Source organism: Sander vitreus, chromosome 18 (assembly GCF_031162955.1).
Source record: "Sander vitreus isolate 19-12246 chromosome 18, sanVit1, whole genome shotgun sequence".
Classification (NCBI taxonomy): Eukaryota; Metazoa; Chordata; class Actinopteri; order Perciformes; family Percidae; genus Sander; species Sander vitreus.
This window is the reverse complement of record NC_135872.1, coordinates 25,651,154-25,723,242: the sequence shown is the minus strand read 5'-3', so window position 1 is coordinate 25,723,242 and position 72,089 is coordinate 25,651,154. Positions and strand designations below refer to the sequence as shown.

General features: G+C 40.6%; 1 protein-coding gene across 2 annotated transcripts; it reads left to right on the top strand.

Annotated features, from left to right (window-relative positions):
* The first annotated feature begins 48,017 nt into the window (after nucleotides 1-48,017).
* Nucleotides 48,018-70,781, top strand: cep85l (centrosomal protein 85L). 2 transcript variants are annotated; one of them, XM_078274351.1, is made up of 13 exons: nucleotides 48,023-48,386; nucleotides 49,461-49,625; nucleotides 51,350-52,212; nucleotides 53,609-53,694; nucleotides 55,908-56,025; nucleotides 56,107-56,262; nucleotides 57,095-57,247; nucleotides 57,644-57,798; nucleotides 60,112-60,229; nucleotides 60,321-60,371; nucleotides 63,194-63,232; nucleotides 67,858-68,038; nucleotides 69,845-70,781. In XM_078274351.1, exons 1-13 carry the CDS (start codon nucleotides 48,338-48,340, stop codon nucleotides 69,982-69,984), a joined length of 2,274 nt encoding a protein of 757 aa, XP_078130477.1. In that variant the 5' UTR covers nucleotides 48,023-48,337; the 3' UTR covers nucleotides 69,985-70,781. The 2 variants fall into 2 exon arrangements, with proteins under 2 accessions (XP_078130478.1, XP_078130477.1); XM_078274352.1 differs by lacking the exons at nucleotides 63,194-63,232; nucleotides 69,845-70,781 and adding an exon at nucleotides 60,647-60,789 and having other exon boundaries at nucleotides 48,018-48,386; nucleotides 67,858-67,921.
* Nucleotides 70,782-72,089: the final 1,308 nt, after the last annotated feature.

Genomic DNA, 72,089 nt, shown 5'->3' with positions numbered 1-72,089 from the left:
GGTTCATTTAGATTTCAGATTTGTTGTGTTGTCTGGTTTGACATTTTGTCTAAATTAACATCACTAGCAAGCTTCTACAGTCAACCAACATGCAGCTTGATGTAGCTGTTAACCTTGTACAAAAGAACAAAGGCGAACTCATCAGTTACCGAAAAACAGGCTTCTGCTTCACAGACACTTGCAAAAGAAATTTGTGACCGGATGAACACAGAAGCAGTGTTGAAAGAGAAGCGATTGCGTTCTACAAAAAGGCACTTTGCCTATGAGACTGCAGATGAGCCGATAGTGGATGCTATGAAGAGGCTAGAAGTGTCCTTTTTTAATGCTGTAGTGGACTGTAGCATGCAGTCGTTGGAGGATAGATTTAAGTCTCTAAGTGAGGTTAAAAAAAACTTTGGCGTACTGCTCAATTTTAGGGAGCTATATCGAAAGGTCCGGAGGGAACAATGTGAGCTTCTTGGGGAAAAACTCTCGTGGAGAGGAGGCTAATATTGATGGTAGCACACTTGTTTACAACAAATACAAATGCCGTGGTATTTTGTTATTTTTCAATTCAACTTCAGTAAACTAAACTTAGTGCTTCACTTGAAAGTTTGAAATAAATCTGTGATTTTAGTACCCTCTAAGGTTAAAAGGTGACGGTGAAGGTTTGGTGTAAATAACAACTATATTAATACAGGGGTTTACCAAGCCCAGGGGGGCAGAAGTCTAGAGGGGAGCCCTAAAACATTTTTTGCATGTGAACAAGGATGGATTACTGAATGAGCCTAAGAGGTCAAGGGGCCCTGAAGCCCAAGTAGTTGCGTGAAGTCACTACTTCAATAAGTCAAAAAGTAAAATGCTATGAATCTGAACAAATTTAGGTATTGCCCTTCTCCAGCTGACCATTCCAAAATTGCACCAGAATACAGGAAATCACATCTACCAAATTCAGAATTTTCTGGAGGAGTACCGCCAGACGCCCCATCCCCATTTGCCCCCAAATCAAATTCTGCTTAGGGCCCCCAAAAGGCTCAGGCCGGCACTGTGTGCCATGCATAGATTTCAAGGCAGTAACCAAGGAGCTAAGGGTTCCTCCTTAAAAGTTAGATTAATATAGTGTGTAACAGAGATGTTCACAAGTCATTTTTTGGAAGTCCAAGTCAAGTCTCAAGTCTTTCAGCTCGAGTCCAAGTCAAGTCTCAAGTCTTTGAGGGGCAAGTTCAAGTCAAGTCTCAAGTCTTTTGCCATGAGTCCAAGGCAAGTCTCACGTCTCTGGCCATCTGATTGGTCCCTAACACTGTATTGTTAAATCTTATGAATTCAAAGCATGTCCTGTAGCTACCATCCAGAGTAGAACAGTATTAAAATCTGTTGTGGGATAACTTTATGGGGTCTACTTAACACATCCCTCTAGCCCTCTGACCTGGTGAAATATTAACCTAAAGCTGTCACATCATATGGATACAACTATAAAGATACAATGTGCCTGTTCCCAGCATTAGCACAACACTTTGCGATGGTTAGCTTGTTACCTGTTGTGATATATGCTAAATGTAACGTCTCTTTCACTCAAACAAATCTAATGTCGTGGTAATCAAGAGAATAGTGGCAGCGCCACACCAGTTACAGAACAACATGCATCTCAGTGTCAGTCCAAGTTATGCACAATAAGCAGTTAGAACTCACTGATCTAATGCAATTTATTATTTTAAGTGTTAGTATGCTCAGTGAAACTGAGTCCAGCGCGAGGGAGACCCGACTCAGAGGAGGAGAGGTTAGTGAGGCCAGCGTACCCACGGCAGGTGACAGTGTGCACGGATCCGCTGCGCCACGCATAGATGAAATAATGAAATAGTAAATAGGACTACAGTAACAGAAATATGTGCAGAATTAAGACAGTCAAGACGGCCCAGTGTTTGGTGGACCGGGTACACCTTGTTCACTTAATAGCCTACAAATTATCCACGGGGTCAATTACGCATCACATGAGTTTGCCCACCCGGCACAGCGTTTGTTCCTGGGGAGATGGATCTGTGCGTCCCGCCTCCTGTGCGCCATGGATGTCTGAGCCTCAACAACTACTAACTATAAAGATACAATGTGCCTGTTCCCAGCATTAGCACAAAACTTTGCGATGGTTAGCTTGTTACCTGTGACGATATATGCTAAATGTAAGGTTTCACTTTCTTAGCGTGTGAGTGACTGACCTGTTGCGTTTTGAGATGCCTGATGAAGTTCGACGTTGTTGATCCGGTATCATTTATCCTGGTGCCACACACTTTGCATGTAGCGGTGGGCTTACTGCCTCTGTTTACCAAGTTATTGAAAGCAAAACTAATGACAAAAGGCACAACTCCAGGAGGACTTTGTGTCGCCATCGTCAATGTATTGTTATGTGTGAGTGTGTGCACATAAGGCATAATGCATGCGTTACGTTGCACATTATGGCAAAGGGCAGGGGACATGCAGCTCGTCATACGTTTCCCCAACGTATATGCGCCAATAAAAGAAAATAGAAATACGTGAATACATTGAACCCAGTCTCATATAAAAACGTACCCTTACTATGTTGGTCCAAAGTGCAATAACGTAGAGGGGTTACAATAATGGCCCTTGAATTGTATGACTGTTACATTTTTTCTGCCTATTCTTTTTCTATTGTTTTGCGTCCAAGTCACGTGACTTTCAAGATTCCGGCTGTGAGAACCAAAGACATGGCGGACATTTCTCTCATTTTTAGTGAAAAAAATCAATATTTTGAGTTAGTTTCTGATTAAAAAATGCGTTTTGATTACATAATATTCACTCAGTGAATGTACATAATCACTTGCTTGCTCGTTGTTGCGAAGATTTTTCAGATATCGCCAAAATAATGTGAAACTGACACATTTTGGTTGCTATGGACGCTGCTAGATGCGTTGCGTCTGAGGTTGATTTGATGATCAACACATTATTCCGTGGCAGCGGGAGAAACTAATGTTGACAAAGTGACGAGTTATGATCGGATGTTTGTCCGCTGTTTCATTTTGAAATCTACCGGATCCTCTGTGCATTTTTTGTTTGGTTTTGACGCATCATGGCCCCACGAAGAAGAAGAAGAAGAAGAAGAAGAAGAAGAAGAAGAAGAAGAAGAAGAAGAAGAAGAAAACGAGGGAAAAGAAGCAGGAAAAGGTAAACAAGGAGGAAAAGGAAACGTGGAAAAATAACTTGACCAAGCTGAACAAATGAATCACCTTGACCCCGAAGATGCCATATTCCTGGTTGATGGATGAGTGCAAGGTAAATAACATTATCTCAGTGGTGGAAAAAGCATACTAATTACATGCTAATTACAAGGTCTAATAAGACCATAATAGACTGAGGTATAGCAGGGAAGAAGTAGTAAGGTGCAAAACTGAAAACTTTATTGAAATGCAAGCTAGAAAGGGTTTTCTAGATCTGTCAGTACAATACAGGACCACTAGACAACCATTAGACTAAATTTTTACAATGTAATATATAACATTGGTTTTATAATGAGATATTTGTAGGTGGCGATAACCTTGGTGGATGGTGGTTTATTCTGTGGCACAATTGACACACAACACAACTGAAGACACTGTGACCATCGAAAATGTAGGTTATTTTTCCCTTAATACTTGTTTCCTCATTTGTTATGTGGTAATTGCCCAGATTTACCATTGCCTTCTTCCCTTTTCATTTTCAGACTCCCTCATTCAAGATGTCTGAGACCTCTTGGGAAGTGGTGCTGAACAACCTCTCCCCTCACACTGGAGGAACAGGCACACTTCCTCTCTGGAGAATTGGACAGTGATGAGGCCCTTCATGGTGGACAATATGTTGTCATCTGAGAAGCCCAAGGAGGGGGTTTGCCATCATTGTGGACACAAGGCTGCAGTAAGGATGTGTAGGGACTGTTTACCGCGATCACTCTACTGCACAGTCTGTGACCTTTCCACATATGAGTCCCTGGTGCTTCATAACACAGCATCCATGGTGGAGGGGTTCTTCAGATACCTGCCGCCATCCACTTTTGTTCAGCAGCATGAGGGAGGGAAATTCTCCTATCATGAAAAAGGTAGTTTTTAAGTCTCAGGTTATATAGGCTGGTTTACATTTTACACAAACCCTGGTTTACTCCAACAAACATGCTGGATGAAGTTTTGTTTGATAGAAACAACACCCTCACTGTTGAGTTTTTGGTTTCATTTACTCTAATATGTAAACTAATTCTGCTTTTTAGATTGCATGTTACCAATCGTTCCTCCCTGCTGCGACTGCTCCACCGGGCAAACAAGCTTTTCCAAGGGAAAGCCAGTTATTTTAATTGGAATGAATGGTAAAAAAAAAGTTTTATTTCTTCATATTGTGTTTTTTGTTTCTTGTGAACAAGAGATAATTGTTTTCTCTGAAATTTCAGGAATATACAACCTCTTCCTTCCATCAGTAAACTGCTCCTGTGGACAGTGGCGGTTTTTGGCACGGGGCAAGCGGGCAGCCTCTCGGGGCGCATTTTTTTATGACTCATGGGGGGGCGGCACGAGCACTTAAAATAAAATAAAATCCTCAAAGCGGTTTTCTACTGTATTTGTGTGTGTGTTCGTGTCTCGAAGGGGGTCTCGCCCTGGGTGTAATTCAATGTAGAGCCGCCACTGCCTGTGGAAAAACCTTGCCTTGACCATAAATGATCTGGTTGAAAGTGGTTACTGGCCAGCCACTGTCAATTTTGAGACCTTGTACATGGTGGACTGTTCACCACGTATAAGGATCTAAAAATCACTGCCCCAGGGATGTCAAGACAAGCTTTTGTCAGCATGCTCGAGGGTCGAACAAAACTCTTCGGGCGAGTGAGTGGATTCATCATTTAAGTTATCTTGTTTGGATCACCTTTTAAATAACTGATTCATTGTTAGGAATCCCCAAAGTTTCAGCACACGTTTCTTGACAGAGCCCTTTTTTCGTCATGACCATGGTCTGAAGCCAACTTTCGAAACAGTTACTGTTTTGTTTTGTTTTTTCACTTTTGCTCTCAGAGTGGTAAGATATGTGGGGACACAATGCAGAGGGCCTTCCTTGAATGGGCCTATGCAAAATTTGAGGTTGACAAGCTGTCTCAGGTCCAGCATTTTCAGTGCCCTGCATGCACACCCTCCATGTTGGCAGTTGCAGTGGATGGGAACCGCAAATTATATTGTTTCAAAAGCCAACCGGGGTGTGTAACATTCATGTACAATGAAATGCTAGTGAGTCAGAAATTACTTTTAGGGTGAGGCTATTTGCACCCCTGGTACAATTAGCAGTGTATGCTACTCGTACCCTGGTGCAATTAGAAATGAATGCTATTCGTACCACACTGGTGCACACAGCAATGTGTTCTATTAATACCCCGTCTGGTACAAATATCAATGTATGCTATTTGCACCCATGTGCATTTACAGTACCTTGGCATATATTTACACACAGTTATCCATACTACTCGTATGTTATGTATTACACCTTTTTGGAATATTATCGTTGCAGTGTCCAATATTTCGCACACTTCAGAGAGACGCTGATACATACACTTGCGTGGGCTGTGATATTTTTTTTTACAGGGTGGTAGGGGAAGATTAATGAATATTCATTAGGGAGCTCATCACTGATTGGCTCGCCCTGACATTCTTACCCTAACCATAACCAATCCCACTCGTCTTGCCTAAACCTAACCAACCCAACCAGAGCAGGCAATGAGTACTAGCCATTCAGGGATGAGTATGAATGATGAATATTCATGAGTCTTCCCCTACCACCCTATAAAAAAAATTTCACGAATTGCAGGCCCTAACTTGTGCAATGGCATGCAAATTATCCAATCCAAATTGAAAAAAAACAAGATTGCCTCACCAGGGAATCAAATTCCAGACTGTTGAGGTGTCTTCAAGCCCCGGTTGCTAGGTAACCATACTGTATACAAAAAAATAGGTACTAACAAACTAATGGTTGTATGCTTTCACTGAAGACAGAAAGCGCAACTGTAGTATCCATTTTCCGCTAGAAATTCAATTGTTATGAACTTTAGAGACAAAACTTTCTTAATATGCCAGTTTCTGCGTCAAGGAAGATGAATGTCCGCCATGATTTCGGTGCACCCGAACAACATGTTTTTGTTGTTACGTCACAGGGTGTGAATAGCTCAGCTGTGTGGCCGAGAGGCTATTCGTACCGGGGGTGCAAATAGACACTCTGTTACTCTTATACAGTAAATGTAACTCACATCTATATATTTCTTTCAAGACCTGATGGGTTTTTTGATGGAGTCTTTTTGGCCAGTGATGCTGAGGTGTCCTCCTTTGTTGATTACATCCATGGAACAACTGGACATGTAAGCTAAATTTATATTTCTTCATGTGTAACAACACAATTTCAAATTTTTATGAATGCTTGCCTGTTTTTTTCAAAATGTAAACATTATTTGGTTTATTAAAGTAATAGAGTGGCATTACTGCATCATATGCCATAATACCATGATTTACAGCTTATTTTGGAAAATGTAACTGTGTAAATGTCTGTATTTGCCCTTATCTGTGTAAGAATCCAGGGAAAGGGAGATCAACAATCGGGGAGGAGGTTGAACAGGTTAACAGCTTCCTCTCACGAGCAGCCATATGTTCCAAGTACATGTCAAAAGCCGGTAAGCATTTTTCATGTATAGTTGTGTCCAAATTGAGACCACAAGCCGACATATTTTTTGTTTGTTTTGAGTGTAGCGCTATTTTTTATTATAGTCTTTGGTCTTAAAGTGGTTCTGTCAGAGCTTTGAGGTGTGATTGGGGTCGTTATCATGCTGCAGTATGAATCCTTCTCCACATAGACCAAACCAGAAGGTGTAGCACCTCTCTACAATAGAGTGCTTCCTTGTGATCAGGTGGAGTCAAATCTCTGCAGGTGTCCAACTCCAGAGAAGACTAACAACACCAGACTTTATTAATATTAATATTTCCCATTTGAACGGGTTTGAACACTGATGCTCAGCCTTTGCATTTTAGAGTTCCATGCATAGGTGCTCCCTTTGAAAACAATTGTCTAGTCAGCACTTTTACACTGATCAGGATTCTCTTTATAATAATTTAACTTCTGACACGTTAATTAAGTGTATGATTATTTCCAGGTTTATGTGACAATATTAGAGAATGATCAATGTAGTATCTGACCTTTGGTCCTCACTGTGAACCTAAATTACTGCACATACATTGTGTGTCAAGTTCGCACAGACATGCTAACTATCCAGGCAAGTGGCTGGAACAAGCGAAAGGCAGAAAACCTTGACCGGACACTGGCCAAAAGATACATCAAGGTACTAACTAGGCAACTATGTATAATAACATTTTTGTTTTTAAATTGTGTCTCAGCATTTGTTAACACAGATATTTCTTTCGGACAGACTGTACAAAGGATTACAGAGGCAACAAAGGACCTGGAGAAACTCACCGCTGAGTTATCTCTACACCAAGACACAGTCCAGCAGTGGGTGTCTGATGTTCAGCAGTGGACATCAGTTACTTTGAAAAGATTATTTGATGACATATTTTAAAGAATCATTTGGCTCTGCTCTTGTACAGGGGATCTGAAAAGAGCCTGATTGTAAACTGAGATGGGCATTAATTAATTTGTTTGTTGTCGTCCAAAGGAGCAACAATCCAAAATGACCTGCAGAGGACCATCGAGGGGCTATATTTGGGCATCAAACAGCGAAAATTTCAGCTGTATCGTCAGTCTGGTGAGAGCAGAAAAGGCTGAATTAAAAAAAAATGAATTCACTACTGATTTATACATAGTAAAAATAGCAAAGCCATTTATTAAAAAAAAAATTAAAAAAACATCTTTTGAAGTTTACTACAAATCAGGGCAGCATACTGAAAAACTGTCAAAATCATAATAAGGTTGAGTGCAATATCCAAATATTTCCAATATTTCTGCAATAAGTGTAGAGATGTCCTGACCTACCAATTTTGTCCTCTATTTAAAAAAAACATGATTGTTTAAAGGAGGGTAGCTGGCGTCTCCCTTAGAGATAGGGTGAGAAGCTCAGTTATCCGTGAGGAGCTCGGAGTAGAGCCGCTGCTCCTTTGCGTCGAAAGGAGCCAGTTGAGGTGGTTCGGGCATCTGGTAAGGATGCCCCCTGGGCGCCTCCCTAGGGAGGTGTTCCAGGCACGTCCAGCTGGGAGGAGGCCTCGGGGGAGACCCAGGACTAGGTGGAGGGATTATATCTCTAACCTGGCCTGGGAACGCCTCGGGATCCCCCAGTTGGAGCTGGTTAATGTGGCCCGGGAAAGGGAAGTTTGGGGTCCCCTGCTGGAGCTGCTACCACCGCGACACGACCCCGGATAAGCGGATGAAGATGGATGGATGGATGGATGATTGTTTAAAATAGATTCCGAAATTTTTTTTTCAAATGATAATGAAACTTGTGATGCAAAAATGATCACACAGCATCTGTCACAATAATCATAACACATAACATAACAATACATGCATATTGTGAAGCCTTATTTTGTATGGTGCGTTTGTGTAGGCATCGTGTGAGTGCACACTCATTTTGTGTTTCTCATTGTAGGTGGGAATAAGCGAAGGCATCAACTGAGAAGAAAGATTGCTGTTGAGAAGAAAGCCTTGGAAGTTGCCATCAGTGAGCACAATGCTACTGTGGGGGTTATTGTGGCTCGCAAAGTCAAGCAGCACATGGAGTACATGAGGAGTGTTGCTGGACTGATTAGAGAGTTTACCTTTCAGCTCACTGAAGACACCAATGGGAAATGTAAGGACAATAGTTAGTGTTTTTCTTCAATTTGCTTCTCTGGTAACCACCTGGCTCATTTCTTTTTATTTTAATGTCACATTCTCAGGCAGTACAGACGGATTAATGGAGAAAGGACGTGAGGGACTACTCTGTGTGCTGAAGAGAAGATTGTGTGAAGTTGAAGCACAACTGGCCACAGCACGCACAACATACAAAAGTATTCTTGGACTGCAAACATTGTCCTTAGATGACTTCTCTGAAGGAGAATACTTCCTCAACTGATGAGGAACTGGGAGAGTAGTTATTAGGGAGATGATGTATATGACTCTAAGAAGATGTCTTGACAGTGTGTTGAACCCAAACATCAGTGCTGTAATAACTTGTATGTGAAACCTGAGGCTATTTTACTGCTGTTGTAAGATCTTTTTGTGTGTAGAGCATGTACTGCAAATTCCTCTGAAAATGTAAAAACCCATTATGTTAGCCCATTATTCCCCACCCTCTGCCCCAATCACTGGTGATTCACAACTGTCAAACATGACAAATTACCTTGGTCTTTTTTTTTTTAGCATTACATTTTTGGTCGAAATGTATTGCACATATCTACATAGCTTCACTGTAGTTGTGTATAGTTTGTATATACTGTACCTACTGTAGTTTACATAGCCTATTTTATTGTTACTCTCTCCAACAGTGTGCTATTCCAGCTTATGTTTCCACATGTTGGTATATTAATACTCTCTCTCTCTCTCTCTCTCTCTCTCTCTCTCTCTCTCACACACTCACTCACTCACTCACTCACTCACTCACTCACATGCATACATACTCCTTTATCTGAAGATATATAGTCTTTATTTTGAACAGGGCATAGTCTCTTTGCTCTAGAAAGCCTACTTTATTAATTTCACCCAGTAAAGTGAACTGTTGTTTCAACTATAGTCATCGTCTCTTTTGTTTGATTCATGAATAGTTTTCATTTAAGTCAGTTTCCTGTTTTATCCCATTGTGTGAGTTGTTCCTTTCAGGTAAGTCTGTAGTAAGCGTTAGGCCTATATTCTAAGGCAGGGGTGCGAGGCAGACACTATCAGGGCCAGACACTCTTGTAAAATTAAAATTAATATTGCATCCTAAGTAATATATTATTATTTCATATATCAATTTGCCTTTGAAATTAATGTTATTTTTTTAGCCTTTGTCAGTGTTAACAAACTCATATTACCTATGAGTACAATAGCAAGCCACTAGGGCGAAAACGATATTTTAGGCTTCATATTCATGAAGCTGTCAACTGCTAATGTGGGGAAGGTGATTGCCGCTGGATGAGGCGGCCAATCACAGCGAACTGATTGACATCCAGGCCACTGGTGACATGAAGGCTGCTCTCCGTGGTGCTGAAAGCTTGAGCGCATTTTGGGTGGCTTGTCCCCAAAAGTATGACACACTGAAGAAAGTTGGTAATGCATGTGCTCACCATGTTCGGATCAACACACATCTGTGAAGTTGTGACAAAAGGAACTAGGACTGCAGGGAAAACAAAAACGGCAGACAATAAGTGGAAAATGAAATATCTCTTGTCTTAAAGATATTTGTGTTTTATAACGCAGCACTACAGTAGATTGACGTCACATATGTCGTTTTTAATAATCACGCCTTCAGTTAAAAAAAATAAATGTGTGTTTTTTTACATTTTTGATAGGTGAGGACAGTCCGCTTTGCATCACGTGAGCAGAGCAGTTGGTGCGCTGGTCTCCTGTTTTAGTTAAAATATCGTCATTAAACAAACATTGTTTTGTTGTTTTTGTCTTTTCTTAGCATAGATCATATACATGCAGTATAATTATTTATTAGACAGTGTGTGATATTTGATATATTGGGTAGATATATGTTTTCAAAACCCTAGCTCAACCCTAAAACGGAGGAACTACAACTGGGGTGCTGATGTCAACACAAGTGCTGAAGAGGGGTCTAGGGAGTTGTAGTGTTTTTTAGGGGTTATTTTTTTAAAACAGGGTTTTCCCTAAAATTGGAAGTTGTAAATACTTAATTGGTGGCATTCCAGGGGTTTGAGTGGATGTCAAATACATTTTTGGCATCAAACTTTAAATATTGTCTTGTTCAATGGGGGATTTTTTATTTTTACACCATATCTCTAGTCACCAACACAGTGCCTGCGGGCACCAGGTAGCCCCCAAGGACCACATGAGTAAACCTTAGGCCTGTTCTAAAACTGAAAATTGAATATTGATATTATCTGTTTCCCACCTTGTTAAGTCATTGTTGATAATTATTGATAATGAGAAATCATTAACGTGATCAGTGTCTTCACATAGATGACTATCATTAATCATTAATAACCATATAACTAAAGGCAAACTGAGCAAATTTGTTATTTCAGAAGAGTGTATCAAACTGGTAGCCCTTTGTATGACTCAGTACCCATGAAGTAGCTCTCAGTTTCAAAAAAGGTTGGTGACCCCTGCGGTAGACAGTCGACCTTTGAAATGGAATGAAGCCTGTGGCAGACAGTTTACAGTGTGAGCGCGCCACTATTTAAATGTAACAGGTTCACAAAAGTGACATCACGTTTTTACGTGTGGGCAACGTAGCTGCAAGAGGTCGCTGATTGACACATGGGTTGCCCTATCACAGAGGCACAGAGGTCAGCAGATTGACAAGTAAAGTGAGTGAGGGGGGTGTCCGCTCTCTCCGCCGCACCACCACCATTCATACTGTGCATCCTCAAAGGTAGGTAATGAACACACGTACTGATATCAACATATGCTAACGGAACCTGAATAATGAAGTTAGTTAGCGCTGTCTAAGCCATCATTTCGTTATTTATCACCATGAATTTATAGGGATGTGTCCAATGACATAGGGCTTTATCCAGCATTATATTAGCCACCGCATTTAACGTTAGCTGCAGTTGGCGGCAATGTGCTAACCGAGGTCAGAATGATAAGTTGAAAACTTTACTGACTCCAAATTCACGTCACTGCAGCAGAATCAAAATGAGATAGGAGCTACAGTAAGACAAGTGGTAACATCATACACACACAAAAAATACAGTACAATACCTAGATGAAAACAGAAATCATTACATGTTGATTGTTTTATATTCTAGATTTTAAGATGCCACGAGGGTCAACAACAACCTGCGTGAGCTGCAAAGCAGCTATTGGTGTGGTCGACCAAGACCTGCAAATATTGCCAGTCAGTACAGCCAAGAAAGCAAAGAAAACTTCAGAAATTTGAGGCCAGAAAGGAGACGTGGTTGAAAAACCAAAAAAACAAACAAACCACCTCTCATGTTATTGATGAGGCATCTGTCTTGGTATGTGTTTAACTTCTGTAGTTATTATTTACATAATTACAGCCCACAATGTTTCAGACATTTATAATTGCTTATATTTCTGTATATATTATATAATATATATATCTTTATTTTCAGGTTGAAAAGTTAAACACATTGGGGTACAAGGCCATAGTCTTTATTGGAAAGAAAAGTAAGAAGCAGAAAACCTGGTCCGCTCAAGTCCTCCAGCCAAAATGGCAGCTGTTAGACCATTCTAAAAAATGCCTTGACAGGATGAAGGCTCTCTATGAACTGTTAATTAATGGTAAGTGTGTGCGATTATTTAAAATCTTACTCCACAGTCAACATAAAAAGAAATGTGGCACAGACACAGCAATTACAGTTGGGAATTTTCTTGGTACCGCTGTCACAGGGCAAACAAAAAAGAGCTATTCACCTGTTGCTTCATCAAATTTGGTCTTTGCTTTTATCCAATAGGTGTTTCTTTTAGAGCTGCAACAATTAATTGATATTTGAGATTATTAATCAATTATACAATTAATCACCAACAATTTTGATAATTGCTATATAGGTTTGAGTCATTTTTAAGTAAAAAAATTCTCTGCTTTCAGAGTCTTACATATTATATATATATATATACACATCATTTTTGACTTTGGGAAACACTGGTCAGCATTTTTTAACATTTTCTGATGCTTTATGGACCAAACAACTAATCGATTCATTGAAAAAAAATAGTCGACAGATTATGAAAATAATCGTTGTTTGCATACCTAGTTTCTTTTACTAGTCAGTGAGCCACATAGCTCACTGACTAGTACTGTATTGTCTGCCATACATAGCAAAAGAGTCAACAGCAAGAGGCACTGCTCAATTCAACTTCAAAAAACTATAAACACTTATCTCCACTTCACATGAGGTAATGAGAGCCTACAATTTGCACCAGAGTGCAAAATCAGCCTCGCCTCAGTTCTACAGAGAGCATTGAGTCCATAGGGCAGCATTTATAGACAGAAGAATACAAAAGACATCCCGGTACATTTCCTTATGGAGCACACTCACTGCTAGAAAAAAGGGGACATTTGTTCTTGTTACAGGAGGTTAATAATTTCCTTTTTTTGTACCATTGTACTAACCAGCAGCCCACTACCAGTCCTCCCATCCAGTCCACCATCCAGTCCACCATCAGTCCTCCTACCATCCAGCCCACCACCAGTCCTCCTACCATCCAGCCCACCACCAGTCCTACCATCCAGCCCACCACCAGTCCTCCCATCCAGCTCACCACCAGTCCTCCTCCCATCCAGCTCACCACCAGTCCTCCCATCCAGCTCACCATCAGTTCTACCATCCAGCTCACCATCAGTCCTACCATCCAGCTCACCACTAGTCCTCCCATCCTACCCATCACAGAACCACCTCAGCAGAAACGCGGTAAGTTCTGCTGATATTTTCAAATAGAATATAAATCATGATTCACTTGCTAGTCGTGTTTCTTTTTCATATGTTGTTTAATCATGGTATACATGATAACCATGTTAAACATTTAATCTGTCTCTCCTTAAACTGAAATAATACTCTAAATGAAGAAATGTATTTAAATTTGGGAAACAAATACAAGTGACTGATTAGTGTGAGGTGATTTCTGAGGTGTTAAACCAGTAACTACTGTAATATGTAGGTCTGAATAACTTGCCTTTCAAATATGACTAAAGGGAAATATAACGTTTCAAAATTCTGACAGGATGATTGACAGATGCTGAAGCAAAAACAAACTTTTGGCAAGTGAATTACTGAGGTGGTATAGGCCACAATGTGCCACCAGAACAGCTTCAATCTATGTAGGAACTGATGATGATGGAGAGCACTGTTGCACATCCAAAGTCTGCTGTAGGTGTTTGCTGCCTCATTTTTAGCTGTATAGAATTCACTTCAGTCTACTGTGTATATGGACAGGCTCAGTATGTGCGCACACACACACACACACACACACACACACACACACACACACACACACACACACACACACACACACATACATCAAAATACATGGCTGTAACAATTCACATCCTATGCTGGTTTCTGTTAAGAAATGATAATCAACTCAAAATATGGTGTAACTTAGCAAGCTTTCATATTCTGTGGGTAGTGTGGATTTCTGTCATCATAATCAGTTTCTTATTTCTCAGTTTGTTTATATGTGTTTATACATTTATAAATTAGGCCCCTGCTGATAATACAAACCCCTATTCCAGTGAAGACAACGACAAAGACAAGATATTTAATGTTCAAAGTGAAAAGCTTTATTGTTTGTTTGCAAAGATTCACTCATTTTGAATGTCATGGGGCATGGGTATGCCATGGACACTAACACACCCCCATGGCTTTTGAACTTAGCGCTGATAACAATCTGGGAGGTCCTTTTCCTCTTTATCCCGAGGAGCACGATGTCCATGATTTCTAAAAACTATTTTAAATGTGGACAGCACTCATAGCACTTGTAGTAGCGACAAACTGTGTTAACTGACAATTCTTTTCTATGGTGTTCCTGAGCCCACGTGGTAATATCCTTTATAGTAGGGATTCCCACCGTCACATAGCATCCCCAGAAGGCTCAGTCATTCACAACCAAGGATGACTTGCTTGTGAATTCCGGGGATGCCCCTTTTATGCCCAGTCATGACAGTCACGTGTTTCCAATGAACCTGTTCACCTGTGGAATGTTCCAAACATTCCCAGTCTTGATCCTGTTCCAGGTTTTTTAGGAGCATGTTGCAGGCCTCAAATTCAAAATGAGTTAATATTCGCTAAAAAACAATAAAGTTTTTCAGTTTGAAGATTAAATGTCTTGTCTTTGTAGAGTATTAAATTTAATATAGGTTGAACATGATTTGCAAATCGTTTATGTTTTTATTTTTGTTTTACAGTTGACCCAGCTTCATTGGAATTGGTGTGTGTAAAACCCATTGAATTAGATTGACAGAATCTTCATACTTAGTAAATCTTTTGTGATACCCTGTGCCCTGTGAATTGAAGCATTATCAGTCTGGAAGACACAACTCCCATCAATATTGAGATTATAGGATAAAGGTAATCTGTGTGAGAGGAACTACATTCATTGTTTTTCCCCTCATCTTCCAGGCTTTTCCTTCAATTGGTCACCTGTTTGTACATCTTGTAGTCTATAACCCTTGGTAGAGTGAAGAAGTGACCATACAGCATATGGTTAAACAATTTCCATGTATTTCAATGAGTGCCCTCCAAAAGATTACAATCTATATCTTTCCAATTGTAATGTGACATTATATATTTGTTATTGGAATAGAGGTATTTAGACCAGTATCCATTGTAATAACAGCTCTTCACAGATACATTTCCTTAATCTCAACAGATATGTCTGCAAACAATAAAAAGAAGCAGAAGAATTCTGCAGCCTCAGACATGTCTACAAGGAAGAAACTGAGGGGGAAAAAAATCACCCAAAGGTTATTAAGCTTTCCTAGATTTCCATTTCACCATTTCAAATCAGACTTCAAATACAGTGATTCGTTTGCCTTAGCCAGATATACTTAAGTCATAAATATATCATGTGTTGTCTGTCAAAATCATTTTTATATACATTGATGAAGAGGTATGAGGTCAAACTCAAGTACTTTTTTTGCTCTTTCAGAATGTAACCATGGGATCCTAGAAGGGGAACCTTACTACCCAGTGAAGAGGGTGATCCGCTGCAAAATGCTGAAGGTTAGCTTTACAATAATTAAAAGTCTTAGATGTACTCAGTGGAATTGCAAGCACCCCAACTGGAAACCCCTTAACCCCCCAACTTTGATGTTTTTTCAGGGGATCCAAATGAAGTTGGTGGAATGGGAGCCCTGTTCACTCTGGTATGTACAATTTATCATAGTTTTGATTGGAATAACCTAATTCTTAGTACTTCAAAACTTCAAGTAATAGCATTGGCTTGCATTTGTGGGCAGCTGTGGCTCAGTGTGTCGAAGTGTCCTTAGGCAAGACACTGAACCCACACTTTCCCCCCAGTGTGTCATTAGGTGTGTGAATGCGTGGGAATCCAATCTCCAAAGCCTGTCTGCAAACAGTGCTGTATGAATGTGCTTCAGCCACTTAACTGAACGGGTTGTATTTGGGATAGCCATCTAATTCAATTCAATTCAATTTTATTTATAGTATCAAATCATAACAGGAGTTATCTCGAGACACTTTACAGATAGAGTAGGTCTAGACCACACTCTATAGTCTACAAAGACCCAACAATTCCAGTAATTCCCCCAAGAGCTAGCCTTTAGTGCGACAGTTGCGAGGAAAAACTCACTTTTAGGAAGAAACCTCGGACAGACCCAGGCTCTTGGTAGAGGGTGTCTGATGGTGCCAGTTGGGAGGTGATGAACAGTGGCAATAATAGTCATAATAAAGATAATGGAACAGTGACTACAAATGGTAGTCGTAGTAGTTCATGTCATAATAGGGCACTGCAGGGCGTTACAGGATGTAGCGTGGCACAGCAGAGCATAGCTGGACGTAGCAGGACGCAGCGGGGTTCAGCAGGACGCAGCAGGACACTGCAGGGCACTGCATCTATATGTGGCTTGTCTTTAATTTATTTTGTGCAAAACTCTTGCTCACATCTAAATGAATTATAATTTGGTGCATGTGGGTACCATGAGATTAACTGGATGGATTAATTGTTTAGAATTAAAACTAAATAATGATATGTCACATGCTGCCTAAAGTTTAAACAGACACGCTAAGCAGCGCAAGGGAGCGGAGTTCTACTATGCAAAGCAACTAACTGAGACTGAGTTTCATTTATTAAAATGTGCTATCACATCAGGCCCGTAAGAGGGCGGAGAATTTTTGGCACTGAGCTTTTAGTTCAAGACAATGGAGAGACATATGTTAGACATAATCACCAATTTATTCTGAGCAAGGATTTCCTTTTTCTTTACATTGAATTTTGATTAGATGTTGACATTGGGATACTAAAGTAACACACATTAGTTAAAGGTATTTACAAAAGTCCAAAGACTTGGGAGGTCTTTCATGACCACATTTTCAAGACTATTATTGTGCAGCAAATTGCAGAGATCTTTTACAATGGATACCTTCAGAGCAGACGTATATGATTTCAAATAAATGGCTACACCGTAGGTAATGCATTTTCAAACCTTAACCAAAATACTACCATAGGGAGGTAATTTACTGTTATCAGGTTACTGTAATTTATAAACCTACTGAATGAAGGGGTGGCTTGCTGATCCTCATTGCCCTTAACCTTATCATATTTTGAATTTAATTCATGGTTGATGTAAAGACCTAAATGAATAACAATCTCTTTTTATTACAGTGGGAAAACTTGGCCACCACAGTGGGTGACGGAGGAGAATACCACAAATTAAGGAAATGTTCAATCCCATTGTTTTGTTCCATAAGCTATGTGTATGTTGTTATACAGTATATTAAAAAAAGCCTGAAAGACTCCCACTTTGTAGCAAACCAGAGAACACATGCTGTGTTTGCAAAAGCTTGACAGATCATCTCTCTCCTTCACACATAGATAGATAGATAGATAGATAGATAGATAGATAGATAGATAGATAGATAGATAGATCGATATTGCATACTTCCAATAATATAAATACAATTAATTAACCTCCATGCAGAGAAAAACTTGATCATACACCAGAAATAAGTTATTACTAAGACCAGACACATGGTGGCAGCACTGTGTATGTCATAAGAAACGTCATCAGTGGAACACTGCCTGGCTATTTATTGAAATATCGTGATCGAGGAGTAATACCACAAATAACACGCCAGTCCATATTCTTACAAAGTGAAAATATTCAAACAGCTAACAATGATTCCAACAAGCAAGCTAAAAGGACAGCGGACAAACATCCAATCGTACCTCGTCACTTTGTCAACATTAGTTTCTCTTGCTGCCACGGAACAATGTGTTGATCATCAAATCAACCTCAGATGCAACGCATGTAGTGGGCGAGGGTTTGATCCGTCAGACGGAGCGAAATCGCAAGGGAGTCCTATGTGGAACTGCGGCCACAGCTATGCTAGGCGATAGCAGCGTCCATAGCAACCAAAATGTGTCAGTTTCACATTATTCTGGCGATAACTGAACTCTTCGCAACAACGAGCAAGCGAGTGATTATGTACATTCACTGAGTGAATATTATGAAAATAAAATATATTTCTCGCTAGAAATGTAATCATAATGCATCTTTATGCAGAAACTAACTCAAAATATTGATTTTTTTCACTAAAAATGAGAGAAATGTCTGCCATGTTTTTGGTTCTCACGGCCGGAATCTTGAAAGTCACGTGACTTGGACGCAAAACAATAGGAAAAGAATAGGCAGAAAAAATGTAACAAGGACAAGAATGTAACATTCAAGGGCCATTATTGTAACCCCTCTACGTTATTGCACTTTGGACTAACATAGTCAGGGTACGTTTTCATATGAGACTGGGTTGGTTACGTTGCACATTATGGCAAAGGGCAGGGGACATGGCAGCTCGTCATACGTTTCCCCAACGTATATGCGCCAATAAAAGAAAATAGAAATACATGAATACATTTAGATTTAAAAAGCAATAATTGCATGAAAACATGTTGACGAGTCTCGAAGCTCGAGTCTGAAGTCTTTTGGGTCGAGTTGCAAGTCAAGTCAGAAGTCTTTTGGGTCGATTCCGAGTCAAGTCTGAAGTCAGCTGTTTGTGCGACTTAAGTGCGACTCGAGTCCGAGTCTCAGACTCGAGTCCCCATCTCTGAGTGTGTAACGACATTTAGCGTATAAGGGCATGTTTATGTAACCCTCCTATTATGTTTGGGGTCAATTTGACTCCAGGCTGTTTTAGCTGTATAAAACATAATCCTATGGTCTTTTGATTTCAATTGCAAATATTTTGGAGCATCCTCTGCCACTGGTGAGGATGAGCCACCCACCTCCCCTGCTACACAGGATACTGCTGGAATAGTCTCAGTGCCTCAGGATGAGGAGCTGCCATCTACCTCATCAGCTACACAGGCCTCTTCTGGAATGGTCTCGACCCTTCAGGATGAGCTACCATCTATGTCCTAAGCTACACATACAGTGGGGCAAAAAAGTATTTGGTCAGCCACCAATTGTGCAAGTTCTCCCATTTAAAAAGATGAGAGAGGCCTGTAATTTTCATCATAGGTACACTTCAACTATGAGAGACAAAATGAGAAAAAAAATCCAGAAAGTCACATTGTAGGATTTTTAATGAATTTATTTGCAAATTATGGTGGAAAATAAGTATTTGGTCAATAACAAAAGTTCATCTCAATACTTTGTTATATACCCTTTGTTGGCAATGACAGAGGTCAAACGTTTTCTGTAAGTCACAAGGTTTTCACACACTGTTGCTGATATTTTGGGCCATTCCTCCATGCAGATCTCCTCTAGAGCAGTGATGTTTTGGGGCAACACGGACTTTCAACTCCCTCCAAAGATTTTCTATGGGGTTGAGATCTGGAGACTGGCTAGGCCACTCCAGGACCTTGAAATGCTTCCTACGAAGCCACTCCTTCGTTGCCCGGGCGGTGTGTTTGGGATCATTGTCATGCTGAAAGACCCAGCCACGTTTCATCTTCAATGCCCTTGCTGATGGAAGGAGGTTTTCACTCAAAATCTCCAAACTCCAGACGGGCCTGGACATGTACTGGCTTAAGCAGGGGGACACATCTGGCACTGCAGGATTTGAGTCCCTGGTGGCATAGTGTGTTACTGATGGTAGCCTTTGTTACTTTGGTCACAGCTCTCTGAAGGTCATTCACTAGGTCCCCCTGAGTGGTTCTGGGATTTTTGCTCACCGTTCTTGTGATCATTTTGACCCCACGGGGTGAGAGCTTGTGTGGAGCCCCGGATCGAGGGAGATTATTAGTGGTCTTGTATGTATTCCATTTTCTTATAATTTTTCCCACAGTTGATTTCTTCACACCAAGCTGCTTACCTATTGCAGATTCAGTCTTCCCAGCCTGGTGCAGGTCTACAATTTTGTTTCTGGTGTCCTTTGACAGCTCCTTGGTCTTGGCCATAGTGGAGTTTGGAGTGTGACTGTTTGAGGTTGTGGACAGGTGTCTTTTATACTGATAACAAGTTCAAACAGGTGCCATTAATACAGGTAACGAGTGGAGGACAGAGGAGCCTCTTAAAGAAGAAGTTACAGGTCTGTGAGAGCCAGAAATCTTGCTTGTTTGTAGGTGACCAAATACTTATTTTCCCGAGGAATTTGCAAATAAATTCATTAAAAATCCTACAATGTGATTTTCTGGATTTTTTTTCTCATTTTGTCTCTCATAGTTGAAGTGTACCAATGATGGAAATTACAGGCGTCGCTCATCTTTTTAAGTGGGAGAACTTACACTACAATTGGTGGCTGACTAAATACTTTTTTGCCCCACTGTATGTCTCCACAGATATCCTTAAATATCTGATATTGAGGATGAATATATCTTTGCCTTGTCAGATTTTAGTTTTAGTTTGTTTTCTGTTCTTAGTGCAATAGTGTAATAATTAGATTCTCTTTAGTGTGTTTTCACATTTGTGTGATGAAGGATTTGTGCTATTTAGAATATTTATTCTTTATTTTATTTGTATATTATTCTTAATATTTTATATTATTATTGCGCTCTGCTCTTGTTACAGTTTTATATATCTGATTGTATATATTTCTGGCACATTTATGTATATAGTGTATATTTATTTAAGTTCAGTTGTACAGAATTGTGTTCATTGTCTTTTGGCAATGTTGAGGTGGAGATTGTGAGCCTTAAAAAGTGTGTTTCCTGTTGTAATTGCAATAGTTAAATAACTGGATTCTCTTAAGTGTGTTTTTCAAATGTTCTAATAAAGGATTTATGCAATTGAGAAATCGAAGGGGGTCTCGCCCAGGTTGGAATTCAATGTAGAACCACCACTGACTTGCATCCGCCTCGATCTTGAAGGGCTTAGTGAAGTCCGGAGCGGCCAGAACTGGAGCATTTCCTGGTTTCAGAACGTTCCAAATTGCCAAGCAGTGTACTCGCACTTCCGTTGGTTACTTAATTACCAGATGAACTATGGATGCCTCCTCTTGCCGGTGCTATTGCAGTAGGACGAACACCTCCGCAAGGCTTGAGAACATACTGTAAGATATATTTGTTCAACTGTTAATTGAATGTTCATTACCATTTACATTTGTTTGGTTTACATTTTATTGCATTAAAACATGACATAGCACATTTATTATTAAAAATGAAATTTCAGTGAAAATGAATACAATAACATGACATTTATACAAAAATGGGGGGAGGGGGGATGTATAGAGTTACTTTAATTTCAGGTATGTTTCCATATATGTGCCAAAATAAAATATATCAAGTTTATCTTTCATTTCACTGATCAGCGACTCGTCAAGCCAAATTTGCTCTACTGTGAGGTCACTTTGTGTGGATGTGATGAAATCACACCATTTTAAACCAGTTCTGTCAGGTCCATTAAGTCAAGAACACACATGACAATAAAATGATTTAGGAAATTGTATTGAATAAATTGCAATTCAAGTTGATAAAATTCCGAATAAAATTTTGGCGGTATGGCTCTGTTCAGGGAGTCCTCTAACCTTTCATGAGCACCATGAAATAGCAGAGAGTCAGAGGACAGCAGCAGCATTAGGGGACGCTCACACAGTTTAGGACTGGGAGAGCTGAACTATTCCCCCCTATGAACAGAGCAGCAACGATGACATAGAAGTAAATGCCACGTTATACACAACAAGGTGGAGCTGGGGAGGTGGTGGGTTGCAGAGAAGCGAGCAGCAAGCAGTTTGGAACAAACTAAATCTGCTTTAAGTAGGGCGCCCTGTTTGAGTATAGCCATTAAGCAGCGAGGGGAGTTGACCAGCTGATGAGACAGTGTTGTTGGCCAATAGCGTTAGCAGCGTCTTGACTACTTGGCCTGCCAGAACTGACGCTGACGCTCAATTTATGGCTAACTGGCCTTGCACTTGCCAGAAATACTTGTGATTTTTTTTTAGTTTGGCCTGACCACCAATAAACTTCACATGCGTAACCTCTGTTATACTGTTAACAGTTGGACATTTCACTTCGGTTAACCCAAAGGGGGGATTTGCAGTGGGATCATACACTTTGGCATCAGGGCTAGCACTGAGGTAAGGCGCATCAGGATTCACAACGAATCTAGAAGGAACGACACTGACATTGCAAAGGTCACTGTACTGTTGTAAAACTTCTGTCTCGAGGTCAATACCCCTTTTCATGGCAGGTGTTTGCCTTAATCCCTTCATGGTCCTGGCTGCCAGAGAGTGACTAGATGACTCCCCTCCAACACTACAAAGTTCACAGAATCTACTGGAAGTTAGGCGGGGCTGTCGGACTTCCTTCCACAAAGGATTCTCTGACTGCCCCCTTGTATTCTCTTCAATGATACTTGCCAATTCACGGGTTATTTCTAAACTCTGTATGTGATAAAACTGATGAAAATTGGGGACAAACTGTAGATGCCGTTCTAATGTGTAGCCACTAATTAATGGAAGTTGTGGGAATGAGGGGCCTTCTGGATGCTTAATGAGTTCTCGTGGTATTACTGGTCTGCACTGATGAGAAAGAACTGAACCTCGAGGGACTAGTCAAAATTTAGAGTCCACTAAAGTCAGGTCGGAGAGGCCGCATAAGATTTTGCAAATGCCAGGTTGTGGCTGAAGGTTGCATAGTGGGGCTCCAACGGATCAGGATGGGGTCCTAAAACACAAGTAACAGAGAAACCATTCATCAGTTAATAACTGCCAATGATTTACAAGCGACAGGGTAGCTAATCTGATATAAAGCACCATCTGCATGTTCTCATTTGATGTCCAATCCTTACTATACTTAAAAAATAACAAGTATGTAAGTAAATAAGTAAATAAATGAATACTTACCAGCATAAGCTCGATACAGTGTAGATTTGACACTACTGCGTCCTGGCGCCTTTGGCTTTCGTACGAGTTCATCCGTGGGTTTCAGTCAAAGCCCCTGCATCAACACAAAAAGAAATTAAATGCAGTTGCTAGTGTGAGAGAATCAGGTCAATTCAGCATACAAGTCATATTGTAGGCGTACATCCTCTGCAGGCAACCGCTACTCTACAAAGTAGAAGGAAACGCATATGTGATGTGTGGGTTGTGTGAATGTAATACTAGAATTTAGAACATCATGGAGTATACAGTATGTATGGTTATATCTGAGGGACCCACACAAATCTTACATTACCATGTGAACAATTCATATGCATGAGGTGTAGAGGGGGATGGATACACTGTGCAGAAACATCTACACTAGTAGTGCAGAATCAGTATTCCAACAGTGTGCACTTACAAACTTTAAAACACACAACTTGCATCAGACAAACTTACCTGTGTCCTTGGTCAGTGCCATGATTGAAGCACACCGGTGCACGACTGTGGGGTTGGCACAGTTTTCAGCCCCATGGTGCTGTAATGAGCCGTTTGAAACAGGAGTGCAACCACATGGTTGCATAAAGCCATTCCAGCAGCATATAAGCAGGAGCATCCATTTAATTCCACAGGTTTAACGGCATGCAGCACAATCTAGAAATGGAGAACATATACTTGAGGGGAAGTTTGGATGTTTAGGCTATACAGTAAGAAGCATTTACTTGACACTAGGAACATTATTGTGAAACTAGGTTGAACAAAGTCAAGGCAACAGCAGTAGAACAACAAAAAAGAGCATCTGCAACAGCAGATATGGAACAACAAAAAGAGAGCATCTGCAACAGCAGAAGAAACTAAAACATACTGAACAAATGCACCTGAACCTGTGTAGGTCTGAAACCATGCTCTATTCACTACACATTACAAGTTTGGGGTATTTTGGTACTGTAGCACTGTCTGGATCCAAACTGTAAATCTGATGAAATCCAACAGGGATCAGAAAGATTAGACTACTATCTACATGATGTCCTGTTGATAAAAAAAGACTACAGAAAGCCAGTAACGCATGTTGATGAGTAGGAACTAAAGCATGATTTCGGACTCAGGCCTGGACTTCCTGACAATGTAACCTGAAGTGTATGTGGCTCTTCATTCTTTCGTATAAAACGGTAACAGCTCGCCTGCACTACCACTTCCTCACTCACTAAATCTGACACTGCAGTAAAATGGGGATTGATTATCACATAATACTGAAAAAGGATTCAATGTTTAACCACATACAACTTAACCTTAGCCTATGATACTTAAACTGCCGCAACAGCATTTCAGAACGTTAATGTAGCCAAAGTGACCATCCAAACTTCGGGCCGTTAACATTAGCCTTTGCGGCTCCTCAGGCAAAAGTTTAATAACCACTGATATACCCAAGTTAAAGCCGAAATATCTTAATAGCGTTAATAATCAGTCACATTGTTCAAATTATTGAAATAGGATACAGTTTTTTGGCTGTATTTGAACCTAACAAGCTGACGATTAGCTTATTAAACATAACAAGCTGGTAATCAGCGATAACTCGCCAACAGAATTCAAGCCACTTACCTGAAGATAAAATTCTCGTAGAAGAACTTGTATCCTTTCTCCAGCTTGGAAGATTTTACCTTGGAGTGTTCATTCACGAGTCGCACCACATCGTCTTGACCAACTTTTGGGAGATGCGAGAGCGAAGTAGTCCAGCGATAACAGGCAGCCATATTGAACGCAATAACCGGAAGACGTGGTACACTGCTTCAGCAATTTTTAGCGGCTACTTCCGGATTTCTATTGTGATGCGATAAAGGCCTATTTTTATTTTAGTCTGTGTAGTTGGGACGCTTCACTGATAAACCAGAGAATTGTACAGTAATAATCGGCTTTATGGTCAAAGAAAGTTTTTGTATCAAAAACTTCAGGCCATTGCCATGGGCGTAAATCTGATCTAACAGTAGGGGGGGACAATAAACATAAAATTTCTGAAGAGCAATTTTTGAAGGGGACACAAATAATTCAGCCACAATTATACTCGTAGAGGACATATGTACACAGATGAAAACCTTAATACTATCATTAGTGTAGCGTGGAGACTGTACCATTATCCTTCTTTTCAGTGTTTCTCTTGATTCAATAAAAAAGCTGACTAAATTGACCAAAATATTCTTCTTTAAAACCATTTATTTATTTCTAAGTTGTTTACAATCAAGCCACAAAAATACCTTAAAACATAATGACTTACTTTGAAAATATTTCCCCATATAAAAGAAATACAATGCTTTTGTACACTTAGCTGATCATAATGTAAATTAGTGAGCCACTAGTAAAGCTCATCTGCTCACACTGACAGCCACACACCTCCAAAAATATGAACTAAGCTCAACACATTTACCTGAGACTCTACACCTGACTGTCCCTGGTCTCCCTGTTCCTCAGTTCTTTCTGTCTCCTTTGCCAGTGACATAGTGACGTTAGTAGGCTTTTTCCATAAGCACCCATTCCTATAAAGATGTTACCAAATTGTCTTGATATGAGGACTTATTGTACTTCCTTGGCGTTTTGGTGTACTGAAAAAGGATCGTATGCCCGTTTTTCATTTCTCTGTCATTTTATCTGGGCAATAACAACACAAATCTTTAATGTCAGATGTCTAAATATGAGTTAGTTTCATAGGTTCACCACGCGGTCATATTATAATTATAAAATTATCTTGCGTCCCCCACATAAATATTAGGTTTCGTCTGGGACAGACGATATATATTTAACTGATCAGCCACTTAACTTCAGCAAAACACAACACAACACAACATTATATTACACTAACATAGCGAACTTTTTGTCATGACTAATTCGTTAATTACTCAGCATCATTTCTATTTGAGAAAAGAACAACTTCATCCGATGTTTAATGTGAATAAAACAGCATTGAACCTACTTACTAATACATTCCTGTCACTACCCGATGTAACTGTGAGTCTAGTGTAGATTCTAAGGTACAGCAGGCAGTGGACCAAACCACTGTGAGGCAAGGGAGGGGGGACTCAAAATGTTTCTAAACTTAAAAAGCATTTTTTGGGGTTTGTATTGTTTTACTACTTACACAGATATTTTAGGTATACATCATTATGTTATTTACAATACACAGCATTGTTTTAATGATATTTCTAGGGGGGGGACAACCATTAGATTGGGGGGAGGGTCCTGACCCCCCCGACCCCCCTGCGATTTACATGCTCCCTCTCTTGTCTATGAGCCTCTCTCTTTCTCTCTCTCCCTCTCTCTCTCTCCCTCTTTTAATCAGTCTGTTACTAATGTTGAAAACTGCTATCTAGCTATCTAGCTCTATTTTTATGTGTTGCTGTATATTTTCAAACAGGGAAGTAACCCCTGTCTTTGCTTTTTATTTTGATCACAGTCTGTTTATAAAAAAATGCTTCTGACGTGGATTTGAATTACAACTAAACATTAAAGCGACTTTGTAGAAAATACCGAGATATAAATGGTGTGAAGAAGGGAATGTTGGCAAGAATTCTGAGGAAATACCACAATCTCTAATCCCGGAATTCAGTCCAATTCGGCAGTCCAGCTTACATTCTCACATCTAATAAAACATATTAAATAAGTACAATTTAGAGGCAGGGTTGGTAATGTTGAAAAGCTAGCAAGATTTGAAAGTAGCGCCTCCTCTGGGCTTCGCTCATCAAAACTACTAATTTACCAAGTAACCGCGGCAGTGGCAAGTTTTCTCCTCCATTCTCAAGTAGACTTGCAGTAACTCCGGCAGCGAAAAACATGTATTGAGCTCAGACTCGTACACAGGAGGGGTGACGTACACAAAGCAGGACTAGGAGGCATGACGTGGTGCTTCCTTCACAAAGTGTAGTGAGTGAGCTACCATTTATTGTACATTGAATGAAGCTTTACTACACTGAAGCTATCCCCCGGAGACAGGTAGCAAGTTAATGACGCCTAATATACAGTAGTTATAGCCTACTGTATTTATTGTTCTTTAGTCTAAACCATAGCTATATTTTTTTGAGTTAGTCTATTCAGTTATTGTAATTTAGGCTTTAATTAGGCCTATATTTGTTTATTTTACACGCGCACATGCGTTAAAAATATGGCTCATTTCGAAGGTTATGCTATGTAACCACTGTTCCTATGGTGGTAATTTTACATACATTATAGCCAACTGAAATTATAAATGAAAGGATGTCTGGCTGCTTTGTCATCTTACTAGTTAATATGATTGAGAAAAAAAATTAATTCACTGTGAATTCAAAGGCTACCACTGTCAGCTACTGCAACATTTAGTGTGACATGTTTTATTGCATGTTACTCAATAAGTCATTAATACCCTTTGTGCTTGCAACAAGAAGATAGATACTTTATTGATCCCCAAGGGGAAAGAACACCCAGCCCCCACAAATCATACACAACCAAAAAGCAGCTTAAAAAAACAGCTTAAACTCAGATTTAACTGGTGTACTCTTAGCAGTGTAAAATGTGCTATTTTAGAAAAAAGATATTTTCATGCTGCCACCAGGTTTTTACTCAACAGTCAACACCAAATCTCAAGTTTTTGTGAGCTAGCTACTGCCACAAATCATGTTTCAGTAAATCTATTATTTGGTTCTATCTGATGCTGATCTGAGTTGTGAGCAAAGTTTAACCTGCAGTGTAAAACCTGAAAGGCTGGAAACAAATGCTGAAACACATTGTAATCTATTACAGCATTTTAATTTTGACAAGTAAAGTAAATAGCAAATATAATCATGGTGCAAATGATTACATTATCACATTTTGTCTAACAAAAGAACAGAAATAAAGCTTGCTTTATGGTTGTGCGGAGGCTCCACGCAGAGCTTTAGCCATAGTCTACGTAAGTGGCCTGAAGTTTATACCTGTGCGTTGGTGTGTGCGTTGATCTCTTAGCAGGGCCGACATGTGTGTGTGTGTGTGTGGAGAGTATGTGGTAGAGTAAGTGAGAGAGTGATGGCGATTAGCTTTGGAGCGAGTAGCAACTCTAGAGTCATAGTGAGAGAAACAAAGTGTCTCCCATGTGCTTTCTGACCACGGTGGGAAATCTGGAGCAGGAAAAGTTAACCCTCTCCTTGATTTCATGTTGTTTATGGAGAAGGAGAACCCAACACCATAATGGGATGGCGGTGGTTGGGTTTAGGAAAAACCCTACGGGGAAAGGGCGCCTCACACGCCGGGAGACAACCACGGGGGACGGCCGCTGGGGACGCGCCACAATAACGGGATGGCGGAGGTTGGGTTTAGGAAAAACACTACAGGGAAAGGGCACCTCACACGCCGGGAGACGGCCGCTGGGGACGCGTGACAATAACGGGACGGTTGTGATTAGGAAGTAGGAAGGTAATATGCTTGTTTTTTTCAAGTATTTACAGTAAAAACAGTTTAGCATACATATCATAAACATATATACGTACATAGGTCAACTAACCTTAGCTAGCTACATTATTCAGTTTGTATTGGTAACGTTTACCAATACAAACCGAATCAAGAATACGTAATAATGTGGGGGAAACTACAGCTATTTTATCAGAATTACATGAAAAAACGTTACTAGACGTAACGTGGATACATTTGTAATGGATAAACCCATCCGTGAACAGATATATTTAAATCAGCAATTGTGTTAAACAATGAAAACTACAACTCCCATAATGCCACTTCACGACGTCATCAAAAGTCTGTGTTTACATCCATTGTTTTGATTGAGAGACCCCTAACGGCAGAAAATTACCTATTGTATGTTTAAATAGTCTCCACGGCATTCCACTTCTGGGATTGACATAATTGGAAATTGAATTCACAAATGACAAATACACTGCCTTTTGAATCTCATCCTCCAAGGATTTTAATATGCCACAGAGATACATATCCCCCAGTGTGACAATACCCTTTTCCAGCTAATCCTTCCAAAAAAGGGGAGATATACTAATACATAACTTTGGATATCGCCAAATACTTGATGAGGTATTTAAATATGGATCTAGCTCAAACAGCCGGGCCACTTCGGTCCAAACGACATTTAAGTGAGAGATTATCGGATGTGTTTTGAACACATAGCCCCATTCAACCATATCCAACGCCTTTTCGGCATCAAGGGAAATAGCAGCTATTGGGGATTGTCTATCAGCTACAGACCATGCAATATTAATGAGACGCCTGATATTATCTGATGAGATCCACCCGCGTATAAACCCCACCTGATCAGGAACCCTAACCCTGCCTAAAAGTTGGTGGCAGTGTGCCCTTCTCCAGTGCCTCTCTACATTAGTGATGGTCAAATGAAGCTTTGCGAACCACCGTCTTAATTTTCTGAGCTCACTAGATGGTGCTCTCTGTTCAATGAAAAAGGTTAAAGGAATAGCAATTCAGTGTGTTTTTAACCCTTTGTTGAACGAGAGCGCCATCTAGTGAGCTAAGAAAATAAAGACAGTGGTTCGAAAAGCTTCATTTGACCATCACTACGCTATATACCTCTAACAGAAGTGGAGCCAGTTCAGTTGCAAAACTCTTAAAAAATTCTGCTATGAAGCCATCGGCCCTGGGGCTTTACCCACAGGCAGGGCCCCCATTACCTCTTTAATTTTCTCAAATCAGCATCAAGGAGTTCTCTTTGCTCTTCTGTCAGTATGGGAAGCCCTACTGGCACTATAAAGGAAGACATTTCTTCATCAGTAGAGGTAGATAATGACCTATAGAGATCAGTGTAAAATTCTTTCAAAATCTTGTTAATATCTACAGTTGCTGTAAATACATCTCCAAAATCGGATCTTACTGCAGAAATAGTGGCAGCCAGTTCCCTCACCACCCCCACTTCTCATCCATTCAGTTGCTAGTGACCAAGGAGGATATGGAGGATTAAAAAAAATGGACTCTTCAGAAGAGGTAATTATCATCACGATACCATTTTCTGAACATACGTAGCCATACTGAGAAATACAGAGAGAATTTTGTGGAGCTGATATTCTTAATTAGCTTTGTATCAACTCATTTGGCAATGGCTTAGAAAGTAACACGCACTAAAGCTTTGAATTCAACCTTCTGAGATAGATTATTATTATATTGGTATTTTAATTGAGTCAGGTTTCAGCGTGTTTGATTTTACTTTCTAATTCTACCAGCACTATTCCTCTTACGAAATGAAGCATGTTGTATAATGCGCCTATGATAACAGGCTTTAAAGCCTCTCATGCCACCCTGAAGACGACACTGAGGACCAATTGATAGCCAAGTTATCTTTTAGCTCAGACCTTAGCCTTCTGTATTTTCTGGCTCCTGTAGAAGAGAGGAGTTAAGGCGCCACCTATGAGAGCACCTTTTCTCACTTTGAGGCAGCAGGTCTAGGCACACCCACGCATGATCAGAGATTACAATATTTCCTATCACACATCCTGTAGCAGAGGGAGCCAGTAATTTGGACATTAAAAAAAAGTCTATAATAAAATATATCTTGTGCACTGATGAAAAAAATGTATAGTCTCTCCCAGCTGGGTTCAAAATTCTCCAAATTTCAACCAAGCCTTAAAGCTCTTGGGGGCCCTGCATGCTGCAACCCCACTGTAGTAGAGAACTGGATCCATTATCAAATTAAACAGAACAATATTGTGGTTCCTTACAGTTTCTAATTTCTTTTCCAAATCTATAAAAAAAAGCCTGATCATCTACATTAAGTGCATATATGTTAACCAGAATAAGTTCTTGCCTTTGTATTTCAGCCAGAACGATAACTCTTCCAGAATCATCCTTAATTTGTTTAATTAATTTAAATTGCAGGTGCTTGCTAATCAGTTTGATGACCCCTCTACTCCTGCTAGACTCCACACTATGAAACACATATCCAGCCCATCTTCCACACAATATTTGTTTGTTTGATTGAAGACTGGACAACCTTTGTCCTCTTGATTGGATTTCTCAGCCCATTAACATTCCAGGTGGAGAGAGACGACATAACTATATATTAAAACATCAAAGCCATCTTCTGAGCACAAGAAATACATAGTGGTGATGACTAAACACAACTAAATCGCAAATACAGACAGAACAGTCCAGGTGCGCCTGAACCTGAACTCCATTTAAAGTTTGTCTTTTTGGTCCGTAATCCTTTCTCACTCCACAAGCTCACAAAAAAAATTGTCCAACCAGAGTTACACAAACGGAAATATGCCTAGGTAGGGTCCTAGCTGGGGAACTATATTAGCGCCAGTCCTTCCCATAAGAAAGCAGAGAAAAATGCTAAATGGAAGCAGCCCTCAGCGCATAAAAGCAAATCCCATGTTGCGCCGACAAATGACTCCATATTTTCTATGAATGCCATCGCCTTTCGGGGCCATTCAAATGTCTTAAAGGGGTGATAGAATGATTATATATGGTATTTTATACTGTTCCTTAAGGTCTCCTAATAGGGTATATAACATTGTTTGGGCTGAAAATTGCACGAATTCTATTTTATTAGGCCCTTAACTACCCTGTGAATATGGCTCTATTTGGAACAAGAGCTTTTCTTCCAAATATGGTATGCTCATGAATATTTAGATGAGCTGTGCGCTGATTGGTTTGAGCGAACCACATAGAAACACATTGCAGACAAGACAGCAGGTCTCATATTTCAGACACTGCAAAGTTATTCAGTTTGTGTTTGTGTGGCTATTTCGTTATTAAATTCATTTCTGAGACTTTTTTAAGTGAGAAATCAACTATATAAAGCTCAAATATGGGCCGTTTTACAAAAATTGATGGCTAATTGCATATTTGACCTCTACATAGTTGATTTCTCGCATTAAAAAAGTCTCAGAAGTGAATTTAGTGGTAAAATAGCAGATGAACAATGTATACAATTTCTGAGATCTGCGCGACCTATTCAGAAGACTAAGCTGACCTCAGAGCAGTGGTGTAGGCTATGTAAATGTTTGGGCGTGACAAAGATAGAGACTAGAGCCAAATGGGGAGGAGCCGCCGAGTTGACGTCAACTAGGCGGCTCATTGAGATTTGCCCGTTTTTAGAGGCAGTTTCAAATTGTGAGATTTGCAGAGGAAAGAGGTGTCAATGGGATTTTGAGGTTCTATGTATGTCCTAGTTACCCACTAAACTGTCATTATTCAACTATGACAAGGTAAAATCGGTTTTGCATTCTATCACCCCTTTAACTCCATCCTTGGCATCTATTTTAAGTTTGGCAGGATACAGGATTCTGAATCCCACCTCTCTCTCATGAAGCATTTTTTTACACTCCTTGAACCTGTCATGCTTCATCTGTGTGGTTTTGGAGTAAATTAAGTGGAAATCAAGAGAAGAGTGCTGGCGCCACAGTTACCAAACAACATACACGTCTGTGTCAGTCCAAATTATGCACAATAAGCAGTTTGAACCCACTGATGTATTGCCATTGACTAAGTGAAACTGTTTCCAGTGCGAGGGAGACCCGAATCATGAGGAGAGGGAAGTGAGGCCAGTGTGTCCACGGCACCACGCATGAATGAAATAATGAAAAAGTAAATACAGTATCAGAAATATGTACAGAATTAAGACAAATAGACAATGTTTTACACAACTTAAGTGTTAGAAGTGGTTAAAACATATAGGCTAGGGCAAGTCTCCTACCACTTTTTTACATTCTGTTTATGATCCAAACAGTGCTGTAAAGCTGCTGCAGTTTGCTCACCCAACAATGCCTTTGTTCCTGGGGAGCTGGATCCGTGCGTCTACTACAGACTCACAGAAACAAGTGCATTTTTCCATGCCTTTCTTTTTGTTGCACAGTGACTAAGATGTTTCATCTGTGGGAAACAGATGACTGAAAGTAGCCTATTTTTTAAGTGGACTTTTCATCAATTTTGAAATGTATTCCTCATGGTAGTTTGACTTTCAGGCTTTAGAGTTGGCATGGAGGCCGGATCTCTTTGTTTGAAAGGGCGCTTCAGGCCCCCATGTGGTTCATGTGGCTTCCTTTGTCTCAGAGGTCACATGCTCTGAGATTTGTTTTAAGAAAGTGTTTAATCACACTGCTTCGGTTCCCAACATATCAAAGATGTGAAACATCCACATAAATGATACCCTGGAAATCCAGAGTTCTCATGAGAGCACAATTTGAATTTGCTCAGCGAGTCACTCTGGCATTCAGTAATGATGCTCATTAACTATGCCCTTGTAGCCATGCTGCACCAATCACATCGGTGTATGTGATATAGGCGGGCCAGAGGTGAGCTAAACAGATGACGACAGCACTGCGACGTCGAAGTCATGAGTAAACATTGCAAGATAGCTACGAATGAACACCAGTTGTTTGAAACGGCTTTGGCCGCTACAATGAACGAGTTAGACTTGGCTTTTTATCTATAACTTTTGTATCTATATACGTATAAGAGGAACAGAAGACGGAGCTTGAATCATTCCTTTGCAAGGACGTTTTTGCTGTTTTGCCGACCGGATACGGCAAGAGTTTAATCTACCAGTTAGCTAAGCATATGGGTACGCTCTGGATACGTGCCCCCGTGCATTGTTGTGATTGGTCGTGAGATTTTCAAATGCATGCTTGGTGCCGCCCCTCGAGTTGGGCCATTTTCATTACTCATTGCCAGATCTTTCGGATTTGGGTCTGGATTGCCAGGCTACATAAATGATCAACCTTTTTAAAAAATTATGGAATATCAGCAGATATAATTATGTTTTTTCATAGTCAACGTAATAGACATATGACAGTAACTGAAGTGGAAACTTTATTTTGTAATGTTTGGTGAGTTTCTGCACTTTTCAATTAGAATTCGCCATTAACCTGTTGCTTTTCCGCTACGTTCACAGCAGCAGCATCATCTTGGCCCTTTACAGCGGCGTCTCCACCACAAAGCATGTGCTGCTTACTATCTCCACCGGCCGCTAACTTTTAGTTTTCAACATTTTCGGCATCCACATGTTTCTCGTCCCGGCTGAGCACAATTGTGGTTAGTATCTTTAAAAGAATAAATACAGCAGTGCACTACACGGTGCTCACTCGTCGCCCGAATAGCCTGCCATCAGGTCATGCGACACCACGCTCCAAACCACATCTTCTCCACCCTTGCACCACTTATACACTTTTAATGCCTGTCTTACTGCAGAATAAATACAGCTGCTGAATTAGAGTACCAGCACCTTTTTTGGTCCAACTGATGCACACAAGTCACCCCCCACGATTCGACGATCAGTCGTCAATGGGCAAGACTTGACAATCTCTGATTGTGAGTCAGAACTCACATAACCAGTGAGGTGTCTTTTGTGGGGGGGGGGGCTTTTTGGTCTTTATTGGATAGGACCGCTAAAGACAGGAAAGGGGAAAAGAGAGGGGGGTGACATGCAGTAAGGGTGCTGCGGGTCATAATCGAACCCGGGCCGCTGTGGTAAAGACCGAGCCTTAGTACCTAGGACTAAAATACTTTGTGTCACTCTAACATAAAACCCTTATCTGATGTGTAAATCAATAACAGGTACTTAATAACCTAATTTTTTGACCTTACTGCTTATTATTATTATTATTATTATTATTATTATTACATAGCTCACATTTGTCTTCTCTGTTTACTGCAGCTTGCTAAATCAAACAAAAAGATTGTAGTTGGTTAGAGAACAGAAACGTTAGTAAGCAAACTAGAACCAGTAATTGAATTTGTGAGTTACTGTAATGTGCTTGACCTCAGACTCCTATTTGAAGAAGAACACTATGCAACCTGCAGCGAACTACAGCCAGCTGAAGCTGAAAACAGTAGCACCAGTGTTGGTATTTGTCTTCAGATGTGTTTATTCAGAGTATAAAGATATGTATGATGGTGTGGTGAACACGCTCTACATGACAGTGAGGACATCCACCGTCAAAACTATTAGCTTTGTGCTGTCTGACGCCTGAGAACACTGTCTTCTCTGTGCACAGCCTCAGTTTGATCTCATCTTCACAGCAAGAATGTCTACAGAAAAAAAGTCTTTAAAGGAATAGTACAACATTTTGGGAGACAGGTTGTGGAGAGTTTTTCTCAGAGGAAACTTATTATTGTCTGGGACTTGCAGTTTCAAATATGAATACAGCACTCTAGTGGCAATGCCAAGAGCACATGATCTCTCTTTTGAAGTTGAATTCACTTTTCTGGATAAGTTATTCCCTGTGTAATAGTGCATCTTGTATTGTTTTTCTGGAATCTGGAAACAAAATTATTTTCCCGCTTAAGCTTCATATTGTGGATTAGGATTTTATAATAACATTTGTTGGTGATGAGGCCAACAGCTGTGATCTCGTCGGCAAACCTTATGATATGGTTGATATTGTACACTGTAGCAATCTCCACAGGCTGATGGTCGATTGGCTGTTCCTGCAACTCTGTCCAGTAGAAAGTCATATTGAACATATTTTCGTCCATTTGCTTTATAGGCCAGGGACAAAACTACAAGCAAGTACCAGTCACGCCAGCATGGTGGAAGGTGTTATGATCTTTAGTGAGTCTATTAAACTGGAGAGCTGAATACCTGAATAGGCTAAATGTAAGTAACTCTACAATGAAGGAAAGCTAATGTCCTGCCTACTGCTTTAAAAAAGGTTCTTTCACAATCAACTGATGTAATGAAGAATAGTGAGAATTAATTTATACATGCATGTACAAATAAGTACATGGAACATTTTGTATTTAATGTTACATCCTCTAGTATAAGTATGATAACTATTATTTACAAGAGCTGATCAAGCTTGTCTTATGTATTGTCCTGAAGTAGTTCTCGGCTTTTCTTCATTGGCTTAAAAAGTTGAGGTAATTTGAAAGTTTTTATCCTTTTCTCTCCCTTGTGTCAAGCCTTTCAATGAGAGAGAAAATAAACCTAATAGGTGTGTGATATGGTCAGGCAAAGTGCAAATTAATTAGCTCTGAAAAGACTGGATTATCTGCTTCTGCTGGCATAGAAGAGCACAGTATGGTACGGATCTGAAAGCATATTCTCATTAGAACAGCAGACTTTATCTGTCCTCTCAGCCCGTGAAGCAGAACTGTAGATCCTTTGTCTGCCATGGATCATTGCTCTATGGAGGAAACAAAAAAGACCTGGGGTGATTAGGACGACTAAATAGACTCTATGCTTTATCTCATTTGAAAAGTGAAGCGGAGCAGTGGGATGAGCACTGATGCTGGAGCAAAGTGAGGTGGCACCGCAGCAGCATCATCACTACATGCCATGACTCATAATGACAGTAGTGAGCCCAGCCAGCGTTTATCCTTTTTAGCACTTGTCAGGGTTCATCACACCCTGGTCTTTGCCACACACTGACAGATGACAGTGCTGTGACCACTGTGGAAGAAAAGAAAAGCTGCTGTCTGGTGCTGGGAATCCTGCTTAAACCAATCACAATTGTCTTGTAAGGTCTGGACACAAGAGACGGTGGCTCTGCAAAATGGTCTCGGGAAGGAACTTGTTTTGGTTGAATATTTACTCCCTACAAAAGGAAACGCCACATACAGTATTAAATTAAGTTAACTGTTAACACAATACAGTAACGTGAGCTATTTAAATTAGCTTAATACACGTAATTTGCTCTTACCAGTGTATCGCCGTGTGTATTTTATCCATAGCACATCCCAAATCTCTCCTAAAACGTCCCAGTTAGATAGTAAATGCTGTAAACATATTCTCTTGTAAATCTTTACAATCATTCCCTGAAAAAAAAACAAGCAGGCCTGTCTTGTTGCACAATCCAAATATTATTCAAAACTTGCCATTTATAACGTGTAGCTTTTTAGCTCAAAGTTTGTTGTTGTTTCACGAAGGGAACGGAGTTTAAGAACGCCAACAGAGAGTGGAAGGCAAGGGACATCCGGTGGAACATCCGGAGGCAATTAACTTAAAAAATGTCGTTGATCCAGAGTCCAGACTATTATTTGGTAATTATTTCACCCGGAAATTGACAAAACATAAACAAACAAACAAAAAAGACCACCACCATCAGTTTCAAGTCTCTTTCAAGTCTTACATCCTCTTTTTTGTTCAGCAGATAGACATTTAAGCTTGACTGCTTTTGGGCATTGGGTAAAAATTATTTGCTTTGTCAAATTTATATAGATTTTCATAGTATGCTGTAAACCTCTGATTCCTTTTTTCATTGTCTGTTATTGGTATGTTGGAAACTGTCAGTTGTCAGTGTCTTTCAGTGCTACATTGTTTCTTTTTACTACTCTTGAGAGCTCAATTGTTGAACTGTTTTATTTGCTGATATAGTCCAGATTGGACCACTGAAAATCTTGGGGTGGCACACCAAAACCAATAGCCGTAACTGAAATTGTATTATGCTGTACACAGGCTAGTTTAAAAATATAGCAAATAATTAAGGAATTGCCCACTGATCTACTTTGGTTTGTTACTTTACATTTAATGTTATTAATGATCCAATGTGCACAGACTAACACCTGGACAGTAACAATTTGAGCTTCACAACAATCTTGTTTTCCCCCCACTTTGTTTATTAAGTTTTGCTGGGAGATATAATTGACTTTTACATTCAGAGTTATACATATGAAACAACAATCCTGATTTAATGTGTTAATGTATCTGTATGTTTGTATGATAATACAATAATAATAATTTATTTAACAAACAGCAGTACATGACATGTAAATGTTTAACAAAATCTTCATCAGGCTACACTTCTTTAATACAATTTCATTCACCTGTTGCTGTTTTTTGGCAGACACATCTACAAAATCTTCAAGATTTATTAGAACTAGTCCTTCTCGACTCTACACTTAACACCCCCAAATTGCTCAATCCATCATCAGTCATTATGTTTCTCAAGACAGTATTGATTAACTTAAGAATAGAAAAACGGTGCTCACATGATGCAGTGCAATTTTGCACAGTTTAAACATCTCGTGAAACACCTCCCTATTTGGCTGCAGGAAGACTGTGAGCTTTATTAAACTGTTTGGTGTTACCGAGCCACTAGTTTGCTTCCTCTCAAGAATTCGCTTAAGCTGGGGGATCTCATATTATAGATCCTCATTGCATCAATTTTATTGTGAGGCAAATGAAAACACTTCATCTTTCTCACAAAATGTCGGGCATCAGGGGTGTGTCAACAAGATAACAGCTGTGCATAAATTTAGTTGTGGGGACTGGCACTGTCAGACACCGCCTACCAAGAGCCTGGGTCTATCCGAGGTTTCTTCCTAAAAGGGAGTTTTTCCTTGCTACTGTCGCACTAAATGCTTGCTCTTGGGGATTTACTAGAATTGTTGGGACCTTGTATGTTATAGAGTGTGGTCTAGACCTACTCTATCTGTAGTGTCTTGAGATAACGCTTGTTATGATTTGATACTATAAATAAAATTGAATTGAATTGTAAAATATCTGACAGATATTTTAATTCACCAAAAACACTGGTGAATGTTGCAAGGAGGCCAAGATCTATTTGGGCTAATACATCCTTGCCTCAACAGCTCTGATACCATTTCTCTCTTCAGATATTTCTTTCACTAGACAAATATGGTTAGCAGTCTTTCCCTCACTGCAAGCATTGTACCTACATGCCCACGTGTCTGGCCTTAAGAACTAGGGATGTCCTGATCAGCTTTTTTGACTCCCGATCCCAGATCTTTTAAATATTGAATATCTGCCGATAACAAGTCCCGATCCGATACTATGAAAATAACTAAGTAAACAAAGTAACTGAAAATATGTCTTAAGCTTAACCCATTTAATTTACTGCAGCAAATGAGTCTTTTCTCTCAACCCCAAAATAGTTCTCTACAGGATCCCAGCAAACCCCCAACCAAAGAATAAACAGTCTCAAGTTCCCCGCTGAACAACAAAAACTAACTTGGTGACACATCTTGCGCTTAATAGTCAATCTGCGATTTTCTTCCCCCTGTTTACCGAAGTCGGCTCCAGGGAATAACAGCCTGAAAGCATGGTTTTCTGGTGGAATCACGGAAGAATTGTGGAGAATTAGAGTAATTAGCTTCTGTAAAAATAAAAGAGTGACTAAGTAAGACAGACTTTTTACTTGTTGCCAAGGGCTGGCAAGCTACGAGACTCTCTTCCTACCAAGAATCAAAACCTTACAAGCTATGAGTATGTAGTGGTGCTGCATACTATGCATACTATACAGTGTTGCAGTCTTTAGTCTTAAAAAACGCACACGTGTTGAAGTGCTGCGAGTCAACCTCCTCTAACTTAGCTCTGCTATGTGCTTGTACCATATCATTCCACTGGCAGCATGACTAACATGGCAGGGCATCTCCGCAGGCATAGATGTATCTATTAAACCAACAACTGTAACACAAACTACAGTAACTGTGATTCAATGACGGATACTGCGATTTTTTTGTATAAAGTTTTAAAAAACGTCTTTTGCATGATAAAAATGTAGATAGGCTTCCTTTCTGCCATGCCACCCTCATTAACCTCAAGAGGTATTTCAGGACTCCAGGAGTGTTCTTAAAGAACCTGTACTGAATACCGATTGTCAGAATAGGTCTTCCTCATGTGCTCCTCCAGATCTTGTATAGGTACTTTGAGGCTCCCACTTCTCTCACTGTCCAAGAAGCCCATGACAAAGCTGTAGGGGTCACTGTAGAAGCGGGACCTTAATAATAAATAATAATACACCGGACACCGTTCAGGGACACATAAGACATTTAAAATCAGCAAAAAAATAAAGAATAAAACAACAATAAAAACAACAGAAAGAGGCAGAGCAATTGACATCAAGTGGAATAGGCAGTTTTAAACAGATGAGTTGCAATTTGAAATGGGGGAATTAATCAATGTTTCTGAGTTGGGGTGGTAATGAATTCCCCCTTCTTTCCTCTTGTGTTGTCGTCTGAGGTGTTCTGCTCTACGCAGCTTCATCAAATGCAGCTTTATTTCCGCCTGCAGTGCATCAAGACCTTCCCTTTCCACCTCTGTGGCCTTCTTCCATTTCTTTCTCAGCTGCCTTCTTTCCTTCTCTAGCCTGTCAATTTTCCACTGCCTCTTGGACTTAGTCTGAGTTGAAGGATCTTTCTGCGTCTGCTGCGTCTTCCCCTTTGAACTAAATCTTTCGATGCCGTAACTGTAGATGATGGCTCCCATGTTGTTTAGTTTTCTTTAAGCAGACCCCTTCTGTCCTAACAAGTGGACGAGGTCTGTGTTGTTGGTGTCCCACTCGGTCTTCTGGCTGGATTTGGGCCTCAGGATTTGCGGTTTCCTTGCTTCCATCCTCTTCTCTGCTGCCATCTGTGGCTGGCTGGACTCATGGCTGGAATCCACTGGAGGGTCTGTGCAAGATTGAGCTTCATTCGGGGTGCTGATACCCAGAAGAATGTGGGGGTTCTCCGGCCACTGGGCTTCACTCGACTTATTTGACCTATTTCTTACCAAGTGACGGTCAATGCGGGGCCCCTTACGAGCTCACTAAGGCACTTCTTCCTGCTTTGATGGATCTTAAGTCCTTTCTCTGATGTTATCTTTGACCAGCCACAGATGCAGACCTGTAGCTTTTTTCCTGCCAGTGCCAATGCTCTATCACTTGCGGTGCTGGACATCTGGTTCTTTGTCGTTTCCATTCCTTGTCCTGTTGCCGTTCGATCCGTCCGTGATGCAAATTTTCATCAGTAATTGTCACACCCAGGTCCTTTCCCCATGCTTCCTTTAAATTATGTGTGGGAGTTGGTTTAAATGCTGTAAACAGGTCAACAAATCGAGAGACACATTTTTTGGAGTCAGGAGACTGATTCATTAGAGTATGAAGTTCAATGGGGGCTGGCATTGATTCAAAATGTGGTAAATTTGTCTGGATGTAATTTCTAATCTGGAGGTAACGAAAAAAGTGTGTAGGTGGGAGTGTATTGTACGCCTGCTTAATTGTCTCCTCAATTGAGTGTTCATTAAATGCTTCTGTGTAAGTCATCAAGGTCTCCCCAACCTTCTTCACATAAGTGAATGAGTTGTGCAGCTAATGAGTTTTTCCTTAACACCTATTGCTTTTTGGGGATTTTTCCTGTCTTTTTGTGTGTTGTATAGTTTCTTGTGTGTGTAATAGATGTATAAAGTACAAAAAACACATTTCACTCCAAATAGAGCTTTCTTATTTTCAGTTTTTCAGGTGGAGACACTGCAGCAATGGGCAGTATGAGAAACATAATGTTTTTTTAAACATCAAAGCATGTACACCTATTATAGTACACCCCAAGAGTACAAATATGATGCTGAAAAAGAGTATAATAGGGGCTTTTTAAGAAGATAATTAGTACAGGAGAGACAGAGCCGACATTGGAGCCGCAGCAGAGGAATAGTAAGGAGGAGGAGGATGCAGAGAAACAGCATGACAAGGATGACAGCATCAGAAACAGAGCACAGTGACGATGAACATCAGACAGCAGCAGAGCATGAACAGGCAGCAACAACAACAGTCACAGAAATGAGGCAGGGCTCAGCAAAAGTAGCCATTTGACCTGTTCCTTCACCAACAGTTAAAGCTATGACTGTGTGGCCCTGATAATGAAATGGATGGCTAGGCTAGAGTAACATTATCTGGATAAATGTATGGTTATAGCGTGTCTACATTGAGTTACAAGTCATAACATAATGACTTTAAGCCTTCTGATTCAGGTTTATTGTTTAGGTTTACTACAGTTGAATAGTTTGAATATTCTGATTAAAACAGTCTTGTTATTATTATTATTTAAAAGCTTTTGCCTCTTGTTTTATCATAGATATCTCCCAGTAAAGAGCAGAGCAGCCCAAGCAGACACAACTAAAGTACTTCCCTCAAACTCTTCAAGGGGATAGAAGACAGTGCTTCTCTAATGACTGGTACAATGTACATAAATAGCTGGAATACCCTCAGAATAAAGACTCTGCCTACTGTTATGAGTGCTGACCCTTCAGTCTCTCTCTCCTCAGCTGATTCAGGTTTTACATCTGGAGAGGGGTTCAAAAATTGGGAAAAAAGTAACCTACAAAGATGGGGGACTTCTAGGCCATGCCAAATCTAAAGCACATACTAATGCTATGTTAGCATGGACAGAATATGAAAAGTCAACTGCGAACACATTCTCTCTCTCAGCCTCTTTAAATGCAGAATGTGATAAATTAGTGAGGGAAAGTAGAGAGTATATTATTAAAACTGTTGGAGAAACCCTGCTCCACAGCTATGCAGAACAGAGAGCACATAAATAATCAAAAGATGAGGATAAAGGTAATTTCCTCTCTATTATGGAACTGGCTAGCATGATCCCATAGTAGAAAAATGACTAAAGTCAAAGAAATGCAACATACCTTAGGCATGCTACACAGAATGAAATAATTGATTCCCTAGCTGAAATGGTCCACAGCTCAATTATTATTGAAGTTGCACAAAGTGGGGCTTTCAGCATTTTGGTTGACGAGACCAAAGACATAGGCAAGAAGAAACAGATGTCCTTTGTAATTAGATATTATTACAATGGGTCAGTATGTGAAAGCTTCCTCGCCTTTGCAGTAGCACAGCACCTAAATGCTGCAGCACTGTCACAGAAAATTGTACAAATATTGCAGAAGTCTGGTCTTGACTACAGAAACACCTAGTAGGACAAGCATATGATGGAGCCTGGTCATGAGTGGGAAGGATACAGGTGTGCAAGCATGCAATAAGTCAGAGTCCCCATTATGGTGCTACAACAGTCTCATAAGTATTGTAAAACACAATTCACAAATGAATACAGAGTGTTTTGTATTCGTAAATCTGTGTTATATATGTGCCTCTATTTTGTGACTTGTGAAACACATGCAGAATTGAATGCAGAGTGATTTGTATCCGGAAACACAATTCACAAATTAATGCAGAGTGACTTGTATCCGCAAACCCAATACCCACTAAGAAAGCTCCAGGATTTCCATATACCCACTTAAAAATGTGCAATGGCACGTAAAACAACATACTTTCCATTATAATTTTTTTGGGGCATTTTGCCTTTATTGGATAGGAAAGCTGAGATATGGAAGGGGAGAGAGAGGGGGAAGACATGCAGGAAAACCATCATAGGTCAGATTTGAACCCTCGACCTTCTGCGTCAAGGAATAAATCTTTGCATATGTGCTCCTGCTCTACCAAATGAGCTAACCGGTCGCCTTTCCATTATAATTTTGATATATTTTGAATATTTTGAATTTGAATTTCGAATTTTGAATCTGTGTTTTGTTTTTCTTCGCATGGGCTAAATAAAGGTATTTCCACCGTAAATTGGTGCAGTGTCAGAATGCAGGAAATTAAGTCTTTCACGCTCAAAATTTCCGATCGAGATCTTGCCCACATTTGGGCTAAATGACTACAAAATAATCCTCATCCGTTCTGGAACTGGCTCAGTGCCGGTCCAGATGTGACAACTGGTTCCGAACTGGTATTGCCAGTTGTGCTAAAGGACACTGGCCTGGATTCGATTTACAGATCTGGCCCAGATTTTTGCGATTTCGAGAGGTATGTAAGGTATTTTATTGTTACCTCTCAGTTATATTCAGTAATATTAAAGGTGCAATATGTAATATTGACAGCTAGTGTTAGTTACTAAAATAGTTACTGCAGTACAAATTCAAAATACTGAAGAGAGTCGTCTCCCCCGCCCCCTCCTCTCCAGACTCGAAATTCACAGAGGTTGTCAGGCTGAGAACGCAGCATCCACAACAATGTTGCAAGACCCTTGTCTCACATAGCCAGACATTATTTCACAGCACAGCGGAGTAGCTAACGTTAGATGCTGGCTATATTGACATGTCATAAAAGGCTGTGCTCACACGGAGCTCTGTACCCACACTTCCTAGGCATAGCTAAAACACAACAACCTCGCTGTTCTCTCCATCTGACGACAGGCACACTTCCTCGGTTTAGAATTAGCTACGATAGGAACCGCTAAAAATACTACTACCTTGCCGTCCTCTCCACCCGACTGAACACACTTTATTGGCTTAGAATTACGGTAACAATCGCTAAACACACTGCAAACTCATGGTCCTCTCTTCCCGATTTACAGCCCCCCTCTCTTGGCTTAAAATAACTCACCGTTGTCGGCTACAGCCGTTGAACAGGCTACACGTTGTAAACAGCCGTGGCCCGCTTGCCAGGTCCTCCAGTAACATTAGCAGTTAGCAGGGTTAGCATGGTGGCGTTAGCCAGGACCAGTTGGGATCACTTTACTGGCTGTGTCTCAATTGTTTTTGCAAGTAATAAACTCGGGTACTCTATATAATTCAATGTGAGTACACAAATGTTAAAATGACATAAAATGCCCGTCCCTTGTAACGTTAGCCGTGATAAATTAGCCTGAAGCTAATGCTTACCTGTTCAGGAGGAAATTAATCAACTCGCCGTCCTTTTGGTCTCTAAGCTGTCTCCATCTTTCAAATACATCGTCAATATTTACCCGGGGTTTGTTACGTCTCTGGTCACGCAACTGTGCCGTTTTTTTTAGGTCGGTTTGAATCTATCTTCGTTGATTTCGTTCGTTTGTTTGCTGCTTTCATGGCTGTGCTAACGTTACAGCTGTAGCGCGCTGGGTTTACGTGTTTACAGGTATATCTGGCTGTAGCGGTTTTTGGCATGGGCGAAGCAGGCAGCTGCCCAGGGCGGCATTTTTTCATGTTAACATGGGGGGCGGCACAAGCACTTAAAAAAAAAAAAAAAATCCTCTGCGCCGCAAAGCGGTTATCTATCATCTATCATTTCACTGTGTGGGGAATTGGCAAAGTGGCGGAATGGGAAAGGGGAGGGGGGGCTGAAACAGACTGTGTTGAGAACTAAAAGTAGGCTAGATAGTAGAAGTTCAGGAAAGCAATGCAACTTGGTAAAAAAAAGACAATGCTGCTCTGCCAAATGTCTTCAATGGAATGAAACGATAATAAAGAACACTGATTTAATAGTGATAAAGGGATGGTACACTCCCAAGCCGGTGGGCAGGTGTATCCACTCTAACGGCTCCTATAGTGGTCTTTGCTCCAGTCTGGCACCGGACACCCTGCGATGCCATCCAGCTCTGCGGCTCGGCATGCTATTTAGGATTCCCAAGGAGGAGCGACGCATGCGGCCACGGGCGCATGCACGGGATGCGTGTGTGTTTGTGTGTGTGTGTGTGTGTGTGTCCTACCAAAGCAGAGCATTAGCTCCACACTAGTTCATTATAGGCTAAGTCTTAAATAGCCTATATTTGGAATATCCATTGAAATATTCACATTTTACATGAAAAAGGTTACTCTCAGATGTGTCCAGTTTGGGACGTCGCATAGTTGTATGTGCTGGGGTACATTTGCACATAATTTATATACAAGTGGACACCTGAGTATTACCCCCATATTGATATTGTAGTCAAATATAGTGATTGTGATGTCATAATGCAGCAACAAAGTAATCTGTATTTTCTGTCTTTAAAAAACTAATCGATTAAAGGTTAAGGCTGGTGATAGTCTGTATTTTTTAATCAATAAATCCCAATAAAGACCCAAACCAAAGCCTGATAAACCTTCTTCCTCCAAAAACACATCAATGAGCAGCATGTTGACAGGAAGTGATTAGCTAGTAGTATACAGGTCATACTGTAGCTACATACTACAGTGCATGTAAATATGTAAGTCAAGGTGCATGCATTTACTACAAATTGTTTTAAGACTAGGAGAAGAGGCCGCCAACACACATCCTATACACATGTTGAATTGATGTTTTCAGTAGAAATAAATGGGCTTAGGAAAGTCAATTTGTTATAATAAGGGGGGGGGGGGGGACGCTCGAAGGGGGTCTCGCCCAGGGTGTAATTCAATGTAGATTGATGATATCTGGCAACCCGGTGTGCCAGTTTAGCTGGTGATCATGTTAACTGGTGATATTTGCATAAAATCAGTGAATATTCAACAAGGCCCTGCCTACTTTTTAAGAGAGTTCTGCTCTGCCTCCGCCCATTGAGTGCCAGAGGTTCACATTTTCACGAAGTGTTTGCAAGTGAGACAAAATAATGGATATCGCTGAAAACATCACTAGTTTATGTGTAATACACATCCGTTTAAGCATTATCCACACAAATACGACACATACTGTATAAACGGAAAAAAATAAAACGAAACAACGCGCTAGAGATCTAGCTGGGATTCGAACCTTGGATGTCATGAACAGAAAAGTTAACAGACTAGTTTCAACATCATCTATACCACTACACTACACACTGCTGACATAATGTGTTGATTTCTATCTATATATTGGACTTTAATTGGACTTTCAGTCTAAGTTAACACAGGTCAACATATAAGAGAAATATACGCCCATGTTAACTGGTGATATCACAATTTAACATGGGCAAATGCAAGCCTTGAAACAGTAAAGTAGGTTCATCTTTACCTCACATACCAAAACCTAACTGATGTACAACAAACTGGCATGACCCCACTTAACACTTTATTCCGTTTTGGGGGTAAAAATGAAACACATCAGTCATGTGCAAACGTGATCATTTATCATTGTTATTGTAGGCCATCTCATACAAGAATGTGTAGACCTATCTCAGCACAAACAGTCTCTTTCAACCTGTGCCACAAGTCAACTGATTATAGCTGTGTTTAATTTCATTAAACCCATATTAGGGTATGTGTGTGTCGACCCAGAATCGCGATTTTTGTCTTATGGTAGCCTATACACTATTGTTATGACCATATGGCCATTGAATGTTTTGCATTACAGCAATGCAGCAAGGTGGTGATCCTCGTTTTCTCTCGGGCGACTTAGTGTTATCTTAGTCTTGGTTAAGTTATGAAGTGAGTTGCAGCAAAAGTCTAGTGATTTGAAGTGAAGAACATATGAAGCTTATTTTCTCTGAGTTTGACTTTTATTTATCCCACACTAATTTGTTGGCCTACTTTGATGACACAAAATGGTCATTATGGTATATGATTACAAAACTTTGATGTACTGAGAGAGTTTGATAACATTCAGATGTTGCTGTTTCAGACTCCTAATATGAAAAAAAACACAACTATAAGCTAGTATGTTAACCTTTTTGTCCATGATATCCAAGGTTTGAATCCCAGCTAGATCTCTACTGCGTTGTTTCGTTTTATTTTTTTTCCGTTCATACAGTATGTGTTGTATTTGTGTGGATAATGCTTAAACATGTGGACATGTATTACACATAAACTGGTGATGTTTTCAGCGATATCCATTATTTTGTCTCACTTGCAAACACTTCGTGAAAATGTGAACCTCTGGCACTCGAGGGGCGGAGGCAGAGCAGAACGCTCTTAAAAAGTAGGCAGGGCCTTGTTGAATATTCACTGATTTTATGCAAATATCACCAGTTAACATGATCACCAGCTAAACTGGCACACCGGCCTGGCTGTCAAACTGGGCAGTTGATAACAACACAGGCCAAAACACAAACAGAAATTCTGTCACCGAACGGAAATTTCAAAAGGAGAAAATACTGGCATTAGCATTGTTGTCAGAAAAGATAGTATTTCAACTAAGCATGTTTCCTTAATGTCTGATTACGCATTGGGGTCATTTTTGGATTTATTGTAAGTCATAGAGCTTTTATTGTGACGGGAAAAACGGAAGTGGTGAAATGCTGTGAGGTGCCGATGACGTGCAGTGCCGTCTCGGTTCCGAAATCGAAGGCCGTTTTTATTTTATAGTCGATCCTGAGTCAAGGCAACATACTAAACCCTCAGTCACACTGTTTTGGATATGTTGATATTGTTTTATGTACTGAATTGTTTTAAATAAAGTTTTTTTTTGTGGGGGAGGGGAAAGAATCGCTCGCTCAGGGCCTACCGTAATTATAAGAATAGACGCCCTAAGAGAATCTGAAAGAAAGTCTTACAATACATCCATGTTTGCAATCCGTTCGTGGTTCTTCTTGCGCTTGTGTAGTGCCGTTTCGTGCTCATAGATATATGCATGTGTGTTGTGCTGGCAGTACTGCGGCTGAGATGCGGAGGAGGAGTTTTGTATCACTTCCTCTCAGTTGACGTTCAGCTCTAGACCATCCACGCTTCCGACGTGCGGGCTCAATTTATAGGAAGAATACCGTTATCCGAAAGAATGTTTTTGAGACCGAAGACATACCACATATGATCTTCTGATCGTTTATACTATAATGTAAGGAATGACAGAGTACCTGTGTTGTCATATTTGGCCTTGTTTTTCTTATTCTTTTGTCCTCTGATCAGACTGCCGTTTCCAGCTGTTATATAAAGCCCACAGTCATACGGAATGTGGTACAGAAGTGATTTAGAAGATGGATACGAATCGAATAAAACAGGTGAGACGCTCATAAGATAACGGCTTTGGGATGACAAGATGATGCCTAACATGCGAACTAATAGATCCAATGATTCTGTTTTTAAAGGCCAAGATAAGCGACAGTACAGCAGCTAGCACAGATAACGACATGTTTTCTATTATACTGTGATACGTGCTACAAGGCTACATTAACACATCGTATAAATTGAGCGATGAGGAAGAAGTGTGTCATGGTTTATTGCTGTTTGATGCAGCCAGTTATGTCCAGCAGCAAGTAAACTGAACAGAGTAGCAGAGTAAGCAACAGCAACTGAGATTAGTGAAGGTATTAAACCTATTCGACCTAAACGAGTTAATGATCAGCCAGGTTGATGTGGTTGAAGTCAATACAAAATCATTATCAGTATTAATCATTATTTAAATAAGCTTGGCATATACACCAGTGTAGAACATCTAGCCTATGTAAGATGAGAAAATCTAATTGATGACGTAAGTAAAGCATTCCACTGGTAAATTGCACATGTATCATACAAAACCCTCATCTGCAGCCTAAAGCTTAACTAATTTTTTAAGTTTTCACTACTGCCTTGAATCAGTCATTTGGGGAACATACATTTGTAAATCGATCAGTGATGGCAATAATGTAAGATGTCATACACCTAGTCTTCCTGGAGGTGGTCACGGGGGGAGGATCCACCTAGGCCTGGCAATACTGTACATAATCCTGACAACAGGGAGAATACACAAGAAAAAAATGACCTGCAGATAATGAAAAAGCAGTTTTACGCAGTCTTACCTAGATCTGAAACGATTTGTGGATTAATCGATTAGTCAGTCGACAGAAAATGTATTGGTTTGAAAAAGCAGAAACTTCACAGGTTCCATCTTCTCAAATGTATTTGCTAGGGATGTTGGTCCTCTGTGGTATTCAACAACATATTTTTGGTTTTGGAAAACCAAAACAAGACTTTTGAATGTATTAACTTGGGCCTCAACTATGTCACCTGACATAGTTGGCCTACCTGATAACCCCAATCTTTTTGTGGCAGTATAAACTGTGTGACAGATAGCCCTTTAAAAATTGTTGTTTTAGGCTCCAGTGGCGGCGGTTCTCTAGGATGGGTCTCTGGCCACGAATCAGCCTGGCACAGCAACCCCCCTGGCCCTGGGAACAGTATCTCTGGTGGGCGCCGACACAGCACAGTGTCTGACAGTGGTGACACTGGAATTGGCACTTACTGCTCTGACAGCGTGGAAGGTAGGATGCCCAGTCTATTTATTCTGCATTGTTTGTCTCTTTTTAAAAAGGTTTAACCAGCAGGGTTTTATTCACTTAAAGCGTAACTCTCGCCAAAATGCAACTTAGGGTCTTTTTGTGAATATACCCGAATAAAACTTTCATTTAAAAGCATAATTGGGACGTGGAGTCCGTTCATTCGCATTCCGAGATCGACACTTTTTGACTGGCAAGATGGTGGCGACCGGAAAAACCAACAGCTACAGTGAGTTGTTAAAACCTTTCTTTTTAGTAAACTCTGTGTACACAAACAATGTTCTCAATGCTCGAGTTCATGTGTAGAGACCCTGGTGATACTTCGAGCAAAGTTTCATGTTGTGTCGAGCCTTCTTAGTGTTTTAAAAATAGCGATTTTGTTGCGATCATAGAAGTGCCCCTAGCACTCCCATTCAAAAGGCCATTTGACCAAAAATGAGAATACGTGAATTTTAAAAGATGCGTTTCCGTCCTAAATATGCTTTTACTACGGTATATTCACAAAAAGACGCAAGGTTGCATTTTGGCGAGAGTTACGCTTTAAATCAAAGGAGAGAGTGTGGTCGAACTAAATGTCAGCAGTAGTATAGTTTTGATTATCACTTTTAGGACGCATTTCACAGTCCAACTTTCCCAAACAATACAACAAATCAGGCAAACTGCGAAAGACATCAAATGGAAAGTTTGTACACCAAAAAACTTTAACACCTCCATAAATAGCACAAGAAGCTCTGCATTTCACTGTGTATGTATTTATGTATAGCTAGAGAGAGGGTGAGAGATGTGTTTAGTTAATGATGTCCATAAGCTCTTTATGTTTCACGTTTGCTCAAATCTGTAACAGGGAATCATGTGAATGTAGTTAACAAATACAGTATTACTGCCAACACACAATTCATTATAAAAGAACTCCCATGTTACTTGATTCTGCTAAAATTTGCACTGCACAAAAACCTCCCTTTTATTGTTACTTGGACTAAGCTGCATGGATGTTTTAAGGTGAATTGTAGTTGAAGTTTAATAAGAATATATTTGAAAAAAAATTCTGATTTATGACACATTGCCAAACTATGTCAAAACTAAGAGGCTATTGCTCTGTCTAGCATATTTCTAGTTTGGCTACAGTTTCGATTGGGTCTAAAACATAACTAAACATCAGAGTAACAACATATTGCTACTATCTACATCAGAAGGGGTAACCAAGACAAGTGTTGAGGAATTAAACACCAACCGTGACTTCTCTGCTGGGCACCCTGCAAACTAGTGTGCAGGCATCCGATAGTGAGCTGGGTAGCCTCCGTGCCTTTGTCGGTTACCAGCGAGTTTTAGGGAGCTGTGGGTTCCTGTTACAGGGACTTGGCTGGATCCTGGAGTGCCGTTGCTATTCATCCATCCAGCCAAGTCTCTTGTTCTGTGTGCCGATCTGGCAGCCACATTTATGCGCCTCATGCAGCAGTTGATAAAACAACAAAATGAGAGCCACCATCTATAAGATTTCTGTGAGCACTTAATGCCTACTTAGTATTACATTTACAATGTTGGGTTTCCTGTGCCTTTTTAAAGAATTTATAATAAGGTAAAACATATAACTCTAAAAAAGGGGGCTTTATAAAAATAAACTAAAGCAATACAAACCGCACAGAACACAGATGCTTGTGTTGATGATTCACATTGTTCTTATGGTCTCTTTGGCATGTTATGTCTTACAGACGACTCCAGTTCCAGTACCACGCCTTTGTCTTTCCAGCCACTGTACGAGCATCTCATGGGCCAGGATGATAGTGCCATCCCTGTTGTCCACGCCATGCTGTCCCCATCCTCCTCACCCTACACCAGTTTTAGAAAGCCAGCCACACCGAGCAGCACAGGTCGCTGGAGCAGGTCTTGCCAGCGGCTTACCTCAGACATGTCTCCCCTGGGTGCACCAAGCTGTCTGGATATGAAGGACCATCAGCCCATCCGGAGGTGGTCCTCTCTCACCAAGTTGTCATCTGGGGCTGATAAGAGCTCCACTCGGACATCAGTCGATCAGTACAACCCAGATTCACAAGGCTCCCTGGACAGAAGTCTGCTATATGGGTACAGAAAACAACCTCATGGTTCAAACTTGGACCTTTATCTACCTATATCTTCATCCTTGCTCTGCCATACCTTGCTGCAGCGCTCACCAGGTGCTGGCCCCTGCTACCGATACAACCACAGCAGTAGATCCAATGGTTTGGAAACAGACCTGTCCCTTTCCTCAGCTCTGTCATCATCCGTAAAACACAACAGTTTGGACATGAACTATAGTGCTTTACCAGAAGCTAAACTGGTTCGGGGAGGTGCACAGGTTTATGGCCTCAGCTTACCCAACCAAGCTAACTCACTGGGTCATCGGACTGAAAGAGACTCCCCGATTCAGCCTGCAGTTCGCACCCAGATGTGGCTGACTGACCAGATGGAGTACAGGCCCAAAGTAGAGGGTGGAGGTCAACCTGGTCAAATCAGTGCTACTGGAACAGAGGGCTGTGGTGGCGATGGGCCGTTGTCATGTCAACAGGGACATCAGCAGGAACTAGGGCTTAACCAGGTAAGAGGAGTTTAACAATAACGAAGTGAGAAAAGAAATGAGTAGGTAGAGGAAAAACTGAAAAAAGCGAGGGGATGAAGTAGTTATCCAAGGTTGGCAGAAGGACAAAGAGGATTGATAGAGCAAGAAGGTATTGTATATCCTCAAAAAAGGATATATGTTAAACATGCACAATTTACCTGACTTTAAAATAATGACCTAGTGCCATGTTAAGTTAAAGGTGCCCTGTGGAGTATTTTGTACTACAAACTGGAATATTGCGAAGACTGCGACCAGAATCAATTGATAGACTAATAAAGTAACTGGAATTTACTGATTAACATAGTAGATTTATATGGAGGACGTCTCAATAAATAAATAAATAAATATATGCAGTAATACATGAATAAGTAAATAAATTAAAGAAATAAATCTTGAAATAAATGAATAAATAAATAAATGCTTTACATTTATTTCTACATTTTTGTCCACCTACATTTATTTATTTCTGTCTCCATATGTTAAAAAGGTAAGCCTCTACCTTAGCTAGATTCGGGTCTACGACTTTTGCCTTACAGTGAGACATTGCATGGAGAAGCAGCAGGTGACAGTAACTCTCCTCTGCTCCCTGCTATGTTCACAGTGATTTTTTTCCTAATTGATTATATGTTATTTCCCCCACAATCCATTCACTATTAATCAGAATTTTCATTTTCATGACTCGCATGCCACGGATAAACTGCTTGTGGTTTCTATTGCTGAACCCACTGAGCCAACATGTTGTTTGCGTGTATGGACATGAATATTCCGGTTTGGAGGCTTATCCCGTGTTTGATCATATTCGGGTCGGGAGATACTCTAGCCATAGATGTAAAACCTATAAGCAATATTAAACAAAAGGGTGTGATTTAACGTTAGCACGGCAGTGATGTGGCTAGCACCGAGTTCCGTAACATTAAGCACCACTAAAGTGCCATTCCCTCCCTGTTAAAAATCTATGTACAATTTCCTCTACTACGGTAGAATGCCGCCCTCAGAAACGAATCATGAGATTCCCAAAGATTATCACCCCGAGTTTACACTTTGTACAGCTGTGATTAGCACTGCACTGTTGAACAATGCTATATCACCGTTGAATGTAGTGACATTGTCAACTCACCCCACACAAATGCAATGTGTGTGATTTGTAATATTCAAATACATAATTTGTTTGGGTTATGATATAAAATTCAAAACACAGATTTTGCATTTTATACAGTCATTTACTGATCATTAACATGACTACAATCAGTTAAGAAAATTGCTTACCCTTACAGGATGTAAATTATAAGCATAAGACACTGATGTAATTACATTATGTCAGTATGTATTTGTACACTGTATGTGTTTAAGTGCCTGTGTTTATGTATGTTTCCAGATGCTGATAGGGGCCTCCCTTCCTGTCAAAACTCTGGTGAAGGTTAAAGAGGGGCTGCTGAGACAGAGAGAACTGGAGATAGAAAGGTAGTGTAGGACACACTCACAAACACTTAGAGCTGCCCTGACACTTCCTCCAACACTGTCACATGTCTCAGTCTCACTCTGTTCAGACCAAAGTGCCTCATTTTACTTTTAGTGTGTATGTACTATACTTGTGTGTGTGGATGTGTATTTAGCTGTATTATTACAGATTAAGCCATCTATAATTTCCCGTCCCTCCGTGCTGGGGCCCTGGCAGGTCTGTGACTGATCCTTGGTGGGACTGGCCTTGGCTGGAATGAAACCCCCTGTGATGACATTAACGCTAATGATGTCCAAATGAAGCTTCGTGAAGCTCATTCCTTGAGCCTTTTTCCTAAAACCAAGAGTGCCATTTAGTTGGGTCAACAAATACAACTAATGTTTCATGAAGCTTCATTTAGAAATCACTAATGTGGGGCCGACTCTTGACACCCCTGACACCATGTGTGGAAAAACAATTGCAATGGTTTATTGTTCCACAAGGGGAAACCATGATTATGAACACAAGTGTTTACTGGCCTGAAATCAGCTGTTCTTATTATAGCCAGCCAGTTCTCCCCGTATACATGAGCGAGGAAGAATGACGGGAGTAAATCTACCACTAGGTGGTGCTCTCCTAACGTCCAACTGGTCAGAATAAGGCTTTTTCTTCCGATTTTCTAAACCGGCCTGCCGGTCACTTAATTACTTAACTACTAAATTGAACAACTTAATGTTTCATCCACACACTCTTATCGCAGCGTAGGGAAGCATGGTGCTCTCCGCAAATGGGTGACAACTTTGTTTGGCTCATTATCTGTAACGTTAACCAGTGTTGCATGAAGGCATGTTGGGTGATATTAGCGAGCTAACGTTACCTAACTAATGTTAACGTTACAGCAAGCTTCTTTTACTTCTTTGACGAGACACAGTGTTGACAGCCCCGGAGATGGACAATCTGTTTAGCCATCTCCACTGGCCGCTGATGTCTCAGGAGGAAGTGAAACATATGGACAGTATGTAGGCTCTGTGCTGCCGCTGGCCTGCTGCTGATTGAGGCAATGCTGTTTTGTTGCATCTTAGAAACGGTTTGTATCTTTACTCACAGCCCTGACGGATTATTTCCAGGTCAAAAACTACTGCAGCGGAGTGGGGCGGGGCAGATGCAACAGAGCATGCGCAGACATGTAAGCCCGATCTTACTAATACGTGCACAAATACCCCGGTTACTAAAGGAGTTATCTAGGTCTGTTGACTGGGTTATGAGAACTCAGATTTTAACCGCATTAAGGTGTTTACATGGCGTTTGAGAAACTGGTATTGCCTTAACCCAAATATATTTGTTTTTTCAAACTAAAATGTAAACACACTGACTGGAAGTCTATGGGCACGTTAGTGGCAAGCATGTGGTCGGTGTCAGGCAGGTGTCAGGACATTGGCAAGCGAGCGGCACACGTTCGGCACCCGTAGAGAAGCTGTCGAGCTGAGCTGCACCACGGTGGCAATATGTCGGCTGTTGAGAGACGCTGCCTTGATTCGCCGTCAATGGGAGGGACAAGATTTCCAGGGAAAACCCACAGGAGAAGTGTGCATGTTTTGTTGTCACAACAGGTTAGCTGCTGTTTAAAGATTTTTGTTTAAACACTTTAGATTACAGCTCATAATGTACAGCGTAATGGATGGTGTGTTCTTTTGTACTGACTGTGTAGCAGTACAGTACATACCAATACTTATATATACTGGGGAACAACATATGAAGTTAATAAAATTAAGCAAAAATCTGGACTTTTCAGGAAAGATGGAGTTCTGCATCACTTCAATCAACCATTCACCTACCTACCCAACCACCCTTAAATTGACAGAAATTATGTCATTCAAAACAGGAACAAGCTGAACAAAATAAATTGAATAATTGGATGTGATTTTATTTCTAAATGACCTTTAGAACAAATTGCATTGCTCCTTTAAAATTTGGGGGCACTTCAAATAATTATGATATCTGTGCATTTTCGTAACAAAGAACCAGGGGACCAATATATTGTCATGTATAGTGGCGGCTGGAGATTGGGAGTAGCTAGGCCTGCAGCCAAAAGGCCTTCAGTTGGGAGGGGAAATTCTAGGTGGCTTCATCTGTACCAACCCAACATACAATGCTCTCAAAAGGCCTGAAAAAAATATGTATTTTGCTGTACACATTATTTCACTGTTTGTAAGCAGAAAGAGATTTTGTGTTTCAGACAAAAGCAGCAGGTCTTGCAGCTCCATGCCCGGATCAGAGAGAATGAGCTCAGAGCACAGCAGGTCCTGCAGAGCCAAAGGGGGTGGTATGACGACCCCCACATTCAAAATACTAAGGTAACACAAATTCATAATGTGATAATCACATCAAACATTTTCATAATACAAGTTACAGCACAAGTTCTGATTGTCCAATAGGAATCCGCAATGAGAACTCCGTCTGATAGGCTGTGCTGTGATGAAGAACTTGGTAGGAAGCTGGCAGTGGCTGAACTGGAAGTACTCCATTTGAATGAGTTCTTCAAGCAAGTCACACAAAAATATACAGAGGACATCAGAAAACTGGAGGAAAAGGTACAGCATGCAGAGAATTCAAAGTCATTAATACAAAGAAGTGAAAGAAAACTGATGAGCAGAGCAACTACTTCCTCTGATCCTACAAACAGCCACATAAATAAAATATACGTAGGCTACTTTTACTATTTGAAGGGCAAATAATAGTCTTTCATTGTTTTTTAAATAATTGTATTTACCGAACATGATAACTGATGTGAACTGATTCAATTAATTGTGTGTTTTTGTACATTGAAATTAGTTAAAGGGATACTCGGCCGATTTTCAACCAGCTTTGTACCTTCTAGGTAGTATGTGTAAATGAACTATGGCTAACCTCCCTCCATCTTGCCAGCGGCCAGATCTCCATGCTCATCTCCCCGCGAAACGCTGTATTTGTTGCTCAGATTGTAGTACAGATTGTACTTACCAAATGAACACAAAGATTACAGAATGGCCCCTCTCTCTCTCTCTCTCTCTGTCAAACTCAGACCAAACTCAGAACAAACTGTATAACTAGATAGTGCTGATCATATAAACTAAGATTCTGTTACTGTATTTTAACTGTATTGTAAGTGTCTCAAATGAAACATATTATTGCTCACTTTTACTGTAATACGAGATCCTTTGTTACCAGCTGGCCGCCATATTGCTTTCTGTGACATGCTCGCATTACATCACCCACCACCGGGAGCGTTTGTTGGTCAGCTCCTTTTTTCTGTTTTCTCTGGCCATAGCACCAATTAAAAAAGATTGCACTTTTCTCCTGCATAGTTTTATGAATATTTCCAGCAGTAAGGTACTTTTTTAATTACGTTCAACATTATGTTTATGTTACGTTTTTTATTTACAGATAAAGACAAGGGATCGCTACATCAGTAGTCTGAAAAAGAAGTGTCAGCGAGAGAGCGAACAGAACCAAGAGAAACAGCAACGCATAGAGACACTGGAGAAATATCTTTCCGACTTGCCAACGCTGGATGAGGTGCAGGCCCAGGCTCAAAAGGTACAAACGCATACGTAAACATACACACACACATAGGTTGTGGCTACATAGGTGTTTTATACAGAAGGCTTATAAAAGCAGTGGGGTGAAAATTCTTACAGGTGCTCAAACAATTCAGTCTAAGTCAAAAGTCTTCAAGAGAAAAGAAAAGAGAGTATTCAAAAGAAAGAAAATAAATACTTCTTGTACTTAGCCGTGTCCAGCTGTGTTGGGATCCTACCGTCAACGTAAAATGTAAAGATCAGTATATATATGTATTGTTTGTAAAGCTTAATTGGTTAAAGAATAGCCTCACACTCTAAAATGTAGTACACACCTGGTCTGTTTCATCAAAACTTTGCTCAATTCTCTTTGGCGACTGTTCAGTGACGACACTGGTTATGTGTGTGTGCTTAGCAGGAGGAGGTACAGCAGAATGCCAAGGATCTGGAGAAAACAGCCTCTCGGTTACAGAAGAGCATTGAGGAAGGATATGCTCTGATGAAGGAGAAAGACATCAGGAATGAGATGCAAGCCATGAGGGAAAAGGAGTTGATTGCATCTGTACAAAGGTACACAAAAATAACCATTGTTATTGCTATGTGTAACCGTTTTTAGGTGGATAGAAATGGTGGGGCAACAACTACTTTGGACAGATACAAAACGAGAAAATTACACAATTTTATATTTGACACAGTTTAACACAGGTGATAATTTGTCTGAGCACATACATGTTCTTCTCAACGTGCTGTTAAACTGCTCAATTCCCCGTTTGTATGCACTGTCAATTTGGCTAGCTGTGTTCGATCTGCCGAGCAAGTCCCATTTTATCCATTTGTCCTGCTCCTTTTGGAAATTTGGAAATTGGAAAGATGCTTGAGACCCTGAAAGCTTGTTCTTGACCAGGTAACATTCTCTCCAAATAACACATAGGAAGCAAAAAAGCATCTTCTCTGACAAGTTAACAGTTAGCCATTGTTTCCTTTTTTTTCCTTCTGGTGGAGTTGTACGTTACTCTGGATGGTTGCAAACGACAATTGGCCCTGCATGTATAGGCATTGACCTCCGCAATCCAGTAGGACACTAGGTCGCTAGGTCGCTAGGACGCTAGGTCGCTGTTTTAAAAGAACATGGTCTTGGGCGCCTGGGTAGCTTAGTTGGTAGGAGGTTTACTCCTCAACACAGAGGCCCGGGGTTCAAATCCGACCTCCAGTGGTTTCCTGCATGTCTTCCCCCTCTCTCTCCCCTTTCATGCTGTCCTGGCGATTAAAGGTGAAAATGCCACAAAAAAACATGGTCCTTCTGAGGACCACCGTAACACCATTGTATGCACACGGTAGTTTCTACATAGGCTTTAAGGGCCAATGGGCATCCCACTCTCCTAATGGGGTGTCAAATTGTGACAGCTGGATAGGCTGATTTAGGTGTGATTGGCCAGCTCTTTAGGAAAGAACGCTGTATTCGGCCCACTAGCGGCGCCAGGATTTTGATTGTAGGTGGGCCTCCAGAAAACTGGATGGGCCAGTTAAAATAAGCCCCAAAAAAACGGGTTCCCCTTCATCTCCGTTTCAGCGCTTTTCTGCGGCACTGAGGACAGCGACTCAGTAGCCTACCTGTGTGGCTCTTGTGTCGCTGTCCTCAACTCTGTGCTGAAGCGGACAAAGACATACACCTTGGCAGTAAGCCATTTCATTCATTTATCTCTTTTGAACGTTCAATACACAAAAAGACTGAAACAGAATTATATCTTTGGAGGGTCTGTTTCTCTCTCCATTTATTTACCCAGCACGGCGGACAGGGAATTGTCCAACATTATTTAACTGTTTCTTATAAATTCAGAATGACAGAAGAACTGTATCGACATGAAATAACAGCCTAACTGTTAGCCTACTTGCCTTGCTGGTGTGAGGGGGTGGCTACGGGAGGACTTGATGGGGATAGGGCGGCCTGTGGGCAGGCTTAAGAGTCCACACGTGGGGTAGAAGCCGCTGATTGGCTGAGAAGCTTTCACTCAAAGCTCTCCTCGGGCTGCTTATTGGATGAACTGCTAGAATGAAAATCACTTACTACTCACTATAGGCCTGGGTCAAAATGGGCAGGCCTGGACCTAAAATGGGTGGGCCCAGGCCCACCCGGGCCCAATAGTAGCGCCGTGGGTGATTCGGCCACAGAGTGACCCCTTGAGCCATTTGTATTCCACCTCAACCATGAATTGCTCAAAGACAAGACATGTAGCTCATTGACACGCTAATGCAAATGTGCATCATCAATTTGGTCCACTAAATTGTTTGCCACTGAAAGACTTAGAGTATTATTCTAAGTGACAAGTCACATGTAAGAAGAAATGACTTACAGATTGAGAGTCCAAAAACAGGCAGATAACAGCACTAAATCCAAAAAAATAGAAACACTAAACACTGGGAGAACTAAACACTAGGAGCCAGGGCTGGATGGCTTGATACAAGGAACAAAGATGAACTGGCAAAAGACAAAGGGAGCATAAAAACTAAATACACAAGGAAAGAGTTGGAAATAATCAGGGCAGGGTAGGCAATCATACAGGCGGGAAACGCGCAAGCACAGGAAGTGAAGTTATCTGTAACGAGAGACAAGGTGAGTATTTCAACAGAAAACATTAAATAAATAACAAGAAAAGACCTCAGAGCAGGACATGACAATCTTCACCTCAATTTGCACAGCCCAGAGGGAATGTGTGTCCACTGGTGTTTTTGCATTAACTTTAAATGCAGTTGGGCCTCTAAACAGGCTTTGCATTCAGTATTAACAAACTCCTTCATCATGCTGCAAACTGCCGCTAACATGCTCTTATGTACATGTCTCTGTCTCTTTCTCTCGTCTCTCTCTATGTGACTGTCTTGGTAAAGCCTGCAAGAGAAGGTACGGCACTGTTTGGACGATGGGGTGAGGTTGCCCATGCAGGACCTGAAGCGGCTTGAGGTGGAAAATGCTCAACTTTTAGAGCAGCAAGACAACAGCAGCAGGGTAGCATTGTAAACACACACACATGCACAAATGAATGCACACATACAAACAGGCAACAATACATTAACATGTTATCATTGCTCCCCACCAGCTGATTGAGCATCAGAAAGAACGGATTGAGAGACTGACCTTGCAGCTAACGGTAGGTTAATAAACAAATCCACACACTCAGAGAGTTTCTCAACCTTGGGGTCATGTTCTTGAAACATAATAAAGAAAAGTGCTTCAGTTTAAAAGCAACCTGTCACCACAACTACTATACAGTACATCTAGAGTATGTAGGGTAGAGTAGCCAAAACCTGTACTCAAGTAAAAGGACTGTTACTTTGTAATAACTCAAAAGTAGTCCATCATAACAGCTACTCGAGTGAGAGCAAAAAAGTAGGCTACTACTAACCCTGAAATTCCACCAGGCAGATGTGCAGTGTTTTCCGTTCCGTCGTCCACCATGCGTCATACCACACCAGGAGGGTCCTTAGTAGCGAAGCGTCTTGCATGCCCAACTCACAGACTTTGTTGTTTTGGTCATTATCTTGGATATTTGTGCTTCTACCATAAAAGTAAGTAGATAGGTAAACGTTTTTTTTTTTCCCCATTTAGTCCAGTTATTAACGATAACAATAGTGTAGTGATGTGATATACATTTGGAGGCTGCACAGGGTGTTTATTTATTTATTGAACACCCCACGGTTCTGTTAAAAACAGACCTGGTGTGTAGCTGCAAAGGGGCTTGGACTACAGTGACAGCAGAAAGAGACAAAATAGATAAATAAATAATAATAATAATAATAATAAATATTCTTCAGCTAAGATAGGAAAGACCACGTACAGAACCGAGTACAAACATTGGATAATAATTGAGAGTTGGAGCCTCACTGTGATGACAAAATAGGCTGACAATCATCTCCCTGCGCTAAAAGCAATTTATTTTTCCAACAATACACATATTGTGTGCATAAACTGCATTTTGCTGCTCAAAATTAGCTTGAATGTGTCTTCTTGGAGTTGATAAGTCAGCTAAACTGAACTCTGCTCAGGCCGTACAGATCAAACACACAACAAACAGCACTGTCCGTGGTGCTGAAACAATCAATCCTGTATTTATGCAGTCTCATTAAAACTAAACTGCCCAGTTGCATATTAGTTTGGAAAAAGATTTGCATCACAAAACACACCAATGGTTAACGGGACTAGGGCCAGTCCTCACAAACACACAGCTCAAGCAATTAATTCCCTGATTCTAACCTTAAAGTGCTCATATTATGCTCATTTTCAGGTTCATGGTTGTATTTAGAGGTTTTGTCAGAATAGGTTTACATGGTTTAATTTTCAAAAAACACCATATTTTTGTTGTACTGCACATTGCTGCAGCTCCTCTTTTCACCCTGTGTGTTGAGCTCTCTCTGTTTTAGCTACAGAATGAGGCATCTCTCTTCTATCCCATCTTTGTTGGGAGTCGCACATGCGCAGTAGCTAGGTCAGCACTACAAGCTAGTCAGAAGCAGAGTATGAGGGTGTGCAAAGCTAGCAGCTAGCCTAGGCGAGAATTATAGCATGTGTTACAAAGTGACGCACGTTCGTCACGGAAGTAAAGGCTGGACTACAATTGAGCTGTTTGGAGCAGTTTGTGAACAGTGTTTTCAGTTGGAGATGGTAAGTCCCTTTGGGGTGGACTTTGGGCTTTTTCACTTTGTAACTTTGTACTTTTTTCTTTCTTTTTTTTTAAGTAAGGAGCGACCACAGCAGTCAGTGGGCTTCTGACTTTGCTTTACGTCCTGTAACCCAGGATTTTAAGGGTCGGTGGCTTGCTTTAATCCATGATGAAACAAAAGGCAGAGGATCGTTCCAGGGTGGGTCCATTTAAATCCATGAAGAGAAGCAAGGAAAGGCTCCGTTCACGTAACTTTTTGCGATACTTGTCAGTAAAATTTACAGCAGAAAATACCCTCTCACAGCTGAGGTGGGCAAGTAGGTGAGACTTGCTGTTTGGAGTTTTGCCTTGTTTTTCCTGTTGGTGTGTTTTCTAGTTTGTAGTCCCGGAACTCCTTCATGGCCTCTTGGGCTGGTTCTCCCAGGGTTTTTTCCACCGCACCTCAGCTTCCCCATACTGTGTTGCTGTGGCCAAAAGCATTTATCCAGTGGCTTCAGTATCTGGAAATGGGCTGGTTCAGGTAGCCGATTCTTCAAACTGTCGAACTGATAGAACTGGGGATAATTTATCTTCGGCCGGCTCTCTGAAAGCTCAACATCTCAAGATTTTCCCTATTTTCAGTATTTACATGTTTAAATCTGCAGCAGCTTCTTGGAGCAGACGGGCGTTCTTTGATGACTGGTTAAAGAGGGCATACAGCTTTGAGATGAAAAACTCAAATTGGTTACACCCAGAAACCTCTTTAAGTGAGTCTTTATAAGCTAACTCAAGTCTGTGTGCTAGACAGTGTATGGATTGTACTTTGGGGAAGTCTTCATTGAGTTAAGTGACGAGTCCGCCAACTTTGCCTGAGAGTACCGCTGCTCCAACGTTGCTATGGAGAAGATTGTCTCTAGCTGTTCCTCAAGCTTCTGTATATTGACCCAGCATCCGTGCCCTCTGACAGCTCAACAATATTCAAGAAAGCATTGTCAACTTCCCCCTGCCCTGTCATGTCACATCTTACATAGATAGATAGATAGATAGATAGATAGATAGAACTTTAATGTCCGTAGACACGGAAATTTGTCTTGCATACAAACTCCAACAATTACAACACAACAACCTAAATACAAAAAGCTAAAAACATATAGGCATCATTAATATTAATTAATATAAGGGGGGCACTGCCATGCAAGAGTGGTCTTTAATAGCCATAAATATATACATAGATGAAAGTGGGGGGGAACTATCACTTCTTTGCCCTCCTGTGTTGATTCAGCAGAGATATTAACAGAGGAACAAATGAGTGTTTATATTTGTTCTTTCTGCAGTTGGGACCCTATAGCGCCTCCCGGAACATGAATTATCAGGTACGCCAGCCAATGAACTATGCTCTCATCTATAGTAATGCTATAGTGTGACCCCTGTTCTTTAACTTTAAAAAAATAATTTAGCTCTCATTTCACTGGCGATGTGACCAATTATTTCAGCATAAGCATGGTCCGACTTGTGCACATTTCCCCCATTTGCGCCATTAAGTTTTTGCAGGGACATTACAGCAGGCTTTCTTTAGGCCATATTGTCCTTTGCCAGCATAAAGGCAGATCTGAACGATGTAGTTTTTTTTCCTGCATTAAATGTGCATTTACTTCAAGCACCTTGTTTGGGAGCACATCCTTCTCACTAATCTCCGAAATTTCAAGTGCTATTTTGTGGGCCACACTGTCTCGACCCTTTTTTTTTTTTTTACGTTCCACAGGTTGTACTGTGTCTCACAGCTGACCTCTCCATTCATCCATGTACTGCGGTAGCCCGTTCGGCGTTTGCTTTCATGCATATTGTACATCCTAATTTTTTATTTTTGGTGAAGAGCCATGCATTGCTGTGTTTCTACTCAGACCATTGCTTCATTATCTAGTTAAATGGCACTGATTCATTTCCAGTTGTAGTCACTGCACTAACATCACTTGTTGATGTCTTTGTTTTCTTACAAGTGAATCCAAAGTGTCCGAGGCTTGGTTGTTTTTTCTCTGACATTCCGATTTTCTATAAATCACCACAAAATACGGAACAAAACAGTTTGTTTTCTTAATAATTCAAAAATCGCACCCTTTAAATGATGAGGAGTTCATGTGACTACGTAAATGTAGGAGTTTGAGAGCACCACCGCTTCACACACAGATGGCCGCAGCAGGAATAGACACAGAACTTAAGTAGTGGAGACAGATGTTCGGAAATGGAATGTAATGAGCAAATAAATGCACAACCTTGACATATTCTATTTTTTGTATGTTTCAGGAATGTGCAGAAAAAATATAGGCTAATCTATAACACAAAAATGGACAATTTTAGAGCTCCCCCGGCTTTCAAGGGACCTCGTGTCCTTAGCTCCCCCGTAATTCGAACCATGCTGTATAGTCTTCCTCTAAAGAATACCTCAGGGCTTACATTCTGTAATTTGTTAGGCCACCAGTACAAGACTGAAAAAGAAAAGAGGCCTTTCTCATTGACAACAGTCTTATCCGCTAGAAAAGGCGGAAGGCCTCGCCATCCCATCCAGAGCCTTCCCACAGGTATCAGAGTTGGAAGTGTTAATTTAAAAGTGTAGTATGCGATGTTAATCGAATACACTTTTTGTCAAATTCAGCGAATATCTCCTCACGGTCACCTAGTTCTCTATTTTCTGTGTGCGCTGAAACTAAATCTAGTGCTCCTCACAGTTGTGAAATGTTTACTCAAGTACTGTACTCAAGTACAAATCTGAGGTACTTGTACTTTACTTGAATCTTATCTGTTCATGCCACTTTCTACTTCTACGCCACTACATTTTAGAGATAAATATTGTACTTTTTACTCCACCACATTAATCTGACATCTGTCTGTGTGTGTGTGTGTGTGTGTGTGTGTGTGTGTGTGTGTGTGTGTGTGTGTGTGTGTGTGTGTGTGTGTGTGTGTGTGAAATATCTCATAAATCGTTCATCCAATCTACTTCACACTTGGTTTCCTGGGTACCCAATGAACTTGGGGATGGAATTTTGAGCAGTTTGGACAGCGTTGGATATTAAACTGTGAATAAAACTAAAAGACCACGGGAAAAAGGTTGAGGGAAAAAAGTGCTGCCATAACGCTGGCTCTTCCGTGTCTACCCTTCACAATAAACGCCTAGCTTAAATTCACTCAGCATTTGGCTAAGAGGCAACTCAATAAAAAATGATTTCGTCCCTTCACAATAAAAGCCCAGCTTCAATTCACTCAGATCATTTTGCTTAGAGAAAACTAAACCAAAAGACATTTTTGCTGACACTAGATCGTAGACACTATCACATTAAGTTGCTGTGAGCTGTAAATTCACCACTTCCTTCTCACTCAGACTCTTGCTCACCCTGGGTCCGGTTGTTCACGTGTGCTGCTAACTTAACACTAATACATACAGCTGCCCTCCCCCTTTTGTTTTCGCTCCTCTTTATCTCTTTTAATTTGTTCTCTTTTGGATGTTGTATGTCCTTACTGGTGTGTGTTTGTCAGTGTGCATGGGTCTGTGTTGTTTGTCCCCGTTTTGGACTTGTACTGGGTTGGTTTGCGGGTGGGTAGGGGACTTGAGGGGAAGTGACATATCAGTTCCACCATGCTATGTTCACTCTGTCACTTAAAATTAAAAATTCAAATAAAAAAAGTAAAAAAAAAAATTACCTCTGCGAATCAAATCCATACTTCAGCTAACCAGCTACTTAAGTTAACCGTCAAAGCAAAGCCTGTTTGGAAATTAACACCTCTGCTGAAGTGTTGAATTTGTTAACGATAGGCTATATGACGAGACAGCACCGCTGTCATTAAACGCTGACTGTGGCGATATCAACATGCAATATTGTACTTGGCCCGGTTCTGGTGGTTGATTAACGCAGATATTTGCTGATTGCTCTCATTAGGGGCCGGATTGGGTGGCGAATGGGGCACTGCCATCAGTCCATAAAGGCAAATGTCTGTGATTACTCCACATTTTAATTGTGATATTTTGTGAGTGAATCTGCCACGTCTGTCAGGTAAATGTGGTAGTGCAATGTTTTTCTCTGAAGTAAGAGTACACAGTAAGTCAGTAGTAGGCTATAGGGCCTACAGTGTGGTTGCTTAGTGCTTTAGGGTCGTTCTGTAAGTAATGTTTGGGTATAATGGTTCTGGAGAAAGCTTCAAACAGCAATACCACAGGCCAAGCAGTCGGCCGTTCCAAACATATTTTGAACAGGCACTGTACTAGTTAATTAAACTACCCAACAATATAACTGTTATACTCCAGTTGAAATAATTAGACGATTAAACACGGAACAGTTTGGATTGTTCCAGTTTCTAAAATGTGAGGATTTTTCTGCATTGAGTACTTTTACTTTTAATACTTTTAAGTGACTATATGTAACTTTCGAATGTTTGTGAAATTGTGTAAAGTTCCATCTGATGATCATAAATGACCTGTAACAGCAAACAAGAGTTACAGTGAAAAAAACACTATTTTGATATAGTTTTTATTAATGCCTTTGCCCGGGTCGGATATTTCCCACAAAGTCACAAAATGATTTGCGGCAGGTAGACGGCGCTACAGAGCACACATTCTGACGGGTCACAGATTTCTTTGTAACACCGGAAAAGCCAATGTTAGTGAGTATCCAGCCAGGTAAAAGGTAGCAGGAAATGTCTTTATATAACCCTAATTGTATTTTTATTTTATTTTAGAAGTTATCTGCTGTTACTGATACTGGGATAGGGCCATCACAGAAAAGAAGGAAATTAAACAAAGAACAACTAAAAGCTAAAAGGGAAAGTGAAAGACGACAGGCGAAACCGCGTCAATGTCGGTCGGGTTTTTAACTGGAGACAATACGGCATTGTAAATGATTCAGAAACATCCCCGAATTGGCCCTCAGGTATGTTATATTATGTATATGTTTAATTCATAAAATAACTTCAGATTGCGCAATGTGGTCGTACGTCAGTAGCCGACATTAAATTACGCCCCCTTCCATTTAGCGCGGACGTTTTATTCCTTTTAGTCCATGTTTGTGTTGGTCTACTGTTTTCTTTTCCTTTGTCCTCCTTTGGCAGAGAAACGGCAAAAGAGGAAAAGGACTGAAGAATAGAAATTAAAATTAAGTTGTATGATGAGGAAAGGAGGAAGAGCCTTGTTAACATCACTGATGCGTTTTTGATGAGGGCTCTCGGTAGGGCTGCACGTTATTGGAAAAAACTGACATTGCGATATTTTCTGTCCTGCAAAATATATATATGTGAAAAAAGACTCATTTTTACACGTCACGTCAGACAGGAGTCAGTTGAGAGCTGCACCTGGAATGCGATCAATCGTTATTTTACTAACGTGTTTATCAGGAAGAACATCAACAGAAAATGGAGATGTATTTGTATTATCAAATAGCCTATACAAACTTGAATGGCAAGAATTGTTGGATGGACATTATTATGTAGCCTATTGATCAAAACAGGGTGCCGATATCATGTCTATGAACAGGCAGTGTGTAGAGAATGATACTGCTGGCCTGAAAGATTCGAGTATGGCAACTTATTTATTTTTTATTCATTGCTTTATTGAGAAATGGCCAGTGCCTGTACAAGGAGTTGAGTGCCATACTCAGTTAAATAAGACCTCATCTAACAGAGAGATCAGATCAGGCCTTGACTACTGTAACGCCATATTATCTGCACAAGTCATTTCTATATCTTCACTCAAGAGTTGTCAAGTAAAGTGTAGTCACACAAAGACTTGTGTTTCTCCAACTGATTTCTCACAGGGGGATGATTTTATACCATCAGTTAAATAGAGAGATATTGAGATATTTTGAACTTATATACGGATAGTGAAGTGTAAGCCAATACAATTATATCTGGAGAAATAAAGTTGGACCGGTGTATGCCTGGGGGTCAGGTTATGTAATGCATGAGAGAAATTGTTACTGGAAACTAAAATATATGCTGTTGTTTCCCACTAAAAAAGCAGCGGCAGGAGGATAAAGGGCTGTTGGTGCATCCCCTGTCTCATGTAGAGATGCCTGAGGTGGGCCGGCTGCTGAAAGAGATGTCCCTATGTCTACTGGACCTCCAAGCTCTCTGCAGCATCCTGGCTCAGAGAGCACAGGGGAAAGAGCCTAACCTCTCTCTGCTTCTGGGCATGAAATGTATGTGGGTTTTACACACACACACACACACACACACACGCACACAAACATGAGTAACAGTATTGTTTAAGTTATATCTTAACATTTATCTATGATTGGCACAGGGGGGCATACATCAGTAGTGGAAGAAAAAAAACATTACTGTTTTCATTTGGATTATCTGTTTTATACTCAATTTTAACCCGTAAAGGTATTCTGAATTATGTTATGTCTGAGTGGATGACTACTATGGAGCATCAAATTCTGAATCAAGTCCACTGTCCAATTCTAATGTTGTCTCTGTGCCCCAAAGAACTGAATTACCATGTTCTTGAAAGAATTTGTAATTTTTCTGATTTTCACTAAGAAAATCACAATTTTAACATGTTAATGTGAATTGAAACAAAACCACTTGGTTAGGTTTAGGCAACAAAACTACTTGGTAAGATTTAGGAAAAGATCATGGTTTGGGTTAAAATAATTAGTTTGTTTAGTTTGTTACGTAGGCAAGTTAAAGGAGCAATATGTTATATTTACTGTATTAAATCATAAAAGGACCATGATGTGTCATCTAGTGATGGTCAAATTAAGCTTTGCGAACCACTGTCTTAATTTTCTGAGCTCACTAGATGGCGCTCTCTGTTCAAAGAAAAAGGTTAAAGGAATGGCAATTCAGTGTGTTTTAACCCTTTGTTGAACGAGAGTGCAATCTAGTGAGCTCAGAAAATAAAGACAGTGGTTCGCGAAGCTTCATTTGACCATAGCTAGTGTCATCAGATATTTAGAAAACATGCTAAGTTGAAATACTTTCATCTCTGATAACAATGCCAAAGCCAGTATGTTCTTCTTTTAAATTTCTATTCCGGTCCATAATGTCTGTATTTGTTTTGGCCTGTGTGTTGTCTTCCGCAGCACAGTTTGACACCCCAGCCGGGTTGCCAGATATACCGTTAAAATGCAAACACAGCGCGCTAAAGCCATGGACGCCGTAACCAAACAACCTAGGTCAATAGAGATACATTCTTTCTGCCCAATCTAAAAACAACTTGGGAGATGACATGGTAAAACACATGTAAATATTGGAGATGCATTTACAAGATGGAGACAGCTTGGAGCCCAACAGGTACAGAGGACCACGAGGTTGCGTTTTTTTAGCTGTTGTTGCAGTAATGTTTAACCGACCGTTTAAAAGGTGACTGTCAGCCGGGTAGGTTGCAGTCTTTTTAGCGGTTGTTGCAGTTAGGATTAGCTTAGCTTAGTTTAAGCATCTAGCTAATATTGACATTGTCAACGTTGACTTTTGGTTTCACATGGGACATAAAAAACGTGTCCTGGGTGAAAGTCCTGTGTTTGTTTGACCCATCCACCCTGACCTTTTATACTACGTCACCTGATTTCCCCCATTTGCTCCTCTTATAATTACTATGGCCTCAGAAGGTCACCGCCTAATAATAAGCTGCTTGCAAAGACCACCTTTATGGTAATTTTTAGGGGAGGACGGTCTGGTTTGTGAACTTGACAGAGCCAGGCTAGCTGTTTACCCCTACTTCCAGTCTTTATGCTAAGCACCTCCAGACTCCAGCTCCACACTCAACACACAGAGAGCAGTGTTTCCCCTACCATTGTTTTGGGGGGGCAACAATATTGTATAAGCAATTGTATGTACTCTAGGCAAACATTTGGCTTAAGTCATAAAAGTTTTTAAACTAAATCTCAGTTCTAAGTTTATTTGTCTTCACCATTCACCATTCCTGAATTAACTAAGCAACAACCTGGCACACTGTATATTATCCATTACCCAGTGATAACTTTGCTTTCTCTGTCCAGCATTGAGTGTTTCGGCGGAGGAGAGTGACTGCAGAGTAGCTGTGGAAGAAGAACTGAGGTTCAAACTGCTGGAAGTCGGCCAGCTCAGGAGAGACATTGATGATCTAAGGAAAAGCATCTCAGACCGCTATGCTCAGTAGATGGGTGACAGTTGTGTCTCCCAGTGACAGCAAGTATCCTCCTGCTCTGATGACACTGCTCTTTCCCAGTGTGTGTTTTAACTTTTACTTCCATATACATAGATAACTACATAAATAAATACATTAATCATAACAACAATTATAAGGTCCACAACAATGCAGACTTTCCCAAAACAGTTAATTTGTGCCACCTTCACGGTGTGGTTTGTAGATGATGACAGACAATGGTATTGTGTCAAGTACACCAATCATGTTGTTCAGCATATGGAGTGGTTTGCCTTCACACTACAGTTTTGTGTTGGACCCAAGACCAGTTTACAACAACTTTGACAATATACTAGAGGTGTGACGAGATCAAAATGTAACAAGACTTCTCGTCGAGGTAGAAATTGACTTGCGATATCGGTCACAAGTGCAGAGCAGCCACCAGACGCCAGTAGACGAGTCTAACCTGGTTAGTCTTTTAATACATCTGGCTTTGAAGATGAGTCTAGCTTGGACCTCTAAATCAGCATAGAAGATCCCCTGCCCGTTCTCCAAAGTTGAGTCTGAGTTCACTTTTGCAGAGCGGTAGCGGAGTTGCAATTGTACAAAGCTGCCGGTGGAACACAGCGTTAGAACGTTAGAGGGTACGCCGCTCTCGCTCTCTCACTCGCGCCCGACACACACACACATACGCGGACTGCAGCATGCAGTTCAGTGTGGCACTGACTCGCGCAGATCGCTCTCTTTCGCTGTCTTTTTTTAAATGAGTCGGAAGCAGACTCATTAAACTTTACTTTTAGATAGATAGATAGATAGATTATTTATGGTCATTGCACATCACTACACAATGAAATTAAGATGACATCAATCACTCACTTAGTAGCAACAATAAATAGATAAATAAAATAACAGAAAATAAAAATAAATCAATACAAAAAAGTATTAAAACCAGAATAAGAAAACCAGTGCATTATCAACACAGTATGGTTCAAGTCCAGCTTAGCTTAGCCTTTCAGCAGCTCATTTATGGCCTTGGGGAAAAAAGCTATTTCTCAAGCCTGTCTGAGGGTAGGGTGTCAAAAAGGATATGGCCAGGGTGTGTAGGGTCCGCTCTGATGCTTGCTGCTCATCTCTGCAGCCTACTGGAGTATATGTCTTCAAGGCTTGGGAGAGGGGCACCAATGATTCTCTGGGCTGTTTTAATTACCTGCTGCAGGTCTTTTCTCTCCTCAGTGGTGCAGCTGAAGAACCACACTGTACAGCTGTATGCCAGCACACTCTCTATTGTGCACATGTAAAAATGTGTGGGGAGTTCCTGCGGGAGCCCGGTGCATCTTAGGGTTCGCAGGAAAAAGAGTCTCTGCTGAGCCTTTTTCCCTATCTCCTTAGTGTTCACTCCCCAGGTGAGATCCTCCGCTAGATGCACACCTAGATATCTGAAGCTTGGGACCTGTTCCACCTCCTCTCCATGTATCACTGTATTAATGATATTGAACAAAGAGAAATGTTCTCCCCTCGTCTTAAAATGGTCATAAATCACTACAAGAGCACCCTACTTCCTTTTTTAGTGCTGCAATGAAACGCTTGGCTAACCTTGGTTCTCTGAGTAAAGAATATTTTTCCAGTCATATTTCTTAATTTAAGTTTTCTTCTTCTAAAATAGTGTTAAAATCTCGCCTCGTCTCGTTCTCGTGAACCCAATCTCGTGTGTTGTCTCGTGAGCAGAGTATCTCGTCACACCCCTACAATATATCAAACATACCAAACTCTCTTGGCAAACGGCCTTTGATCTGCAAAAAAATCTCTAAAATCGGCCCATGTGTGAAGACACCTTTAAACACTTTCATCTGCCAGAATCTACACAACCGAAAGAAAATGTGTGTAGAGAAATGAGAGAAAATTAGGCCAGCCAGGTTCTCTAAACTGATTTGCTATGATTAAGAGGTTAGCTGAATTCATTACTGACTGAAGAAACATAATTATAGATGCCATGTGGACAATGGATCAAATAATCTGTTGCTTGTAGTGATGAACCCACAGATTATGAACTTTAAATGTGCAGTTCCACTCAGCTTTATAGAGCGTTTTAATCCGTATCCGCTGGATATGTACAGTAAATT

What these genes read in the sequence shown, in the direction of transcription:
- cep85l (XM_078274351.1), top strand. Translation starts at nt 48,338, where the DNA reads ATGTGGTACAGAAGTGATTTAGAAGATGGATACGAATCGAATAAAACA. An exon ending in CTGCTCTGACAGCGTGGAAG is followed by an intron (nt 49,626 to 51,349) that starts GTAGGATGCCCA and finishes TATGTCTTACAG; the next exon opens with ACGACTCCAGTTCCAGTACC. An exon ending in TTGATTGCATCTGTACAAAG is followed by an intron (nt 57,799 to 60,111) that starts GTACACAAAAAT and finishes GTCTTGGTAAAG; the next exon opens with CCTGCAAGAGAAGGTACGGC.